Below are 72,089 nucleotides of genomic sequence, written 5' to 3'. Positions count from 1 at the left end.
GGGGCGGGGTTGTGACGTCACACGGGGGCGGAGTCGTGATGTCACGATCTTCCGTCCCGGTGGTCGAGATGGACTCAGCCTGAGGACCTCCAGCGGTTCCGGAAGGTGCTACAGGTGGGTGCTGCATTGTAGATCCAGGGGGTCCCCAGCAGCGGAACCACGGCGATCTGACATCTTATCCCCTATCCTTTGGATAGGGGATAAGATGTCTAGGGGCGGAGTACCCCTTCAAGGTTAAGGACTATTCAAATATGTGCAGGCCCCATTGACAAAAAGTGTTAAAGCCACGAAGAAAGTGCTGTGCTTGTTTCAGATATAAACATATACATGTCTGGAGACTAGACATATCATCTGCAGTCAGGGCCGGCCTTAGGTGTTCAGGCGCCCTGTGCAAGCTAACCTTGTGACATTGCCCCCATAACACCCCCCCCCCCCCCCTCTTATCACCTCCACAACCGCTCGCAAGTTCACTTACCCTGACGGGGATCGGTGCAGTGAGGCTGCATCTACTGTCACTGCACAGGTTCAGAAATCTCACCTCACACCAATGAGGACGCAGCTCTGCGTTACACAGGCAGACACAGCAAGGGAAGAGCGAGGACGTACACAGACCCTCCCCCCTGCTGTATCTCCACAGGACATCATCTACCACGGGAGCTTTCAAGTTTGAACGGGGAAAGGAAAACACAGAGCGGGGGGAGGGGACGTAGGTGCACAGCTCCTTCACATCCCCCTGCTCTGTCTTGGAAGGACGTAATCTTGCACGGTCACAATAAGCCACAGCAGGGGAGAGATAACGTACATGCACAGCTCCTCATCTCCCTAATGACTGCTATGTGTAATGGACCGGCCCTGCAATGATTCCTAAGGGCCCCGCGTCCTAGAAATAGGTAAAATAAAAAAAAATAAAACAAAAGGAAATGTGTCGGCCGCCAGGCTCCCCTGTTGCTATGTCGCCCTGTGCGGCCGCACAGCTCGCACCTCCCAAAGGCCGGCCCTGTCTGCAGTTTTATAAAATTACAACTATGGCCCTGATTTCTCAATCAGCCTGAAATCCTTAGTGTCTGGTTTTTCTCACAGTAACCAATCACAGCTCAACTTTCATATATATAATAAAGTTGAGTTGTGATTGGTTGCTGTGAGCAAAACCAGACACTAAGGGTTTCAGGCTGATTGATAAATCTCCCCATATGTGTGTAGAATAAGTGTGTGTTTGTGTGTATGGTCACTATTTTGTCATTGTAGTGTGATATGATTGGTTATATTGGAGGTTTCATTGGAGTAACATAGAATTTTACCTGACTGAAAAGTATACTATAGTATGCATTATTTTATTGATCAGCTATGATCTGAATATGTATATAAGTGTTATGCCATGCTAACACCTATGTTTTAGAAGACAGGAACCCCGGGGGATGTGGATCCGTTGGACCTGTGTGCAGGGCTGCCATCAGAAATTCTGGGGCCCCTTGTGCAGCTCAAGTCCTTTGCCCCCCCATGGCCCACCCCGACTACACCCATATGCCCTGACTCCGCCCCCAGACTTAAATTTATATATTAATGCTATATTTAAATAGTTTGGACATGTGTGATGAATGAGGCTATACCACATATGTATATGTTTACATAATTTTTGTTGAAAAAGGAGAAAAGGGGGACAATTCAAACTTTTATTAGGGAAGGGGCTTATTCACATTAATTCCTTTTTTTTTTTTTTTTTTTCTTTTACACACTTTTCTCACAATAATTTTATCCCTATAGGAGACAATTTCCCGCATTTAGGCGTCTAAAGAGTTAATCGCCCGATCGGTGATGTCAGCCATTAGCCATGGGTCCCTGCTGCTGATAGCAGCTTGGACCCACTGGGTATGAAACACTCTCAGCTTTTGAGCACGCTTTAAATTGCAAAAGTGGTTGCAGGGCGTACACTTATGCCCTGTGTCCTTAAGGGATTATGCAATAAAAGCAACTATTAACAGAGAGGTCTACCCAAACCATATGGTGGGCTATTCTGTTAATAGTTGCCCCCTTATAGTTGTTGTAGGCCCAGGTCCCTCTCAGAGGGGCCTACAACTATAATGGGGGAAACTTTTTGCAATTAGGGGCCGCAACAACTATGTGAGCACAACTTGCCCCTATAAAGTTAGTTGTAGGCCTCTCTCTGCTGCTTATTGTAATCTCCTTACTACTGGGGTGACACACTGTAACTAACCCTCTCCTCATGTAATATCCTTACTACTGGGGTGACACACTGTAACAAACCTCTTCCTCATGTAATATCCTTATTACTGGGGTGACACACTGTAAGAAACATCCTCCTCATGTAATCTCCTTACTACTGGGTGACACACTGTAACACAACCCCTCCTCATGTAGTCACCTTACTACTGGGGTGACACACTGTAACAAACCCTCTCCTCATGTAATCTCCTTACTACTGGGGTGACACACTGTAACAAACTTCCTCATCATATAATCTCCTTACTACTGGGGTCACACACTGTAACAAACCTCCTTCTCATGGAATCACCTTACTACTGGGGTGACACAATGTAACAAACCTCCTCCTCATGTAATCTCCTTAATACTGGGGTGACACACTGTAACAAACCCACTCCTCATGTAATTACCCTACTACTGGTGTGACACACTGTAACAAACCTCCTCCTCATGTAACCACCTTACTACTGGGGTGACACATTGTAAGAAACCCCCTCCTCATGTAATATCCTTACTACTGGGGTGACACACTGTAACAAACCTCCTCCTCATGTAATCTCCTTACTACTGGGGTGACACACTGTAACAAACTTCCTCATCATATAATCTCCTTAATACTGGGGTCACACACTGTAACAAACCTCCTCATCATGTAATATCCTTACTACTGGGGTAACTCACTGTAACAAACCCACTCCATATGTAATCTCCTTACTACTGGGGTGACACACTGTAACAAACCTCCTCATCATGTAATCTACTTACTACTGGAGTGACACACTGTAACAAACCTCCTTCTCATGGAATCACCTTACTACTGGGGTGACACATTGTAAGAAACCCCCTCCTCATGTAATATCCTTACTACTGGGGTGACACACTGTAACAAACCTCCTCCTCATGTAATCTCCTTACTTCTGGGGTGACACACTGTAACAAACTTCCTCATCATATAATCTCCTTAATACTGGGGTCACACACTGTAACAAACCTCCTCATCATGTAATCTCCTTACTACTGGGGTAACTCACTGTAACAAACCCACTCCATATGTAATCTCCTTACTACTGGGGTGACACACTGTAACAAACCTCCTCATCATGTAATCTACTTACTACTGGAGTGACACACTGTAACAAACCTCCTTCTCATGGAATCACCTTACTACTGGGGTGACACAATGTAACAAACCTCCTCCTCATGTAATCTCCTTAATACTGGGGTGACACACTGTAACAAACCCACTCCTCATGTAATTACCCTACTACTGGTGTGACACACTGTAACAAACCTCCTCCTCATGTGATCACCTTACTACTGGGGTGACACATTGTAAGAAACCCCCTCCTCATGTAATATCCTTACTACTGGGGTGACACACTGTAACAAACCTCCTCCTCATGTAATCTCCTTACTACTGGGGTGACACACTGTAACAAACTTCCTCATCATATAATCTCCTTAATACTGGGGTCACACACTGTAACAAACCTCCTCATCATGTAATCTCCTTCCTACTGGGGTGACTCACTGTAACAAACCCACTCCATATGTAATCTCCCTACTACGGGGGTGACACACTGTAACAAACCTCCTCATCATGTAATCTCCTTAATACTGGGGTTACTCACTGTAACAAACCCACTCCATATGTAATCTCCTGGGTGACACACTGTAAGAAACCTCCTCATCATGTAATCTTCTCATTACTTGGGTTACTCACTGTAACAAACCCACTCCATATGTAATCTCCTCACTACTTGGGTTACTCACTGTAACAAACCCACTCCATATGTAATCTCCTTACTACTGGGGTGACACACTGTAATAACCCCCCCCCCCCCCCCCAGTGGTCAGTGAGTGACAGACAGTCACTCACTGACACACAAACAAAAATGTCCTGGGCCAGCAATTCAGGCGCCCCTGGGGCTACAGGCCCCTTACCCGAGCATGGTTTGAAGCCCCCTGAAGGCGGCCCTGCCTGTGTGGCAGATGATTTGGACCATACCAGGGAGCGGAGTCTAAGGTGCTTCTGGTTTTCACCAGAGCCCACCGCAAAGCGGGATGAACTTGCTGCATCAGGCGGCACCCAGGTCGCTACCCTTGGCATGGGTCGACCACACAGGCAGCTGAGGAGATACAAGGCACAGGAGAGATAAGACAGCTCATAGTCAGGATAGCAGAAGATCAGGGCAGGCGGCACAGTAGCGTAGTCCGGAATGTAGAAAATGGTCAGGCAGACGGCAAGGAGCAAGGTCAGGTCATAGAGCAAAGGATCAGATACACGGCAAGGCAATAACAGGAATGCTTTCTCTCAGGCTCAAGGCAAAACAGATCCGGCAGGGAAGTCAGGAGGGTGGAGGAATTTATGAATGAGCCACATGTGAATTACACAAATGAGCACACTGGCCCTTTAAATCTTAAAGCTCCAGAGCATGCACGCCTAGGGGATGGGGACACGCATGCCAGAGCAGAGAGGCAGAGGCGGGGGCAGGAGAAGCACCAGGTGAGTGATGGACTGGGACTCACATGCGGGAGCGTCCTGCGATGCAAATCCAAGCCCTGCCGGCAGCAGCAGGTAACGGGACCATGCGATCACGGCCAGCGTGTGCGGCCGGAGTGCATAACGTAACAGCCATAATATCACATGATGGCAATTGTTCAGGGAATGACCAAGAAGTAGCTCAGGCACACAAGCCCTAAAAGCCCACATATAAAAAGAGGGAAGGGGAAACAAAGAAAAATAAGAAATAATGAAAAAATTATGAATAATGAACCTTTAATGATTTTGAGCTAGTCCTTCTCTTCAGAATTTTTATTTTATCTTATAGCAACTAGGTACTGATATACAGATAATCCATGACGTTTCTACACTATGCATGTGTAAAGAATAAAGAACTCCCTCAGGCTATGTTCACACAGGCAATGTCCGCACAGAAAATTTCCATGCAGACATTGCCCCAACAGCGGATCCTCAGCAGAACATGCCAGCGCTAGGACCTCTTGAATTATTTCTGCGGAGTCTGAGAAACTGCGGAGAAACATCTGCTGCAGAAATTCCGCCCTGTGCACATTGCAGCAGAATACCATTGATAGCAATAGGACTCTGCTGCTGTGCAATCTCTGTGCGGAATTCTGCACGGAAATTCCATTGTGTGACCACACCCTTATTTAGTTGGTTGCCAGTGATCTCAAAAATAAGATCCTAAAAGAAGTGGTGCTCAACTCAACAATTTTAGTAACCCAAACTAAGTATATCATGGATGTATTGTATGGGAATGGCTTAGAGCCTTTAAAGGGGTACTCTGGTGCTCCAGCATTCTGAACATTTTTGCCACTCATTTTGGCCACACCCCTTGTGCTGTCACACCATGTCCCCTCCATTCACCATGCCCCCTTACATAGGGAGTGTGTTGTGACATCATGATGGGTGTAGTCGTGATGTCACAACCACTGCACCAGGAACCCGGCATTTGTTTAGAATGCCGGGTGCTGCAGGAGATTGCGGGGAGCCCCAGCAGCGGGACCCCCGCGATCAGACATCTCCTTTAATCACCAAAGACCCAAGAACCCACCCTCAATCTAAGCCTGGTGTTTTTAAACAAAACTGGGAACTGTTTTATGTATAATGTTGCTTTGGTATAATATTGGCATGGCAACAAATAAAATGTAAAGCAATTATTTTATTTATTTGTTTTTAGGAGCTTGTATGAGCTGGCATTTTTCCCATAACATCTGGCTTCACGTTTAATAGGATTTACTTTCAACGTTACAGGCACTAATTAATATTTATTCCTAATGAAACACACCATGGAACATGAACGAAGAAGAGAAGACAAGAGCAAAATGTTCGGCTTCTGTTTACTGAACATTTTCTACTCTATTAAAGGAAAAGAAAACAATAATCAAATTTTGCTCTGGTTTTTGTCATAGTGAAATGTGACAAGGGCAAAAGACTATTTATACATGTAAGTTACAATGCAAGTATTAATTCTTAATTGCTTAGCTGTTTTTGTGGTTTTATGATAGTACATTGATCGAAATAATAATTATAATAATTATAGTTATATTATTATAAATAATAATAATAATAATAATAATAGACTACAAACTACACATTGGATATTGAAAAATGACTGATTCAAGTTGAAGTTCTATCAGAATAAAGTTTGTGTCATTCATTGAGAACAAAATGATGTATTGATGGTCAATGGAAGCCGCACTTAATGTATCTACCAGTTGAGGGCTGGATTTCAAATTATAATGAAACTTGGAATAAAGAAGAAAAAGAAGATCCAATTTGTGTATGAATTTTTCAAAACTGTGTACAGTGCGTTTCAAAGACATTCCGGCTTCTTCCTCAGGTACCGGAAGCTTTTAAATAAGTTGTACGCAGTTTTAATAAATTTATAGTTTTTTACATATACAATCCTTTGGAATTATTCTTTTACTCTTGGAATTATACTTTTACAATATGTGGCCATGCCTGGATATCCCTGAGGAGGTGAAAACGGATTTCAATTGTTTTTGAAGCCTTGGCGCGGGTTTGGGGAGGAGCAGCAGCCCAGCTATTTATTGTTTGGAATAACCTTATACGTTTTATACGAGCTGTGTCGGTATTTGCACAACTTAAATAGGTGGTTTATGTGCTTTCCATTTCACCTGTCTTTATTATTAAAGGTTCTACTCATGGTATGTTAAATGACCTTTTCTGCCAGTGCATTTCCAAACAAGGAGCCTCCAGCTGTTGCTTATCTACAACTCCCTTCATTCCCAGACACCCTTTGGCTGTCTGGGAATGATGGGAGTAGTAGTTTAGCAACAGAGAGCCTTTAGGTTTCTGGGAATAATGACTGTCTGGGAATAATGGGAGTTGTAGTTAAGCAACAGGGAGCCTTTGGCTGTTGCTTAACTACAACTCCCCTTATTCCCAGACAATCAAGCCTTTGGTTGTTCAGGAATGAAGGGAGTTGTAGTCAGGCAACAGCTGGAGGCTTTCTGGAATGATGGGAGTTGTAGTTTAACAACAGATGGAGGCTTCCTTTTTGAGAAGGCAGTGGCAGAAAGGGTCTGTTCACATTATACATTTTTATCATGCCCTTTTAAAACAATAAGGCATGCTAATAATGCACAATGTGACCCATACTTACCAACCTCATTCCTAGTATTCTTTTGTAGCCCTGCCTCTAGTTGGATCATCATTAGAGGCAGGACTACTTAAGAAAAGGCCAGGAAGGAAGGAGCTTAGTACGTAGGTAAGCCCCAGTACCCGAATATCAGCACTTCACATTTTTGTGAATATTAAGAATATACTGCAATATATTCGTAATGACGAATATTCGTTTTGGATTTTTTTCACATGTAAATTTTCATGCAAATTTTTCAGATGAATTTTCCCATGGAAAATAAAAGTGAATGAACATAGCGAATGTGCAAATTTTGCGAACATAGGACGAATAATCGTCAATATATTCGCGAAATATCGCAAATTCGAATATATGGCCCCTGCTGCACATCACTATTGGTGAAGTACAGGTTTGGCTAGAACTAGTTCAGAACCAGGTTAGGGTTCAGAACCAGAACTTTTTGCCACGGTTCAGCTAACGGGCAGAACCGACAGATTGGGTACTGAGCCGGGGAGTCTGAAGCACCCTGCTATGTGTTTCACCCATGTATATCTATGAGATCAGTTGAGGTCTCAGTACTGACATGTTAAAAGTTTTTTCTTCAGGACAGTAAGGCTTTAAAGGGGTACTCCCATGGAAAACGTTTTTTAAATCCACTGGTGCCACAAAGTTAAACAGTTTTGTAAATTACTTCTATTAAAAAAATCTTACTCCTTCCAGTACTTTTTAGGGGCTATATACTAAAGAAGAAATGCTTTTCTTTTTGGATTTCTCCGATTTCACCGATTTCTCGCTCTCTGCTGAGCTCTGCTGTCCATTTTTGTAACTGTCCAGAGCAGGAGAAAATCCCCATAGCAAGCCCATGCTGCTCTGGACAGTTCCTAAAATGGACAGCAGAGGTCAGCAGAAAGCACTGTGGTCGTGACATCAGAGAAATCCAAAAAGAAAAGCATTTCCTCTGTAGTATACAGCCCATAAAATGTATTGGAAGAATTAAGAGTTTTTAATAGAAGTAATTTACAAATCTGTTTAACTTTCTGGCAACAGTTGATAAAAAAAAAAAAAAAAAAGTTTTCCACGGGAGTACCCCTTTAAACATAATGTTCATTTCATAACATGTTTTTGCTTTTATCAACTACATAAAACAAGGTATTCAGAATGGTAGTGTGGGAATATTTTTTTTTTATCTTTCCTTGCCATTTTTAATGTTCAAATTAAGACAAGTTTTTGATATTTTTATTAGTTTTACCCCAGAGAGAAGCAGATGTACATTCAAGTCAATTACCTACCATGTTGCTAAATGTTTGTATAAATGAAACTAAAATGTGCGATTAGTGTTTTAACTTAAAAGTTTCATAACAGATCATAGTTCATATGAAAAAAATATTATACAAAATGTGTTCTTCCTAAACTGGAAATGCATGATTCCATATAGAATGGGATTTGTTTTATAATGAAAAAAAGAACTCATTCACAAACTTAAAGGGGTATTCTGGGATCTAAGCTTTTATCCCTTATCCAGAGAATAGGGGATACAATGTCTGATCACGGGGGGCCTGCCGCTGGGACCCCTGTGATCTCCCTGCAAGGACAGGGCTGCATCTCCAGTGTCAGAAACTTCCGGGTTCCCGAGACTGGAGACGTGACGTCACGCCCCACATAAATATGAATGGAAGGGGTATGGCGTGATGTCATGGGGGTGAGGGGTGGGGCGTGACGTTACATCATGTCTCCAGTCTCAGAAATCCAGAAGATTTGGACACTGGAGTCGCAGCCCCGCATACAATGTGGGTGCTGCAGGGAGATCATGGTAGGTCCCAGTGGCCGGCCCCCCAAGATCAGACATTGTATCCCCTATCCTCTGGATAGAGGATAAAAGCTTAGATCCCGGAATACCCCTTTAATTTCCTGTCTCGATAAAATGTCTGGGATTCTTCTTTTTATTAGTGCACCTTTCTATATTTGTTGTTTGAATATCATCTTTTCAATGAGCTGAATTCAATTTTTATTATAAATCACTTTCAGAGGTTGCATTACAGAATTTCTACAACAATCTTTATTATTGTCATATCAGAGATATTACTGCACAATGTAAATGTACATTCTTTGGGTTCTCTTTAATATATGTAATTAAATCTGTGAGTTATTTGCTTTTTATTTTCCATTCTTTGTGCAGGCCTACGTATCTGCAGCGAAATGATAGGAGTTAAAAAAAATATGGAAGTCAGGTATGCAAATTTTTCACCAGAGGCATTTTCATCATTTGAATACAGTTCTATTGAAACTATTGTTCCCTAATGCAAAATGGTTTATTAATTTACTTGCAGCTAATTCTCAATGTGTCTACAGTTATTTGTGTGTCTCTGGGTCTACACACAATATTATGAATGTTATGAATAGAGATGAGTGAATCGAATTGGACAAAGTTCAATACGTTCCGAATTTCAGGAAAAATCTGATTCAGACAGAATCCTAGCTTTGACTCCATTCGAAATAACAAATTTCTTCATTAGCAACACCCGCTGCGATCGTCCTGTATAATGTATAGATGCCAGTGGCTTTCTCTTGAGCTCGCATCTCTGCAATAGATAGGATGATCACAGCGGGTGTCAGGAGTGACACCTGCTGTGATCTGTCCTTAACTGCAGGTACTACTGCTCCCAACATGGAGAACCCTCTGCTCCATGCTGGGAGCTGTAGTAACTGCATTAATAGACAGATCGCAGCCTGTGTCACTTCTGACACCTGTTGTGAATTGTCTATTAATGCAGGTACTACAGCTCCCAGAATAGAGCAGAGTGTGCTCCATGTTGGGAGCAGTAGTACATGCAGGAAAGGAAAGATCACAGCTCGTGTCACTCCTGACACCCCATCCTATATAATGTACAGTTGCAGGTGGCCGGCCGCTCTTCTGTGTTCCCACTGTAGTATGAGTATATGCTGTATATATACCTATTATTCATATTTCCCCTAGAGAGCTATGATTGACTGGAACCATCTTGTCAATCAGAGCTCTCTGATTTTTTTTTCTAAATCCTACATTTTTTTTATTGTCACTATTCTTTTTTTTAGCCTTATTTATTTTATTTTTTCTGGCATTTAGATGTGCTGCAATGAATAATTGTGGGGGTCAGGGATGAGCCAAGGACCGGGACATCAGTAATATGTATAACATACCAAATTTACCAAAAATCCATAAATTTACAGAGGTCTACTGTCAGAAATCAAAGATAGTTCAAATAGTAATTTGCGGAGGCAGATGGTCGGGACAATAATGTATGTATTTAATGTAATTGTGAATGATGATGTCATTGTAATTATACAATATGAGCTTGTTTTAAATGAGAAATTACTGCAAAACTGTTCTTGTAATTACAATGTCTCTACATATGCTGGAAGACATGGATGGGAGCTATCATTTCAGTAGGATGTGGGATCACTTTATTATATAAGTGGAATTAATGTAATTTTTTATGTAGGGGATGAGTCCCGCTTGCAATGAAAGTGGTTGCAGTTAGGACCGGCAGGAAGTCACTGGGGGGGGGGGGGAGAGAGAGAGAGAGAGAGAGAGAGAGACAGACAGAGAGAGAGATTCTAGAAAAGGAAGTATTTCTCACAGAAAAGGATTGCAGTAACGCATGTTTTGCTATACACATGTTTATTCCCTTTGTGTGTATTGGAACTAAACCAAAAAAGGGAGGAAAAAAAGCAAATTGGACATAATGTCACACCAAACTCCAAAAATGGTCTGGACAAAATTATTGGCACCCTTAACTTAATATTTGGTTGCACACCCTTTGGAAAAAAATAACTGAAATCAGTCGCTTCCTTTAACCATCAATAAGCATCTTACACCTTTCAGCTGGAATGTTCGACCACTCTTCCTTTGCAAACTGCTCCACATCTCTCTTATTGGAAGGGCGCCTTTTCCAACAGTTATTTTAAGATCTCTCTACAGGTGTTCAATGGAATTTAGATCTGGACTTATTGCTGGCCACTTCAGAACTCGCCAGCGCTTTGTTGCCATCCATTTCTGGGTGCTTTTTGAGGTATGTTTGGGGTCATTATCCTGCCCAAGATCTCGGACGCAAACTCACCTTTCTGACACTGGGCTGTACAGTGCGACCCAAAATCCATTGGTAATCCTCAGATTCCTTGCACACATTCAAGGCACCAGTGCCAGAGGCAGGAAAACAACCCCAAAACATCATTGAACCTCCACGATATTTCACTGTAGGTACTGTGTTCTTTTCTTTGCAGGCCTCATTCCCTTTTCAATAAACAGTAGAATGATATGCTTTACCAAAAAGCTCTATCTTGGTCTCATCTGTCCATTAGATGTTTTCCCAGAAGGATTTTGTCTTACTCAAGTTCATTTTGGCAAAAACTAGTCTTGCTTTTTTATATCTCTGTGTCAGCAGTGGGGTCCTCTTGGGTCTCCTTTAGCGTTTCATTTCATTTAAATGTCGACAGATAGTTCGTGCTGACACTGATGCTTCCTGAGCCTGCAGGACAGCTTGACTATCTTTGGAACTTGTTTGGGGCTGCTTATCCACCATCCGGACTATCCTGCGTTGACACCTTTCATAAATGTTTCTCTTCCGTCCACACCCAGGTAGATTAGCTACAGTGCCATGGGTTGCAAGCTTCCTGATAATGTTGCGCACTGTGGACAAAGGCAAATCTAGATCTCTGGAGATGGACTTATAACCTTGAGATTGTTGATATTTTTCCAAAATTTTTGTTCTCAAGTCCTCAGACAGTTCTCTCTTCCTCTTTCTGTTGTCCATGCTTAGTGTGGCACACAAAGACACAGAATGCAAAGACTAAGTGAACTTTTCTACTTTTTATCTGCTTTCAGGTGGGAAGTTGAAGAGAGGATGGCTTCTACAAATGGATAATGATCCTAAACACACATCGAAATCCACAGGGGATTACATCAAGAGGCATAAACTGAAGGTTGTGCATTGGCCTTCACAATCTCCTGACCTCAACATAATAGAAAATCTATGGATAGACCTTAAAAGAGCAGTGCGTGACAGACAGCCCAGAAATCTCAAAGAACTGGAAGACTTTTGTAAGGAAGAATGGGCAAAGATACCTTAATCAAGAATTGAAAGACTCTTGGCTGGCTACAAAAAGTGTTTAAAAGCTGTGATACTTGCCAAAGGGGGCAGTACAAGATATTAACTCTACAGGGTGCCCAAACTATTGCAGACACCATTTTTTTTTGTTATATCATATATCTGTATACATATTATTAATTTTTTTTCACTCACACAGCAGACAGATGAATGAAGAACAGGAAATAGAGGGAAATACCTTAATTTAATAATGAAACCACAGCCAATTTAGGTCAAACCACTTGACCTACAGACCTACATTACTTTGATGTTCTTTTACCTAGTTGACCTTAATTGGCTGTGGTCTAATTATTCAACTGACCTTAATTTGCTCCAATTAGAGTAGCTACTGTATATTTCAAAAACTTTCTTTTTTCCATTCATATGGCCCCAGTGACTCCCTGCCGGACCCCTCTGCAACCATTGTGATTGCAAGCGGGGACATATATAAAAATGTTATCCTACATCCATGGTTACATATTAACTTCTACAGCTTAGAGCAAAGAAAAAGTCCTTTCCTTCCTACTGAAATTTTAGCTCCCATCCATTTGTCCCTGCATATGCAGAGACATTGGAATTACAAGAAGAGTTTTGCAGTAATTTGTCATTTAAAATCAGCTCATTTTGTATGATTACAATGACATCATCCTTCACAATTACATAAAATAAAATAACATTAAATAAAATGTAAATTAAATTAAATTACATTACATATATACATTATTGTCCCAGCCATCTGCCTCCACAAATAACAATTTGAAGTATCTTTAATTTCTGATAGAAGACCTCTGTAATTTTATGGATTTTTGGTAAATTAGGGAAACTCAGCCATTTTTTGCCTACTTTATTATACATATTGCTTATGTCCCTGTCCTTGGCTCGTCTCTGACCCCCGCAATTATTCATGGCAGCACATCTAAATGCCCCAAAAAATAAATTGAAATAAATGGGGCTAAAAAAGGTAAAGTGAAAATAAAAAAAAATGATTTAGAACGAAAACTAGGGGAAAAAAAATATTAAATGCACTAAATTTAATTTTAATATTGAGCGCAAAATTTTCTGTTCCCTGCCCTCTGCCCAAAATCGAAAGACAAAAAAAAAATGTTAATGTTAATTTTTAAACTGGGATCAATTTATGTGGGCGGGCACCTAAAAATGTAGCCGACAATAATAAAAATTTAGAAAGGGGCCATTTAAATGTAAAAATAATAAATTTTTTATATTTTTTTTAATTTTTTTTTTATTGGTAATGTATTTTAATAATGTGTGTGTGTATGTCTGTTTCACTTTTTTTTCTCAATATTTTTACAATTTTTAGGTAGTACTATTAGTCCCAGCATGGACCAGACTGTTCCATGATGGGAGCTGTAGTACCTGTACTAATAGATAGATCGCCCCAGGTGTCACTCCTGACACCCGATGCAATTGTCCTTTCTATTGCAGAGATGGAGCGGCTTTCTCTTGCGCTCGCATCTCTGCACTATACTCCGGCCGGCCAGTGATGTGAATAGAATTCACATCACTTATTCTTATTTCCGGCAGAGAGCTGTGATTGGCCAGATGGTTCCAGCCAAATACAGATCTCTGCGGGAAATATGAATAATAGGTATATGTCATATACTCATACTTCAGTGGGACCAGAAAAGAGTGGCCGGCAGCCCGCATCTATACATTATACAGGACGATCGCAGCAGGGTTTCATAAGTGGCACCCGCTGTGATCTGTCCTTACCTGTAGGTACTACTGCTCCCTCCCAACATTGAGCACACTCTGATCCATTCTAGGAGCTGTAGTACCTGCATTAATAGACAGATCGCAACAGGTGTCAAAAGTGACACCCGCTGTGATCTGTCTATTAATGCAGGTACAACAGCTCCCAGCATGGAGCAGAGTGTGCTCCATGTTGGGAGCAGTAGTACCTGCAATTGAGGACAGATCACAGCGCGTGTCACTCCTGACACCAAATGCGATCGTCCTACAGGGTCAGTATTTACCCTCACCTTTTACAATGGACCATATGTTGTTTGCTTCCACCTTTTAGAGGTTTTTGCCACACATCAATACTTGGTGGTGTAGGTGGCACATGGTGTTTTTTGCATACCTTTCCTTTTGTTTGATTAAAAAAAAAAATTGGGGTCCATATATTTTATCCTAAAAAAAAGTTAAGTTTTAGCTAATGCATATCCTCAATACTTACTTGTAGTCTGATGTGGAGGAATATATGCAACTGGGGAGCAGCACCTTAAATATTTTTTTGCTGTATCCATATTTGTAAAGTGTTGCTATGGCACCATGATGGCACACTACTGGCCGAGCAGGACACCTTTCCAGGGAAAACAATGCTAGTTGCGGCCACAAATCCAGTTTGGCTGCCCAGAAGTCCAGCGGTTCTTCAATTCCCGCTGCCGAAAGGTGACAATTCGACAGTCACTACGTAAGCAGGTGAGCATGCATCGTGACATTTGTGCAAGTGACTCGGAGGGACTCCCTGCCTCCATCTGCACTGCATAATGCCACGGTGTGTCTGGGTCTCATCTTCCTCATCACCCTGTAGCTCATCTGACTGCCCTTGCTCCTCCTCTCCTGTCAGATGAGTATAAAAACCACCCATTTCGCTACACATTGCCTGTGCTCCACTGTCACCCTCCTCCTCAACTTTCAGTTCAGCCCCCACAGGGCTCATGTGGCCGTGAGATGTAGGCGTCACGTCTCCAATGCGTCTCCAGTGCGCTGACCAGCCATTGTTTCCCCCATCTGTTGTAGGAAATGAAGCAGTGGAATGATGTCGTTCATCCCGTAATCCTGTCGATGATGATGATGATGATGAAGCCTCTTCTGCACCCGTCTCCCAAGTTTGATTGGCTTCATCATCATCGAGTTGTGTCTGCACGTCACTGATGTCATCCTCAGGTTTCTGGTGTCTGTTCCAGGAGCCTGAACACTCGCAACACCACCTCCCACGTCACTCCCCTTAGCACACAGCATAGGATACTTCTCTGGAGGAGGAAAGAGGAAAGGAGGAAAGAGGCAGTTGGAGGACAGGGACTGCTCCCAGGCCATGCCAACGAACCCGTTGACTGGGGGTATCAGAAGTCACTTGGGATGGAGTGGATGTCCGAGTTAACCAATCAATGATGGCAGATGGGTTGCTGGTCGAGACAAGACTGCTAGCTGATATCGGGAGCTCAGGCCTCTCGCTGCGACTCCTGCTGCAACGCGGCCCTAATCTGATGCAACTTCGGCCTGTGCCTGATGAATTTAGGCCTCTGACACTCCTCTGTGCTCCTGACATTCTTGTAGAACTGCTATGTGAATATATATTTCACTTATTTGCGGATAATTCACCCCAAAAAGGTTGCACCAGAAATAAGCGTAACTATCTAGTGCCTAAGTGTTTTAATGCTTTTACACTAACTGCAAACTATGACCTTTAACCAGAATAAACGTGGAGCAGGCTGAGTGCGTATATGCTTCATTTATTTGTGGATAATATGCCCCAAAAAAGGTTGCACCAGAAATAAGTTTAACTATCTAGTGCTTAAAGGGGTACTCCGATACTTAGACATCTTGTCTAGAGATGAGCGAACTTTTCAAAAATTCGATTTGGCCGATTCGCCAAATTTTCCGAAAAAGTTAGTTTCGATCCGAATTTTTTCGCGGCAAATCTATATTGAAAAAGGCTATTTCTAGCCTGCATACAGCCTCTATAGGGGTATAGAACACTTTGCTGTGTTTTAAAACGCATATGGAGTGTGCTGGGTTAGTGAAATAATACTGTTATTCAGAATAACATGCAGATTACCGGCATCGTTTTTAGAATCACTGCCGCACAGCAGCACAATTACAGAGCCTGGTGGTGGCATCAGTATCAGGAGACCATATAGTGACTGAATGACATAGGGTGGAGGTGTTGGCAGCATGAGGACACCATATAGTGGCTGAATGGTACAGTGTGGAGGTGTTGGCAGCATGAGAACACCCTATAGTGGCTGAATGACACAGCTTGGATGAGGCTGAAGCATGAGGACATCATATAGTGGCTGAATGACACAGCATGGAGGTGTTGGCAGCATGAGGAGACCATATAGTGGATGAATGACACAGCCCGGAGTTGCCAGCAGCATGAGTAGGCACAAGGCCTTCACAATCCCTAAGATTAAAAGATGAATTAAGAAATTTAAACCGAAGATTTTGGATAGCGGGTGCTACAGCGGCATCAGTAAACCATATGTTGCCTTAATGACACAGCCTGTAGTTGGCTGATGTAAGAGTACACAGCAAGGCTTCACAATCCCCCCCAAAAACACCACAATAAAAAAAAAAGTAAGAATATTTCGGACAGCGGGTGCTACCTATATATTGCCTGAATGACACAGCCTGGAGTTGGCTGATGCATGAGTATACACTAAAGCTTCACAATCCCTCCAAAAAAAAAAACACAACAGTTGTAGAAATTTATGAAGAAGACTTTTGGATAGCAGGTGCTACCTATGAGCAAATTTGAAATTCCCAGACCCAGGCCCAGTAGCGCCATCAGTAAACCATATATTTCCTGAATGACACAGGCTGGACTTGGCTGATGCACGAGTACACACCACAGCTTCACAATCCCTAATAAAAAAGACAAACAATTTTTTTTTTGAAATTTAAATCAAAATTTGTGTCCCGGATCCCGCCGTGTGGGTACAAAGGACCTAATCTCACAAGCACCCACAGGGCTCATGTGGCCGTAAGATGTAGGTGAAACGTCTCCATAGCCCTGACCGGCCATTTTTGGTTTTTGTACCTTTGTTTAAGAACAAGCGCATATCCAAAAGTCCAGAAGACTCTATAATGCAGGATGGTGGACCGCCAAAAGACATTCTTCTATAAAATATTTTTTTATGAAATAAAGAAGCAGAGTTCATCCCTCTGCGTATTTTTTTTGAAATGTTACTTTAAAAAATCACACGCAACAAGCGTTCATTGGTGTAATGGCTATTATTGTGGAAAATTCAAGTTTATTACTGTGATAATTATCAGAAAATTGGAAAAAAAAACACTACCCATGAGTGTTTATTCACCCCATACATTGCACCATAAATGTTGAAATTTAAATTAAGCATGTATGTATGTATTTCAAAAATCCAAAAATTAAAGGCCCAAGCCCAGAAGCATCATGAAGTCAAGTAGTTCCTGAAAGACACAGGAGCAGTCAGGAGTAGGCATCAGCAGTACCCGAGAGGCTTTAATAACCCCTTACATTGCACGATCACTCGCGAGATCGAGCAATAACAAGTGTGTTATGCCCTCAGATGTCCGGGGCTGCACGTGCGCTACACTGAACGGACCAGCATGTGTTCATCTTTCACCGACAGGTGCTGGTAACCCGCTGAACCCCGTTCGAGATAGGGATCAGGGTTTGCAATTATTTGTCAGGAAAGAAGAATCACAACTAAGTGCGGGTCATAAGCTCTGTTTCATTAAGTCCCTGCCCTTTGTACACACCGCATGTCTCTACTACTGATTTGACGGTTTAGTGAGGTCCTCGGATCGGCCCTGATGGAGTAGGAGAAGGCCCTGGCAGAGCGCCAAGAATTTAAAGATCATTGTTGAAATTTGCATTAAGCATGTATTAACTGCTTCTAAACTTCCCAAAATTGAAGGCCCAAGGCCTGAGGCATCAGGGAGGCAATTATTTCCTGAAAGACACAGAATGAGTGAGGAGCAGTCAGGAGCAGTACCCAAGAGGGTTTCATAACCAACCCCTTACATTTAAAGATCAATGTTGAAATTTGCATTAAGCATGTATTTAGCTACTGCTAAACATCCAAAAATTAAAGGCCCAAGGCCAGAAGCACCCGTTAGACAAGTAGTTCCTGAAAGACTTAGGATGAGTCAAGAGAAGGCATTCGCAGTACCCAAGATGGTTTCATAACCCCTTACATTTAAAGATCAATGTTAACATTTGCATTAAACATATATTTAGTTACTGCTAAACATCCAAAAATTAAAGGCCCAAGGCCAGAAGCATCAGTGAGGCAAGTGGTTCCTGAAAGACACAGGATGAGACAGGAGCAGGCAATGGCAGTACCAAAGAATGTTTCATAACCGTAATTGATAACCCAAGAGGGTTTCATAACCAACCATAATTGGGAAATGTTGGTGTAGCAGCATGGTCAATCTACTCTGAGGCATCTGGCATTGGTGGCTGGAAATCCTGGCTGATCCATCCCTGATTCATCTTCACAAACGTCAGTCTCTCCACATTTTTAGTGGGCAGACGAGTTCGCCTTGGTGTGACTATGGCCCCGGCCGCACTAAACACCTGCTCTGATGGCACACTACTGGCCGGGCAGGACAGCTGTTCCAGGGCAAACTTTGCTAGTTGCGGCCATAAATCAAGTTTGGCTGCCCATAAGTCCAGTGGATCTTCAATGGTTGTTGGCATGGCCATGTCCATGTATGCCACCACCTGCTGGTTCAGGTCCTGCTCCATGTCTACCTGCTGATGATGAGTTGCTTCACTATGCGGGTAGAGAAAACTACTCATCAGCGACTGTAGACTCAGGCTGCTGCTGATTGAGCCGGTACTGCTCCTTCCACCCCTCCCCTCCACAGTAGCAATGGCAGTGGAAGGTGAGCGCAAAGGGCCCCCCGAGTCAGACCTGCGAGTGGATGGACCATGTGGCCGATAGGCATCAGCCAACTGACTACGTAGAATCTCTCTGTAGTAGGTAAGTTTGTCCTCCCTCTCAGTGGGTTTAAAAAAGGCCCCCATTTTGGGACGGTAGCGAGGGTCTAATAAGGTGGAGATCCAGAAGTCATCCCGCTGATGAATTTTGACAATTCGGGGGTCACTACGCAAGCAACTGAGCATGCATCGTGCCATTTGCGCCAGTGACTCGGAGGGACTACCTGCCTCCATCTCCACTGCATACTGCCACGGTGTGTCTGTGTCCTCTGTCTCGCCTTCCTCATAGCCCTCCAGCTCCTCTGGCTGCTCCTGCTCCTCCTCTCCTGTCCGATGACTAGAAACACCGGCCATCTCATCCAACCTAAACTGTGCTCCGCTCTGCTCCTCATCATCCTCCTCCTCCAGTTCAGCCCCCACAGGGCTCATGTAGCCTTGAGATGTAGGTGCAACGTCTCCATTGCTGTGACCAGCCATGGTTTCAATCATTTGTTGTAGGAAATGTAGGAGTGGAATTACATCATTCATGGCGTAATCCAGGCGACTCACAAATAATGTGGCTTCCTCAAAGGGCCTCAGCAAACGGCAGGTGTCATGTATGAGCTGCCACTGGTTCACATTGAAGTTTTCTTTGTTCGTATAGTCTGTCCAACATATGGAGGGTGAAATTCCAACGTATGGCAATGTCACAAATAGACTATGTTGTGGGATACCGTTCTGAGGCTGCAGCTCAAGGAAGGTGTGCTTGGCGGTGTACGAGTGGCTGAAGTGCATGCACAGTTTCCTTGCCATTTTCAGGATGTTTTGCAAATGGGGTGAAGACTTGAGGAAGTGCTTGACAACCAGATTCAACACATGTGCCATGCAGGGCGCATGTTTCACACTTCCTTGTTGCAGCGTGGACACGATGTTCTTCCCGTTGTCGGTCACCATGGTTCCCATTTCCAGATTTCGTGGAGTAAGCCATACTCGGATTTCTTTACGAATAAACTTTAGCAATTCCTCCCCTGTGTGACTCCGTTCGCCAAGGCAAACCATGTGAAGAACAGCTTGACAACGCCGTGCCCTACACACATGGTATGATGAAGGGCCACCGAGATTTGGACGTGCAGTGGAGGTTGAGGACACGGTAGAGGATGAGGAGGCGTCGTCACACACTGTAACAGGACCAACTGCCTGGGAGCGAGAGCGTGGAGGAGGAAGCGGTGTGACCTCTCCAAGTTGCTGTTGTGGCTTTGCAGGAATCACATTTACTCAGTGGGTCGTAAAAGACAAGTATTATCCCTGCCCGTAGTTACAGCTCCACACGTAGGCGCTGCCGTGCACTTTTGAACACTCTGACAGGCTCAAGGACTGTCTCACCTTCTCTTGTACAAACTTATGCCGAGCTGGTACTGCCTTCTTCGCAAAGAAATGAAGGCTTGGGACTCTCCACCTCGGCTCGGCACAAGCCATCAATTCTCTGAAAAGTGCAGAGTCCACCACTTGAAAAGGGAGGGACTGCAACACCAGCAACTTGGACAGGAGCACTTTCAACTACTGCGCCGTTGGATGAGTGGGCGCATACTGTTGTCTCTTGGACATGGCTTCGCCGATGGATTGTTGGCGGAATGGCTGACTAAAAGCGGGAGAAGCAGGAGCGACAGAAGGAGGGTTTGACACACAGCTCCTTTCGGCTGAGGTGGAGCCTTGGCTGGATGAAGGAGGGTGCGGATGGCCACTGGGTGATGCAGCAGGCTGGACCACTACACCTTCTGCCAACAGATCTTGCATGTGGCTACGGAAACCTCCTCCGGAAGCCTTATGAAAAACTTCCACACCGCCGAGTAGCTGATTTTCCCACCCACGTCCCTCTCCGCATCACTACTTGGCCACCTAGCGGAGCAAGCGGCGCATGTCTCCTCCCCTTCTTGGCTGTCCAGTTGCTGCTGACTGTCCTCTATTAGATCGTCCTCAGCAAATAGTGGAGCTGAACCCACAGCATAAGATACTTCTTTAGGAGAGGGAACAGCATAGGACAAAGGCAATGGGAGGACAGGGACTGTTCCCGGGCCATGCCAACTGAGGGTTGTGTCTGAGGAACCCACCGACTGTTGACTGGGGGTGTCAGATGTCACTTGTGATGATGTGGATGAGCGTGTTAACCAATCGACGATGGCAGATGGGTTGCTGGTGGAGACACGACCGCTGGCTGATAACGGGAGCTCAGGCTTCTCGCTGCAACTCCTGCTGCAACTCGCCCCAAGTCTGCTGCCAACTCTGCTTGAAGTATTGAGGCCTCTGCCCCTTCTCTGTGCATGTCCTGGCACTTTTCTGCCTGACATACTTTGCGTTTATGAGGGTATTACAATACACTATGCTACTCTTTAAACAGTACTTGTCTAGAACAGCAGCAGGTGAATACTTACGGCTGTCCTTTCACAGTATGTAGGCACTTGACAGATTAACAGGTACTAAATGGTACAATACTTGGATGTACCTATGCGGTCTGCACTGATGAGGGCAGTAATATGCGTAACTATAAGCAGAAAAAATCTGTATTTTTGTAAAACACCAGCCGGTGGATACTATTGTTTGGACTTTGACGGTTTGGAGCACATTGACAGATTAACAGGTACTAAATGGTACAATACTTGGAGGTACGTATGCGGTATGTACTGATGAGGGCAGTAATATGTCTAACTATACGCAGAAAAAAATCTGTATTTTTGTAAAACACCAGCCGGTGGATACTATTGATTGGATTTTGACGGCATGGAGCACCTTGACAGCTTAACAGGTACTAAATGGTACAATACTTGGATATACCTGTGCGGTATGCACTGATGAGGGCAGTAATATGCCTAACTATACGCAGAAAAAAATCGGTATTTTTGTAAAACACCAGCCGGTGGATACTATTGTTTGGACTTTGACGGTAGGGAGCACCTTGACAGCTTAACAGGTACTAAATGGTACAATACTTGGATTTACCTGTGCGGTATGTACTGATGAGAGCAGTAATAGGTGTAACTATATGCAGAAAAAACTCTATTTTTTTTTTTTAAACAGCCGGTGAATAGTATTGTTTGGACTTGCTCAGTATGTAGCCCCTTGACAGATTAACAGGTACAAAATGGTAAAAATGCACTACAGTTTACTGAACAAACACATATTTCTGAACAGCAGCAGGACCCAACAGTGCAGCACCACACAAAAAAAAAAAAATAATCCAGGGATTAAACCCTAAATTGCACTCTGTCACACAATTCTGAGCAGCAGAAGATTTGTGGAGCAAAAAAAAAAAACTCAATTGGGCTGAAAAATGAGGAGATAAGATGCTTCAGAAAGTTCAGGCAGCTTGGAGATCTGTATGAGGCAGCTGACAGCTATCTGCCCCTCTATGCTGCAATGCTCAATAACGTGAATAGGAGGTTTAGCTATCAATGATCCTTCTCAGTGTAACAGCACAGCACTCTGCACTCCTGCCTTTCCCTAATGCTGATGTGACTAGCAGTTGCAGTGTAACACTGTGGTATGAGCTATTCACACACACGCAGTCCCATCCTCTCTATCTGAGTGCATAGATTAAATAAAAAGAGGCAAGATGGCCGCCGATTATATAGGGGCTGTGACATCATAGGGGTCAGTGAACACTGATAGGCTGCATCTCACATGTGATTAAGGGTCAGCCCGCCTACCTTCATTCCCGCCGCTGTTTCCCGCCCTCCCATAATCCCCTGCCCCATGTACTCACATGTGGATCCGCCATCTTAGGTCTCCAATAGCCTGGAACGCTGTAAAATGGAGTTTAATGAAGCGATTCGCGCGATAGTATCGCGGCGATATTCGTATTTGTTGTGAATCGAATTTTTCATGAAATTCGTAACGAATTCCGGTTCGTCAACTTCGATTCGCTCATCTCTAATCTTATCCCCTATACAAAGGATAGGGGATAAGATGCCTGATTGTGGTCCCGCCGCTGGGGACCCCCGTGACCTTGCACGCAGCACCCCGTTTGTAATCAGTCCCCGGAGCGTGTTTGCTCCGGGTCTGATTACCGACGACCACAGGGCCGACGGCGTGTGGCGTCATGCCTCCGCCCCCATGTGACGTCACGCTCCGCCCCTCAATGCAAGCCTACGGGAGGGGGCATGATAGCTGTCACGCCCCCTCCCATAGACTTGCATTGAGGGCCGGAGCGTGAGGTCACACGGGGGGCAGAGGCGTGTTGTCTTACGCCGCCGGCCCCGTGATCGACAGTAATCAGACCCGGGGCGAACAAGCTCCGGGGACTGATTACAAACTGAGTGCCGCGTGCAAGATCACGGATGTCCCCAGTGGAGGGACTCCCGAGATCAGGCATCTTATCCCCTATCCTTTGGATAGGGGATAAGATGTCTAAGCACCGGAGAACCCCTTTAAGTGTTTTAGTGCTTTTACACTAAACTGCAAACAATGAGCTTTAACCAGAATAAACGTGGAACTGCTGATTGTGTATATATTTCACTTATTTGTGGATAATACGCCCCAAAATGGTTGCACTAGAAATAAGCGTAACAATCTAGTGTGGAAGTCTTTTAGTGCTTTTACACTAACTCTCCCTATCAGCTTTAACCAGAAAAAAAACGTAGAACTGCTGAGTGTGCATATATTTCACTTATTTGCAGATAATAAGCCCCAAAAAGGTTGCACCAAAAATAAGTGTACTCTCTCACACTCTGAACTGTCCCTGCCTGTCAGCCTGTCTGCTGTGATGCAGGCTTGAGGTGAATGGATTCGCTGCTGTGAAGAATAAGATCTTTATTGTGATTGTCAGTAACACACAGTCTGCTCTCTGAGCTAATAGTCCCAGAAATGGCTGTCTTCAGCAATGGCTGCTGAATATATAGGGCTGTGACTGCGAATATGTGGTCTGGCTGCATGCCACCATGTGATTCAGGGTGATATCTCCTACCCACCTTCCCAGAATTCCTTGCCACAGGTCCTCACACATGTAGCCGCCATTTTAGGTCCCCTGGCCCACACAAAATGGAGTTAATGAAGCAATTTATTTTATCGAATCGCGGCGATATTCGGATTTGTTACAAATCAAATTTTCTATGAAATTCGTAACAAATTTGGATTCGTCCAATTAGATTTGCTCATCTCTAGTAATATTTTAGCTTTTCCTTTCTAATAAAATAGCAAAGATTTCTAACATTCTGTCTTCACTTTGTGAAGGCCACAACATAACAAAATATATACATATATCTTAGTAATCCCCTTCCCACACACAGAGTTTTTCTAATGATTTGCATGTTTAATAACATATTTCCAGTACCTTGGAGAAAATAATCTAAACTGTATAATCTATTAGGGGCACAATATAAAAAGATACATCTACACTATAGGAATTATTTATGCCTCTGCTGCTTTTTGTACATAAACTAAGCTCACCCCATCTTCTCTGTTTCCAATTTTTGTAAATGCTGAAGCATTTTTTTCTACTTATATTATATTTTACTGTTTAAAATCATTATATATTCCTTACCAAAGAAACTGTGAATTATGCATGGTGAGTTCATTTTCTTCAATAAATGCATATCTTGGCAAGAAGAAATACTGCAAAAGAATAAGAGAGTAAAAAGAGGATTATTAGCACATTTTTTAGCATTGTGTCAGGGTTCGGATTTAGTTGTTGAGGTTGCTTTGAAAATGCCGTGGCAGGCACTCAGTCAGAAAAATGCTACTCTGTGTCAACATAATCCCTGAATAAGAGGAGAAAAATATACTACTACTACTTCTGTATTCTCTAGAGGCAAAAATGAAGCTTTTCAGAAGAGATTTCATGTATAGGCATTTGAAACAGAACTTTAATTTCATAACTTTGCTACAGTTTAATGCCTTGAACTTAAAGAAGTACTCCGCCCCCTAGACATCTTATCCCCTATCCAAAGGATAGGGGATAAGATGTCTGATCAAGGGGGTCCTGCCGCTGGGGACCCCCACGATCTCCCTGCTGCACCTGGTGTTCTTTTAGAGCATCAGGTGCAGCACTGGTGGCATGTGATGTCACAGCCGTACCCCGCTTGTGACGTCACAGCCACGCCCCCTCAATGCATTGAAGGGGCATGGCCGTGATGTCACGAGTGGGACGTGACCGCTACGAGCCTCCACCCCCCATTGCCAGTCATCCGGCATGGATTGAAGTTCACTCCTTGAACCGGATGTCTGCGGTGCCACAGCCGAGATCGAGGGGGTCCCTCACTCCTTTGGATAGGGGATAAGATGTCTAAGGGCGGAGTATCCCTTTAAGGCTGCATTCACACTTCCTTTTTACATTACGGGTGCCGGACCAGTGCTGAACTCCGTTTACTTTAATGAGCCGACCGGAGTCAAACGGTGACTCCGGTTGGTTAATTTTTTACCTGAATCCGGTTTGGTGACCAGACCTAAAACCATAGTATACTACGGTTTTAGGTCCGGTCAGGAAACCAAAATAAAAAAGTGGGCCTGGACATATTTCTGGAGAGTTATAACATTACGGGTTATGGATACTAAATCTATGGGGACAAAATGTTGATCCAGGGATTTATTCTGATTGCCATATTCAGAGGTATTAAGGTTTATTTTCCCCTTGACTTGGACATACAATTAACTCCTCATGAACTCCCAAGTCACACTTAAAGAAAATTGAATGCAAAATCACAACCGCACACTGCTAGCGCTAAAATATATGTATAATATGAAATATTTTAAACTGCAATACTGCTATAGAGGTTCTTAGCACACCATTTAGCAAGCAGTTTGTCCCATCCCACCAAGATAAGCGGATCTAATTTTGGGACAGACTGTACACTATAGATTATGCCTCTCTTGGGGTAACAATAAGCCTATCATTTCTGGACATGGAAGATCCGGCCACTATATGCTTAAAGGGTAGCTCCCACCATCCTATTTTTTATTTATTTTTGCTAGCCCGTTCCCCTCCCCCCCCCGCTATGGCACTAGCCCGTTCCCTCCTCCCCCCCCCCTGCCCCGTATACCCCGTTCCCTCATTACACTTGCAGTTACTGCAGAGTCCGGCAGTGGGCGTGCAGGGACAGTGGCGGCAGGGACAGTGGCGGCAACGAGGCGGCGGCGATGTGCGGGAGGAGTGGCCTCCCAGCCAGTGGCCGGGGAGCCAATGCGCTCGCTCCCGCCTGTCTGATTGACAGGCAGGGAGCGAGTGCAGCCTAACTGAAAAAGGACTGATTGCCACTCCAAAATCAGTCCTTTTTCAGTGGCCGGTTTTTAAATGTAAATTAAACCTTTTTAATGAAAAAATAAATAAAAATAAAAGTATATTAGAGATATGTTGTAGTACATAAGTACTACAACATATCAAAAAATAAAGTTGGTGACAGTGCCCATTTAAAACCACACAAGGAGATGGGCAGAGTGCAGAACCAACACAGGAGCAGCCCCTCTCTCCACATACAATACAAAAACTTACGATGACACATCCAAACACAACTATTATAGATGTGATAAGTAATAACTAATGTCTCTCTAACCTCTGTTTGGACTAATGCCACTTTTTAAAGTAAAAAAAAAAATTTCATTTTTAAGTGTCACAGAGTGGGAGCAGAACACAGTATATATATATATATATATATATATATATATATATATATATATATATATATATATAGTAATCCAAAGAGAAACAGCACTCCCTTGAGCTCAATATCCGTGGGTGCACGCAGAACCAGACCTTGGTCAGGGGTCCCAATTCACAGAGAGTTCATATAAATCCGCAGCACACAGGTCCAATATGGTGAAAAAGAAAAAACTTTATTCCATAATGTGAATGTCATACAGCGACGTTTCTGCTTGCTCTCCCAGCCTTTCTCAAGCTCATACAAGTGTTCCAAATCACCCATTTTATAATGGCAACAATTACAAAGTCAATTACAAAAAAATCAGTGAAAAACATAAAATACACAAAGTAAGGTATACATCATACAATCCATAGTATACATAAATACGTGCTCATTATAAGCATATATAATATTCACCTACATAGTGAAGTGATAACACACCGTTCTACTATATCCTTAATAAGGTTCTGATTGCAGTCTCAGAACATATGTGCACGTGTATTAAAAACAATTAAAATCAAAACTTGCAGGCTATAAGGGAATCCCCACTCACCGCTATGTATATGTAAATCAGCGTGGAAGTATTCTACGGCGCATATGCGCCGGAAATGTGTATTTTCAGAGCGAGGGTTGTGAGTGCGGAAGTTGCCATAGGTATACCAGACGCTGCGTTCCACTCATGGACGTCACGCTGTGCACGCGCACAGTCGGCCCGGCCATGATTTTCATGCGGACAGCGCCGGCATCACCATGGCAACGCAACTTAACCAATATACAAAAGGTAATTCTTAGCAAAAAATAGATAAAGACAATAAAGAGTGACAAATAATAAAAGAAAAAAAGAAAAATAATAAAAGAAATAAAAATCAAATGAGGACTGCCCGGATTTGAACTCACAGTTCTTGTGGTGGAACCACATTCATTCACTCCTCTCCTTCTGTTCTGTGCTATTCAGGAAACCACAGCCAGGTACAATGAAGTGTCCGGCCTTGGTTCGCATGTGGTCCTGTCCATGCCGAAATCCATAGTCTGAGGACTTCAGCAAGTCCTGGCCACTAGTGTGCACAGAGCCCTAAAAAGAATTGGAGATTTAACCCATATCTAGGGATAATATTGCACTCAGTACACCGGCTTATGTCCACAACTCAAATAAAGTCATAATGGATAAAATTCTGTGCAAAATTGAATGTTTTTCGGAGACATGTCACTTATTTACCCTGATTAAAAAAAAAAAAAAAAAAAAAATATATATATATATATATATATATATATATGTTAGCTGAAACAGTTAACCTAATTTGTGGGAGGAGTCTGGTCTTTATGTACCCACCTGATCCACACAGGTGCTGTTGCCAGCATTTAAGATGTCTTTGCACCGGATGCTGTGGTTTTGGCGGGAGGTTTGATTGCATATGTCGCAGAGAGGCACTGTTTGCTAGCCTAACTATGATGCAAGGAATATGGTAATGTGTTAAGGTACCTTTCACGCTGCAGGCTGTGAAGTAGCTACATCTCGCTCCTACAATATGCAGTAAACATGCAGTAAGCACATGTAGCTGTACAGGCTCCAGCCCTGGCCTGCTGGCCATGAGGTAATTTGCATATTTCAGCTTGAGGTTAACTCTTTCCTGTCTCAGTCTCTTAGTCTGCAAAGATCACTCATAGGAGGTCACAGCTGTTGCTTATACAAATAATTGACTGCAGCAGGAGGATATTTGGCCTACAGAGCAGTACAGGCTGCTGAATCTCCAGGTGTTGGGGGGCCTCCATATTTTGGTGTTGTTTTGACTATTCTTACATTTACAAGATTATTTTTTCTTCATATGTGACCTGGTGTAATCCAGTTTCATGCTCACAACCGCTCTCCATTCTGTCCCCTCGCTGGAGTCTCTCCTGCTGAGTCTCCCCATCTGTACGCTCTTTTATGCTGCAGCCCACGACCAATCTCTATCTCAGACATGTCATCGATTATAGGCCATGTATAAATTGTCATTATACTTTGTACTGTTATACATCACCAGTGCATTTATTTACTGTGTTTGTCAGTTACATGTACACCACATATACATCCCTTAGTATATACCATGTAAGTTGCCATCAGTATACTGTTATATATCACCGTGGTTGTCACTTATCGTAGATACATCCTATGTCTCTATTATACTGTTTTGTTACCATTCTTATAACTTCTATAGTTTATAATTACACACACGTAGCCATGTATGGGTTATGTCACCATAGAATATACTGTGCGCCCACCTGCTACGTCAGCGGATGTTTCATAGCTTTATTGTCACATTTGTCTTGGTTTTTAGTTCTGTCACGTTAGGCTTTCATTAATGTATGCAGGTCAGGTTTTTCAAGCTGTCACAGCATGACTCTCATGGTTCTCAGGTCTAGTATGTTAGGCTGTTATCATGGCATTGCTTTTACATTTACTCATGTGGGAGGTCAGGTGTGATAGGATGTCCTTGCTGACATTACCACATGGTTCTCCACACTTATGTTTCCTTACAGCGTTCTGTGTTTCGTTACCATACACGCCATGTTTTCCTGCATTTATCACACATACGGTTCACACAAGATAACACATATTCATTTCAACCAGGTACTGACATCACTTGGCTTCCTGTGTCACGGCTACATTCTACACAACTACACAATGATTGTGTTTCCACTCGGTTGCAACAGCAGGTAACAAGCAAAACCGCATACTGCCATACATTCCCACACAGTATACCACGCCTACCTTCCACATAGTGTTCCTTGCTGATATCCCACACAGTATACCACGCCTGCGTTCAACAGTGTATTACTCAGGTTCCTACTCGGTGTACGTGCTTATGTTTCCCTAGCGGTGTAGCGTGTACATCTTCCTTCAATGTGACCTGCATATGTTTCTTACAGTATTGTTTTCATGGCTTGTGGTTAAGTTTTTCATGTTCAGCGCTGTCATGCTACTCTTATGTTTCTCATTGAACAGGATTCATTCTACCCCATAATGTTCACACTACGCAAATATTCCTATAGCAGGCACATTACGCATAAAATTATGTATACCTTTCTGGAGCTGTCACATTGTACTTACATGACTGTGACATTTATGCTACAATAGTTCCGTTGGCATGTGTTACCTGAGCTGATACCGTGCTTCACGTTATATTGGTTTGCAGTACCAGACGTTAATACCATAGCGTATGTACTGTGCTCGTTTGGTATAGTTGATTTACTGGGCTTTGTGTTAATATAGCCGATGCTGTGTTACGTTTCCATAGCTGTCATGTGGTGGATTAATGTCCCTATTGTGGTCATATGGTACTTATGTTACTATAGCTGATAATTTGCATTACATAACAAGTGTCTATATGCTATGCGTTAGTGTTAATTAACTGATATACAGTACATTAATGTTACTTGGGGCTTATGTTACTGTAGCAGATATACTGGGCATTTTACATTATTTTAGCTGACATATGGGCCTATGTTCTATTGCTGGTAATTGCGTTTTACTGTGGCTTATATATACTGTGTATTAGTGGTTAATTTAGCTGTTCTGCTGAACATTAATGATTGTTCAGGGTTTACACTACTGTAAGCTTATATACAGGGCTTTGTTGTTTTCGGCGATGTTATACGGTGCTTACATTACTTCAAGTGATATACCATGCTTCAACGTTAACGGTTCTCTTCAGTGTCACATACATACGGTTCTCTTCAGTGTCACATACATACGGTTCTCTTCAGTGTCGCATGCATACGGTTGCCTACAGTGTGACATGCATACATTTCCCTACAGGGTAATACGCATACAGTTCCTTACAGTATACGTTTCATAGTTAATCTCCCGTTCTTTTGTTTCAGTTGTCACGTTATGCACGCTTGGTTGTTTTACCTCTTAGCGCCATACGTTCAGTGTGGTTGAAGGCTGATTGCTATCGTCAATCCGTAAAGCCTCATCTTCATAGTTTAGTTTCTGGTCATTATACACGCCTTGTTATAGCCAGGTTGACCTCACCGTTCCAGGTAAGCTTTAAGTCGTCACTTTACATGCCTTTTGTACATCACACGCTCCCGTGAGAGAGAAGCCTCATATCGTTGTCATTCCTTTGTATATTATAAATGTTCTCATTTGGGGCAGATTGTATCGTCAATCCACGAGCCTCTTGTTGTCTTTTGCCTGTACGTTTCACACGCCCCTGTTAGAGGCAGATAGCTCGTGTTATACAGTGCTTACGTTACTTCAAGGGATATACCATGCGTCAACGTTAACGGTTCCCTATAGTGGTACATATATATGGTTCCCTACAGGGTAATACGCATACAGTTCCTTACAGTGTACGTCTCCTAGTATATTGTCCCCTTCTGTTGTTTCAGCTCTTTTGTTTCATCTTACTTTATGTACGCTAGGTTGCTTTAAGTCTTAGCGCTATGTGTTCGATGTGGTTGGAGGCTAAATGCTGTTGTGAATCTGTAAAGCTTCATCTTTATAGTTTCCTTTTTGGTCATTACATACACCTTGCTACAGCCAGTTTGACCTCACCGTTCCAGGTAAGCTTTAAGTCGTCACTTTACATGCCTTTCGTACGTCACACACTCCCGTTAGAGAGAGGCTGCCCGACAATTAGTGTTGAGCGGCATAGGCCATATTCGAATTCGTGAATATTCGCGATTATATGGACGAATATTCGTCATATATTCGCGAATATTCGCATATTCGCGTTTTTCCACATAAGTGAAAATTCGCGAATGCGAAAATTAACATATGCGAAAATTATCATATACAAAATTAGTATGAGTGAAAATTAGCATATGCGAAAATTAGCATATGTAAATTTTCGCATATGCGAAAATTCGCACAGTAGTATTAGAGTCTTCTTTACACCACACAAGCTGGAAGCAGAGAGGGATGATCACTGATGTGTACTGTGAAATTTTTTTTAAAAAAATTAAAAAAAAAAAAGAATATTCGTAATTACGAATATATAGTGCTATATTCGCGAATTTGCGAATATGCGATATTCGCGAATAAAATTCGCATTGCGAATATTCGCGAGCAACACTACCGACAATCCTCGAGCCTCATATCTTTGTCATTCCGTTGTACATTAGAAATGTTCTCATTGGGGGCAGATTGTATCATCAATCCACGAGCCTCTTGTCATCTTTTGTTTTGTACGTTACATATGCCCTGTTAGAGGCAGATAGCTTATGTTATACAGTGCTTATGTTACTTCAAGTGATATACCATGTTTCAACGTTAACGGTTCCCTACAGTGTCATATACATATGGTTCCCTACAGGGTAATTAATATGCATACAGTTCCTTACAGTGTAAGTTTCATAGTTTGTTGTTCCCTTCTGTTTCAGCTCTTTTGTTTCAGCTTACGTTATGTACTCTAGGTTGTTTACCGCTTAGCGCTATACATTCGGTGTGGTTGGAGGCTGATTGCTGTCGCCAATCCGTAAAGCTTCATCTTTATAGTTTCCTTTTTGGTCATTACATACGCCTTGTTCCAGTAAGTTCGACCTTGCCATTCCAGGTAAGTGTTATGCTGTCTCTTTGCATGCCTTTCGTACGTCACATGTCCCTGGGAGAGAGAGACTGCCTGACAATCCTCGAGCCTTCGTATTGTTGTCATTCCTTTGTACATTACAAACGTTCTTGTTTGGGGCAGATTGTATCATCAATTTACAAGCCTCTTGTTTTTGTACGTTACTTACACCCCTGTTAGAGGCAGATTGCTTGACAATCAACGAGCCTCATGTTGTTTCCGTTTCTATGTTTCATGCGATTTTGTCCGAGGCAGATTGCACTGTCAGTCCACGAGCCTCATGTTTTTTCCATTTCTGCGTTTCATACGATTCTGTCCGAGGCAGATTGCACTGTCAGTCCACGAGCCTCATGATGTTTCCGTTTCTGCGTTTCATACGATTCTGTCCAAGGCAGATTCAGTCCACAAACTTATGTTTGTTACTATGTGTCTGATTGTGGTCTTAGTTGTACATGTTTTAGTGTTAAGTTCTTTGATGTCGGTTCAGCTTGTTCATGTCTTGTCGTGTGTACCTGTTGGGAAATTTTCCCTTATCGGTCTTTGTAACCTGCTGGTCATGTATATTTTCTTTTGCAAGAAGCCTCAGGGCGCAGCAGTAATAATCTTCTTTACACCTGCAAGTATGTGGAGACTACCTTACTGGTACACGAAACCTCAGGTTAAGTATGTTATATCCTTTTATGTTTTTTCTATGTGGGTCTGTTGTCGTCACTTTATGTATGGCATGGTTCAATAGGATTACTTATATGTGTAGCTCGGGACACTTTTCAAATCTTCCTCTTCAGGCACTACCTATCTAAATACCTACTGACTAGTGTTGAGCGGCATAGGCCATATTCGAATTCGCGAATATTCGCGAATATATGGACGAATTTTCGTCATATATTCGCGAATATTCGCATATTCGTTATATTCCCGTTTTATTTTCGCATATGCGAACATTCGCGTATGCGAAAACTATCATATGTGCATATTGGCATACACAAAATTAGCATTCGCGAAAAATTCGCATATACGAAAATTAGCATATGCTAATTTTCGCATATGCGAATTTTCGTACGCCAGTCTCACACAGTAGTATTACAGCCTTCTTTACACCACACAAGCTGGAAGCAGAGAGGGGTGATCACTGTGATGTGTACTGTGAAAAAAAACAAAAAAAAAAACGAATATTCGTAATTACGAATATATAGCGCTATATTCGCGAAATTCGCGAATTCGCGAATATGCGATATTCGCGAATAATATTCGAATTGCGAATATTCGTGAGCAACACTACTACTGACGTTTGTGTTTTGGCCACTTTTCTAACCGACTCATTGTAACTTCTGTCTATCTAGCACTTCGACATTTTCTATATTTGACACCTCTATCCATGCGCACCCTGGTAGTACCATCCAGATAGGTGCTATGGGTCTAGTAGTGCCAAGTGGCATATCTAGAAATTTATCTCGGCTACGGCTCCATAACAGCTGCGCCAGCTTCTGGGTTGGGGCTTCTCTTTGTCAGTTATCACTTAGATGTTAATTAAGTTAAGGGCACTGTTATCGCTCTGTTCCATTGACGCGTTCCAACCTCCGGCTGTTAACTGGAGTATTTTGTCTGTTATCTTGGGTTCATATGACGTAGGTTATGCTTAACCATTAATTCATGTATTACCTAACTGAGGTATTTTTGCCCCCTTCTCTAGGATACCCTTAACGGCCACCCAGGCACACCCAAGGCCTAATTATTCATGCAAGTGGTACCCTACTTACGGTACATATAAGAATCTGACCACAAGTGGAGGTTAGCTGAAACAGTTAACCTAATTTGTGGGAGGAGTCTGGTCTTTATATACCCACCTGATCCACACAGGTGCTGTTACCAGCATTCAAGATGTCCCCACCCTCCCTTCCCCTTTTTTTCTTCTACAGTCACTCTCAGGGTATCCCCTTTCTCTAGGATACCCTTCACGGCCACCCAGGCACACCCCAGGCCTAATTATTCATGCAAGTGGTACCCTACTTACGGTACAAATAAGAATCTGACCACAAATATATATACCGTATTTATCGGGGTATACCACGCACCGGCCTATAACACGCACCCTCATTTTACCAAGGATATTTGGGTAAAAAAAGAAAACTGCACAGAAAACTACTTTCCCAAATATTTATAGAGAGCATGTTCATTTTGCAAATATGGATGCAAAGTTTCAGCAATTTTACAGAGCATATCTTTAAATAAATATGCATGAAAATACACTGCATGAATAACGCTTTAGAGATATGCTTTTTAAGAGTCACATGGGCCACATGAACCTATAGTGTGGGGCTAACTTATTGAATTTTATGCAAGAATGTTCTGGGCATGCTCTGTGATCTGTGATAGTCATTGTGCTAGGAGGGAAAAGCAGTAAGCTGCTACAAACACTTATTGACAAAGTTAGATCCTGTAATGAGTGGATCTAGTTCTGTCAGAAGGATTTAAGTTCGGTTGCTCAGCATCCTGCATTGCTGTGATGACGCCCAGTGTCAACACCAGGGGCGTCACTAGTCTAAAAGATCCGAGGCACGGGCCCCGAAGGTAAGGCCCGGTGCCCCGGATCTCAGCTCCACCTGCCACTAAACATTATGCAGCAACAGGTCGAGCCCTTGGACATGGCTCGAGAGCCTGGCCCTGCTGCTGCTTACACTTGTTTTCCCCTAGTTACCTTTAATGCTCCTGGCCCTTTAAAAAACTATTGCCGGGTCAGTCAGGCCAGGGGCTGATGGGAGTGTGCGTGGACCGCATAGGCACGCACGTCTCCTCCAATCCCCTGGCGTGTTGCAGCCTCCGACTCAATGACGTAGTGGGAGAACAGAAGGATTCCTGCAGCCTCCCCTGCTTCACACTGCAGCACCGCTGATTTCCAGGAATGCGGCAGGTGAGTAGAGAAACTGAGGATTGTTTGCTGTAAAGATTAGGAGCAGAACAAGCACAGAGTTTTTGGGACCTTTTGGTGTCTGGTATGTGTGTGCAGGGGGATGGGCAGTGCTGTGAGCAATGAGGAGACTGGGAATAGCAGTGAATTCTCTCCTAATGCTTAGATCAGTGTTTCCCAATCAGTGTGCCTCCAGCTGTTGCAAAACTACAACTCCCAGCCTTCGGCTGTCTGGGCATGCTGGGAGTTGTAGTTTTGCAAAAGTTGGAGGCACACTGGTTGGGAAACACTGGCTTAGATCAATGTCACTGTATCCTGGGATTTGGGCATCTATGAAAATTGCTAAAATAAAATCCCAGCCCTATACAATCAATGGAAGCGCCTGTGTGGATCAAAAGTAGCCTTCACCTACTTTGTAGAAAGAATAATTTGCAAATCCTAATATACTTGACATGTTTTTTCCTAACACGAGGACTGTAGTCCTGAAATGTTACTACTGTTACATATAAATCCATGTTATCAGCTCATCTGAATGTGGTCTGGTATGTGTGTGCAGGGGGAGGGCAGTGATGTGAGCAATGAGGAGAACAACCAACCAAGGGGTGGAGGGTGGTATGTGGTGATGATGATTGATTTGCAATGATGAGAAGACAGGATGGGGTGCAGGGGTGCAATGATGGTGAGGAGACCAAGGATGGGGGGATATAAGCTAGAAGGGGGAGGGGGGTGCACAAAATGCTGAGGAGACCATGGTGGGGAGGGCTTAATATGGAGTGCAGGGGTTACCAGACCAAAGATGGGTTGGGGTTGTTAAGGGTTGTGTGGGGTGCTGAGGTGATGAGGAGACCAGGATGCATCAGGAGGGGTTGGGCATTGGGGTGATGAGCATGACATTGAGATGTTGAGGAGACAGAGGATGGGGTGAAGGGTATGCAGTAATGAGGAAACCGAGGATTGGGGGATGTGTGTGTGTGTGTATGTTTGATAGTTGTGTGTAAGTATAATGTATAATAGATGTGTGTATGTATATATGACAGATGTGTCACACATACACTTACGGGTTGGGGGTTATAGGGGTGCATAAAAAGGACTAACAAGTGTAGGGAAAAGATGGTTGGATGAAGGAGGAAGACTTATATTGTGTTCAGGGTACAGCATATAGCAGGGTTATATTTCAAGGGTACAGTGTCTGGCAGCATTATATTCAGGTGGTACAATGTGTGGCAGTGTTATATTTAGAGGGTACAGTGTGCGGTAATAATATATTTAGAGGGTACAGTGTGTGGCAGTATTATATTCAGAGGGTACAGTGATTGGCAGTATTATATATTCAGGGTGCTTGGTATTTGGCAGGAATATAATTATTATTATCATACAGAGGATGAGGATATGCTGACAAATTAAGAAACCAATGATGTTCGGAGGTCAGACAGAGAAAATGGAGCTGGAAGAAGTCCTGACATCTGGACCAGATGAGGAAGAACAGGAAAGACAACAGAGAAGACGTCACTCAGGTCCCTCATATCCTTGTTTATTTTCCTGATTTGTCCCATCAGAGCTGGATTCACTTGTATGTTCTGCAGTGATGATGGCTGTACCCCAATCTGTGGCTCTCCAGCTGTTGCAAAAGGGCAACTCCCATAAAACCTGAGGTTCTTCAGACTTGATGGGAGTTATAGCTTTGCAACATCTGGAGAGCCACTTCAACCAAGGTTATTGGTGGGGGTCCCAGCAGCCTGACCCCCACCATAACAATGGGCTGCTTATTCTAAAATGCCCAGGCCTATTTTTGGTCCCAGTGGAGAGAAAAGAGGGATAATAACTTGGTGAGTACTCCTAATGTAGAATACCCTTCTGGCATGAAGGCACGGTATACAGCAGTCTTTCCCAACTTGGGTTCCTCCAGTTGTTGCAAACCTACAATATTAGCATGCCCAGACAGCTAAAGGCTGTCTGGGCATGCTGGGAGTTGTAGTTTTGCAACAGCTGGAGGCACACTGGCTTGGAAACACTGGTGTGTGTGTGTGTGTGTATATATATATATATATATATATATATATATATATATTATTTTTATTTTTTTTTAATATCTCTTTTTTTATGGTAAGTAATTTAATTGTACACAGTGACCCCATCTTCAGAACAGTGAATGCAGCTCTGGATCAGGAGCAACATTTGTTCTACTCCAGAGCTGTACTCACTATTCTGCTGGTGAGGTCACTGTGTACATACATTACATTACTTATCCTGTACTGATCCTGAGTTATATCCTGTATTCTACTCCAGAGCTGTACTCACTTTTCTGCTGGTGAGATCACTGTGTACATACATTACATTACAAAATCTTGTAGGGTCGTGCAACATTGAGTGACCACGCACCCTTACCCACTTCCTTTCTGTGGCTTCCCCCACTCAGCCACACCCATGGCCCGTGCCCCGGATCTTTTGAAGACCTAGCAATGCCCCTGGTCAACACCCTTCTCAGGTGGGATATATAAATTGACTGCAGCACACAGGAGTATCAAAAGCAAAAAAGGTTGTCTATTCCATGAACATAGAGTGCGACGTTTCGGTGCTCTCACAGCACCATTCTCAAGCAAGTCAATAGTGAATTTACAAAGTATTTATAAGAAAGCAATCTCTGACAGTGAGAAATCAATACAATCAAACAATAAGTGAATATTTCATAATCATCAAACAAATCCAAAGTGCATTATATATATAAGGGAAGTCATAGACTATCCTAAAGTGCTAAATGTGATATTAAAAACAGTATACAAACAGTATATCTATGACTTCCCTTATATGATATAATGCACATGCACTTTAGATTTGTTTGATGATCATGAAATATTCACGAATTGTTTGATTGTATTGATTTCTCACTGTAAGAGATTGCTTTCTTATAAATACTGATCGGCGACCTTTAAGGTCAAAATGGGCTTCGTCTCCAAGCTTGATTTATACCTGAGGTCAATTTCTGAAAACACATTCGCTAAGAATAGAACAATGTAAGGTTAGTCTACCTTTTATTTTAGAATGTTACTTTTAAATATCTTTTAAACATACAACTGTTTTATTAAAGCCCCATTCTTCCGGAATGCCTTCCCATGTAGTTAACAATGATGTACACTGCAATGTTTATTGAATCAATATACTGCTTATGAAAACATCCTCAAGTCAATGTATCAAACATGACAGCTGAAACTCTTCTGTTTAAATATTTACTATGAAGATGGAACAATTATGTACGGGGACATTTCAAGTGCACATCCTGAATGTAAGTTTATACTAGATATATTAAGTAATATACATAGTAGATGGCACACAAGGAGGACATCCAAATGGTATGAACCTCCTATCTGACATATATGACATTTCCCAAAAATCCTGGGTCCTGCCGTCATAGCCATACTGAGCACAGAAGCCAAAGAGTGCCAAAATGTAGTATGCATTGGCATATATACGTCATGGTGGAGATTAGCATCAGATAGAAACAGCTCCACATAGAGCAGTGTTTCTCAACCGCGGTCTTTAAAGGGGTATTCCAGCCTCAAGACATCTTATCCTCTATCCTCTATCCGCTGGGGACCCCCGCAATCTAGCATGCAGCACCCACCTGTAAGTACTGCCGGAAGCGCTGGAGGTTCTCAGTCTTTTGCCTCCTGACCACGGGGACGGATTACCGTGACGTTATGACTCCGACCAATGTGATGTCACACCCCTCCCCCTAAATGCAAGTCTACGGGAGGGGGCGTGATGGCCGCTTCCGGCAGTACTTACAGGTGGGTGCTGCATGCTAGATTGTGAGGGACCCCCGCGATCAGACATCTTATCCCCTATCCTTTGGATAGGAGATAAGATGTCTTGGGGCCGGAATACCCCTTTAAGACGAACCAACAAATCATGTTTTCAGGATTACCTTTGTCTTTCACAGATAATATAACTGTGGTGATGCCTGATTCACTAACCATAATTATATCACCTGTGAAAGACTAAGGAAATCCTGAAAACATGTCTTTGGGGGTCTTGAGGACTGCGCTTGAGAAACACTGACCTAGCAGAAAAAGGAGCAATAAGCAAATAATGCCATCAATCTCAGATTACAAAAAGTAAAATGTACAAGATCACTACTGCATATCCTGATTATAAAGAAAAATATTTCATTCTATTACATTATTTTTAAGAAAGAACGATTTATAAAAAAAAAATATATTTATGCAGATATCACATGGATTACCATGGATTTTATAAACTAGAAAAAATGAGTAAGAAAAAAAAAAAAAGGCTGCATGGGCTTTCCATGCCAGACTTAAGGGAGTAGGATATTTCATACTACTGGTTGAGCAAATAAAATATGGATCAGGGATATTTGGAAGCTACTTGAATAAGGCCAGTTGGGTGTGATGTGTCAAAATCAGTTACTCCTGGGCCCAGGTGGACATGACACACAGAGTTTGGAAGAAAGTAAAAAGCATAACATGAGTTTGACCACTATTCAATATTCCCACTCTGAGGAAAAAGTAACAAGGCATGAATGGAATAATCTATTTTTATTTTATTTTTTGGTCTTTTTTTCCCCCCATTAAATCTATGATTTCTAAAAGACGCATCAGCTTTTTGTGTTTTTTTTTTTTTTTGTTTTTTTTTAGTTTATTATTATTTTTTTTAAAGAGCTATGGTTTTAGTGTTTAGATGTTGCTGTTTTTTAGCAAACAACTATAGAGGGTACTGGCAATAAGAAAGTAAAGATTCATGTTGTGTAGTTGCCAAGAGTGCCAAATCCATAATTGGTTACCATTAGAGATGAGCGAACTTACAGTAAATTTGATTCGTCACAAACTTCTCGGCTCGGCAGTTGATGACTTTTCCTGCATAAATTAGTTCAGCTTTATGGTGCTCCGGTGACTCTTTCCTAGGAATGTATCCACCTTTTCCAGCCCACCGGTAGCACCTGAAGGCTGAACTAATTTACACAGGAAAAGTCATCAACTGCCGCGCTGAGAAGTTCGTGACGAATCGAATTTACTGTAAGTTCGCTCATCTCTAGTCACCATGTATGTGAATTATCATTGATCTGACTAAAAGTTGAAAGTATTCCCTTTATTACAGGCATGATTCTGTTATGAGTATACTTTTGTATCCTACATCGCCCTAAGAAATGTAACCCTGTAAAGTCCCATTGAGGGGCATTTACTAATCTTTTACTATGTAGTCTGGTTTTTACCCTGTTTTTTTCTACTTCATTTTTGACTATGTGCGACAAATTTACTAAATTGTTGCACGGCATTAATAAATTTGGCACACATAGGCAAAAGTGGGAAATTTACTTCATGTAGTAGAAAAAATAGTCTGTTCCTTTTTCCTGCTGTCCGAATAGGTTTGGCTGCTAGGTTTCCTTCTGGATCTTTTGTTTTTGAGGTTTTTTTTTAGCTTTTTCACCACATCTAAATAATTCAATAACTACAGTGGTCCCTCAAGTTACAATATTAATTGGTTCCAGGAAAACCATTGTAAGTTGAAACCATTGTATGTTGAGACCATAACTCTGTGGAAACGTGGTAATTGGTTCTAAAGGCACCAAAATGTCATCCAAAATAGGAAAAAGTGACAAAGAAAAATAATTAGATAACTGATATAGATAAAGCAAATCCTTACATATAAAAGTAATAAAGATCTGCTGGGAGCTGTAAATTACTGTCTATGTCAGTGTTTCCCAAGCAGGGAGCCTCCAGCTGTTGCAAAACTATAACTCCCAGCATGCCTGGACAGCCAAAGGCTGTCCGGGCATGCTGGGAGTTGTAGTTTTGCGAAAGATGGGGCCACCCTGCTTGGGAAACACTGGTCTATGTAGAGGACAGGAGCTTCTTCAGGGGTCCTGTACAGTACAGGCAATGTCCCAAACAAGTAATGGAGTCGCCCTCACCTGGTGTCCAAAAGAGCAGCTAACCCTGATACAGGTAAAATGTACAGAACATGTAATACCAGACACCAGTCAGTGCATACACTTCAGTAATACAGGGGTTTTACCAGTGAATGCCCATTTTGATTGGTTGGTTCTTCCAGCCATTGACACGTTTTACAGATCTGGACTGTCTGTAGCATTGTATGTTGAGTCTGGTTTCAACTTACGATGGTCCAGAAAAGACCATTGTATGTTGAGGCCATTGTAAGTTGAGGGATCACTGTAAATTGTAGTCATGGCTCAGAAGTGGTAAACGGCGTTTAGTGTGTGTGTTTATTACATTTTTTTAACACAGTTTTTTTTCTCCCTAAATGTACTTACACTTTTTTTTTTTTTTTGGTTACTTCTTCTACAGATCTGTGTATCCTGTGGACTCCTTCGGATTCGGTGGACTACTTCGATGACCAGCGTTTTTCTTTGCTTGATGTTAATAAAATGGTTAACGAGGGCTTGTGGGGGAGTGTTTTTTGTAATAAATTTTTTTTTAAACCTGTTGTGTTTTATTTTTCTTTACTAGACAGGCTTAGTAGTGGAAGCTGTCTTATAGACTGAGTCCATTACTAAGCCGGGCTTAGCGTTAGCCACAAAAACAGCTAGCGCTAACCCCCAATTATTACCCCGGTACCCAACACCACAGGGGTGCCGGGAAGAGCCGGTACCAACAGGCCCGGAGCGTCAAAAATGGCGCTCCTGGGCCTAGGCGGTAACAGGCTGGCGTTATTTAGGTTGGGGAGGGCCAGTAACAATGGTCCTCGCCCACCCTGGGAACGTCAGGCTGTTACTGTTTGGTTGGTATTTGGTTGAGAATAAAAATAGGGGGACCCTATGCGTTTTTTTAAATATATTTAATTATTTATTTAAAAAAAAAAAAAATCATAGTGTCCCCCCTATTTTCATTCTCAGCCAAATACCAACCAAACAGTAACAGCCTGACGTTCCCAGGGTGGGCGAGGACCATTGTTACTGGCCCTCCCCAGCCTAAATAACGCCAGCCTGTTACCGCTTAGGCCCAGGAGCGCCATTTTTGACGCTCCAGGCCTGTTGGTACCGGCTCTTCCCGGCACTCCTGTGGCGTTGGGTACCGGGGTAATAATAGGGGGTTAGCGCTAGCTGTTTTTGTGGCTAGCGCTAAGCCCAGGTTAGTAATGGACTCTGTCTATAAGACAGCTTCCACTACTAAGCCTGTCTAGTAAAGTAAGAAAAAAACACAACAGGTTTTAAAAAAATTTTATTACAAAAAACACTCCCCCACAAGCCCTCGTTAACCATTTTATTAAAATCAAACAAAGAAAAACGCTGGTCATCGAAGTAGTCCACCGAATCCGAAGGAGTCCACAGGATACATGGATGTGAAATGAGAAGAAAACAAAAAAAAAAATGGGTTAGTACATTTATTATCACCTGCTCACACATCTCCCGCCCCGCACGACTACAACTGCCAGCATGCCCTTACAGTAAGGACATGCTGGGAGTTGTAGTTGTGTGGTGCAGGAGATGTGTGGGCAAGTGACAAGCTTGTCCCCTGCCCCCAGCTGCAGGACTACAACTCCCAGCATGCCCTTACAGTAAGGTGGGGCGGAGGCCGGGCACAGTGTTTCCCAACCTGGGACTTGTAGTTTTGCAACATCTGGAGGCACCCTGGTTGGGAAACACTGTTTTAGGCCAGTGTTTCCCAACCAGGGTGCCTCCAGATGTTGCAAAACTACAAGCCCCAGCATGCCTGGACAGTCAAAGGCTGTCTAGGCATGCTGGGAGTTGTAGTTTTGCAACATCTGGAGGCAACCTGGCTGGGAAACACTGGCCTAAAACAGTGTTTCCCAACCAGGGTGCCTCCAGATGTTGCAAAACTACAAGCCCCAGCATGCCTGGACAGTCAAAGGCTGTCCAGGCATGCTGGGAGTTGTAGTCTTGCAACATCTGGAGGCACCCTGGTTGGGAAACACTGTTTTAGGCCAGTGTTTCCCAACAAGGGTGCCTCCAGCTGTTGCAAAACTACAACTACCAGCATGCCCGGACAGCCAAAGGGTGTCCAGGCATGCTGGGAGTTGTAGTCTTGCAACATTTGGAGGCACCCTGGTTGGGAAGCTTGCGCAACTTACCGGCTTCCGTAGGATCCAGCGCTGCACGACACTGCCGCGCGACGATCTCCGTCAGCGATCGTCGCTGGAGCCTCGGAAGGGTAAGTGAACTTCTTCGCCGGTCCCCTTCAGCTGTTTAGTTTTGCAACAGCTGGAGGACTACAGTTTACAGACCACACACCAGTGGTCTGCAAACTGTGGCCCTCCAGCTGTTGCAAAACTACGACACCCAGCATGCCCTGACAGCCAAAGCCTATGGCTCTCAGGGCAGGAGCCCGGGCTGACATTACAGTGCAGCCGCCCGGGCTCCTCATACGGTCTCCCCGCTACCCCCCTTGTCTCCCGCCCGGGCTCCTCATACGGCCTCCCCGCTACACCCCCCCCCCCTTGTCTCCCGCCCGGGCTCCTCATACGGCCTCCCCGCTACCCCCCCCCTTGTCTCCCGCCCGCGCCGCTCAGCTCCCGCTGCTACAAGACTACAACTCCCAGCTTGTCCTCACTGTAAGGCCATGCTGGGACTTGTAGTCTTGCAACAGCAGACAGATGGGAGTTGTGTGGCGCTGGCAGGTGAGAGGGGGGGGGATATAAATCACTGTAGTGCCCCGGTAGCGCAGTGAGGGTAGCAGGGAGAAAGTATGTCTGAGCCCGGGCGGCAGTAGCTTTTCCTGCTCCATGTTGGAGCTGGAGTAAATTTAGTCAATTTTTACGGCCGTTGCGACAGTTTATTGCGCAACTGCGACTGTCTCAGTTAATAAATTCCTGACCACTGCAAGTAAAAACTGAAAACTTGCGTAAATTAACCGGGAATTTTTTTTTTGACTTTCTAGCTCTTGCTAGGGAAAGTCGCACAATTTATAGGGTAGGCGCAATTGCGACAATTTTGCGCCAAAAATAGTCAGAAAAAAATGACTAAACCCCTTAGTAAATGCCCCCCATTGTGCTTATATTGTGTTGTAACCATATTGCCCAGTTGTTTACTTCCCAGGCATGAGAGTACAAAAGTCACAGTGCAATAGTAAGGAAAAACCAGTATTAACCCCTTCCCGCAGAATGTCATATATAAACGCCGGGTTGTGCAGTGCGTTCGCGCATCCCGGCGTTTATAAATGACATTCAGTTAACCCGGCGATGCGCAGCATAGCACGGGTTAACTGGCAGAAGTCCCGCTGTTTCCAGCAGGGGACAACTTCTGCTTCACCCCCAGGACCATCCATTGATGGTCCTGGTCAGCGATCACTGTGATTGGTCCCTGTGGACCAATCACAGTGATCTGGGGTGAAAGTTCAGATCCCCCGCACTGCCCGCCCCTGGAAGTCGGGCAGAACGGGGGACGATGGCTGCGGGGACCTGCGGCATAGGGGGGGAACATCAGGGGACCGGCGGCCTTACCTGGCGGGACCGAGGAGCAGCGGCAGGACCAGCCACGTGGACGAGCAGCGACGGGACCGGCAGGTAAGTATATGGTCCTCAGAAGCAGCAGTGAAGATCTTCACTGCTGCTTCTAGGAGTCTGAAAACTACAACTCTCAGCATGCCTAGACAGCCTTTGGCTGTCTGGACATGCTGGGAATTGTAGTTTTGCAACATCTGGAGGGCCCCAGTTTGGAGACCATTGTATAATGGTCTCCAATCTGTGCTCTTCCAGCTGTTGCAAAACTACAACTCCCAGTATGCACTGACTGTCCAGGCATGCTGGGAGTTTTAGTTCAGCAACATCTGGCTCCCAGCATGCCCTTCAGCTGTCTGGGCATGCTGGGAGTTGTAGTTTTGCAACAACTGGAGACACACTGGTTGGGAAACATTGTCTGTTTCTAACTCAGTGTTTCCTAACATGTGTGCCTCCAGCTGTTGCAAAACTATAACTCCCAGCATGCACTAACAGACCATGCATGCTGGGAGTTGTGGTTTTGCAACCACAAGGCTTTTACAGTGGGTTTCTCGCATCTTGAGATGCAGCAAATTTTGCGCCGGGAAATTCGCTGTAATCCCCCGCCCATGTGACTGTACCCTAAAAACACTACACTAACACAAAATAAAATAAAAAGTTAAAAACACTATACCCCTACACAGCCCCCCTCCCCCAATAAGAAAGTCCGGTACGCCACTGTTTCCAAAGCAGAGCCTCCAGCTGTTGAAAAACAACAACTCCCAGTATTGCCGGACAGCTGTTGACTGTCCACGCATGCTGGGAGTTTTGCAACAGCTGGAGGCACCCTGTTTGGGAATCACTGGCGTAGAATACCCCTATGTCCACCCCTATGCAAATCCCTAATTTAGGCCTCAAATGCGCACGGCGCTCTCACTTTGGAGCCCTGTCGTATTTCAAGGCAACAGTTTAGGGCGACATATGGGGTATCGCCGTACTCGGGAGAAATTGCGTTACAAGGTTTGGGGGGCTTTTTATTCTTTAACCCTTCATGAAAAGGAAATGTTGGGGTCTACACCAGAATGTTAGTGTAAAAATGTTTTATTTTTTACACTAACATGCTGATGTTGCCCTATACTTTACATTTTCACAAGAGGTAAAAGGGAAAAAAGCCCCCCAAAATTTGTAACGCAATTTCTCCCGACTACGGAGATACCCCATATGTGAGCGCAAAGTGCTCTGGGGGCGCACAACAAGGCCCAGAAGGGAGAGCGCACCATGTACATTTGAGGTGATTTGCACAGGGGTGGCTGATTGTTACAGCGGTTTTGACAAACGCAAAAAAAAAAAAAAAAAAACACATGTGACCCCATTTCGGAAACGACACCCCTCACGGAATGTAATGAGGGGTGCAGTGAGAATTTACCCCCCACAGGTGTCTGACGGATCTTTGGAACAGTGGTCCGTGAAAATGAAAACTTGTACAGCCCACTGTTCCAAAGATCTGTCAGACACCAGTGGGGGGCAAATGCTCACTGTACCCCTTGTTACGTTCCTCAAGGGGTCTAGTTTCCAAAATGGTATGCCATGTGTTTTTTTTTTTTTTTGCTGTTCTGGCACCATAGGGGCTTCCTAAATGCGACATGCCCCCCGTGCAAAATTTGCTCTCAAAAAGCAAAATATGACTCCTTCTCTTCTGAGCATTGTAGTTCGCCCCAAAGTGCACTTCAGGTCAACTTATGGGATACCTCCATACTCAGAAGAGAAGGGGTTACAAATATTGGGGGGTATTTCCTGCTATTAACCCTTGGAAAAATGTGAAATTTGGGGGGAAACACACATTTTAGTGAAAACATTTTTTTTTTTTTTTTTTACATATGCAAAAGTCGTGAAACACCTGTGGGGTATTAAGGCTCACTTTATTCCTTGTTATGTTCCTCAAGGGGTCTAGTTTCCAAAATGGTATGCCATGTGAGGGTTTTTTGCTGTTCTGGCACCATAGGGGCTTCCTAAATGCAACATGCCCCCCAAAAACCATTTCAGAAAAACGTACTCTCCAAAATTCCCTTATCGCTCTTTCCCTTCTGAGCCCTCTACTGCGCCTGCCGAACAATTTACATAGACACATGAGGTATGTCCTTACTCGAGAGAAATCGGGATACAAATATAAGTATACATTTTCTCCTTTTACCCCTTGTAAAAATTCAAAAATTGGGTCTACAAGAACATGCGCGTGTAAAAAATGAAGATTGTGAATTTTCTCCTCCACTTTGCTTCTATTCCTGTGAAACACCTAAAGAGTTAAAATGATGACTGAATGTCATTTTGAATACTTTGGGGGGGGGGGTGCAGTTTTTATAATGGGGTCTTTTGTGGGGTATTTCTAATATGAAGACCCTTCAAATCCACCTCAAACCTGAACTGGTCCCTGAAAAATAGTGAGTTTGAAAATTTTGTGAAAAATTGGAAAATTGCTGCTGAACTTTGAATCCCTCTGGTGTCTTCCAAAAGTAAAAACTCGTCACTTTTATGATGCAGACATAAAGTAGACATATTGTATATGTGAATAAATTTTTTTTTATTTGTAATATACATTTTCCTTACAAGCAGAGAGCTTCAAAGTTAGAAAAATGCAAAATTTTCAAATTTTTCATCAAATTTTAGGATTTTTCACAAGGAAAGGATGCAAGTTACCACAAAAATTTACCACCATGTTAAAGTAGAATATGTCACGAAAAAACAATCTCTGAATCAGAATGATAACTAAAAGCATTCCAGAGTTATTAATGTTTAAAGTGACAGTGGTCAGATGTGCAAAAAACGCTCTGGTTCTTAAGGCCAAAATGGGCTTGGTCCTGAAGGGGTTAAGCCAACAACCAGCTGGGCTATTGAATTTCCAAACTACAGAACTACTCTTAAAATTGTGCTAGGACCATACATCTAAGCTTCTCCTTGAAGAACAAAGACAATAAGTACTGTATAAAGGTAAGTCCTGAGTAGCCAAAGCTACCACAGAAACAAGCTCTATCATCTGCCTTTGCAAAACACATTGGACCTCAACAATTAACACAAAGAAAATAAGGGAAAAAGACTGCAACAAAGCATCAAAGTTGTAAAATGTGGGAACAGATTCCTTCTTAGAGACTGTTCTTTGGCCAGCCAGGGAAATTTATATAGTCACTTTGGCACTAAGCAATGGTTATGAAGGGACATAACCCTGTGATTCCCTCCACCAGAGACCCATAATCTTTGGGGTTTTAGGAGATAAAGAAGAAATGTGGACCTCTATATCAATAGACATTTGTATCTTTCTTTTAGTTTTAAACTTAGTCATAACCAAAATAGTTCTATGCTAAAAACAACAGGGAAACAGCAGTATTGTCTAAGTGAGTAAAATAGACACACATACCGATAAACTGAACGATACTTTTGGTACATAGAAAGGGTGAAAATTTAGTGACTGATGTGTGGCTTGTATGGGTGAAGTGACCTGGTTAAAGGAGTAGTCCAGTGGTGACTCAGTGGTGAGCAACTTATCCCCTATCCTAAGGATAGGGGATAAGTTGCAGATCGCGGGGGGTGCGACCGCTGGGGCCCCCTGCGATCTCCTGTACGGAGCCCCGACAGCCCGTGGGAAGGGGGCGTGTCGACCTCCGCACGAGGCGGCGGCCGACACGCCCCCTCAATACAACTCTATGGCAGAGCCGAAGCGCTGCCTTCGGCAATCTCCGGCTCTGCCATAGCGATGTATTGAGGGGGCGTGTCGGCCGCCGCTTCGTGCGGGGGTCGACACCCGCTATCTGGGCCGAGAGCCGGGGCCCCATACAGAGAGATCGCAGGGGGCCCCAGCGGTCGGACCCCCCGCGATCTCAAACTTATCCCCTATCCTTAGGATAGGGGATAAGTTTTTCACCACTGGACTACCCCTTTAAGTGTTCGTGATGCCAGAAGTGCTTACAACCACACTTTAAGGATGAAGCGTTTGCTGGTGCCAAGTACTGGGTAAGAAAAACCTCAGATGCCAGGTTAGAAAAATTATTTTGGAACTTTACTCCAGGAATTGCAACAGTGTTCTACAAACAGTACAGTTCAACTTTAGTGCAATTTTTGTTGAAGGATGCTATAGATAACCACAGTGGCTTCTTGGCACTTTTGGACTTGTAGTCCTCCTCGACTATCTGGTGACTTGACTGAGCTAACCTTGACTGGACTATTGTGACTGACTGGGACTTGATTGAATTAAGCTTGAATTGGCTTAGGAGCTGATAATTACCACTCTTGCAACTTCACTTTTAGAATCCAGCGTAAGGGCTTATTGCCAGGTTGGTATTGTATGAACCAAAGTTGACGAAGGCTTTCAATCACATTATCCTCTTCTTTGGTTATGGGGCCCCATCGGCTCTCTTGACACTTCTCCTCAAAGCTGACTTTTTCTGAACTTGTGGTGGACAGACTTGACTGATGGATGACCTGGTAAGCAGGATCTTGGTGAAGGTGATGTCACTCAGGAACTAGAATCTCCCAACTGGAGCTCTTAGGCCTCTTCTCATGTGGTGAGATACAGGTCACACAGCAGAGTGCCCTCCACTCACTCTCCTCTGCCACTCAAAAACTAAACTAACTCCTCCCCATCTAGTAGACCTGGGGGAGCAGGGCAGGAGGCCCTGATTGGCCAAGGTGCTCATGTGGTCCTCTATGCATCCTCCTACAGACAGAATTAATTATTTTATGCAATAATGAATCCAAAGAGATCAAATAAATCACAGTACATTAAAATCTATTATGGAACATAGATAAAACGTACACCTGAGCAGTGGGCAACTACAATTTTTTTTTTCTCGGGCAATCCTTTCTGAAGTATGAGATCGATTTTTCCCTTAAAGGTCTATAATAAGTCAAAAACTGCAACCGCCATCACGGAGGTCTTGCTGACTTTTTTTCCACTCTCAAAGACCAAAAGCAAGTTAATTTTCTTATTTGACTAGTGTCTTATACTTTACTCAGCAAAACTTTATTACTTATTCTTTAAAGCTCAAACACTTTTGTTCTGAAATAAACCCTTATTTTTCCTCTGGCTAGGCTTTAAGGTATTGATTTTTTATTAGGATCATTAAGAACCAGTCAATGTTTAACCTAATAATTGATTAAAACAGCCGACCCTTTGAACAGTCCAGTTCTGAGCAGTTTCTAGGTTAGACAAGCACAACAAAAAGTACGAAACGTACATACAGACATAAACCAGAAGAAAATATATCGCAATTTATATAAAACTACTGTATAACAGTTTTGTCTCATCTGAGTGGGTTTACAGACCTTAAACAATAAAATAATTAATGACAGATATTGGAGTACAAACTACTGAATATAATTCAAAAACCTACTTGTCAGGTAGGAGGTAATTCTGAAATATCTACCTTTCACATTTATGAAAGATGGATCTCTCAGAGATTGGTGGATACACAGTGAGATTGTAAATTCAACAGGAACATAGCTTTATCATAAGTGGGAACCTATAAATGTTGTGAGTGTAGTGCATGCCTGTCAACAATCAAAAGATTTTGTGAAATAATCCGCAGGAAACATATAACATGAGACATTTTCCACATAGATGGCAGTATAATGTAATACCCCCCTCCCCCAAGGAGTTAACTAGCACTGCTCAGAAACGCTAATTAACTCCTTGGCTGGCTGGCTAGCAACTTTATTATTTAATTAAGTGTGTGTAGTAGCAAACTGGAATACATTTCAAATTTCACTGAATATATTTTTTTACATATTTTTTTCAGCAGTCAACAGTAATTTATTCCTATAAATGAATAAGAAAATTATTGAACCAAAGCTGCTTGTCCCATTTTATGGCAGTAACCGTTCAAGGACAAGATAAAATACTGTTTTCGATTTGTCATAATAATGACTGAAAAGCCTTAAGGGTCACTATTATTTTTCACTTTTCCTCCTTAAGAAAATCTCTATGAGGCATGAGATACTTCACACAAAATCCACACATGCATATTCCCTCCAGATGCATTGATATTCCATTAGATTGGTTAGAAAGAAGTAAAACCAGAGGCATCACAAGCACATAAAATACTTAAAGGGGTTTTCAGACCTCATTATTTTTTTTTTTTTTTTAAAGCTCCATACAAATGTCAATGTTTAATCATTGCAGCTGAGCATTGGTCACTGCGGTGATCTCAGTGGTGTCAACATGTTATTGCTATTCTGGCCTTATACATCTTATCCCCTATACAAAGGATATGGGATAAGATGTATGATCGCAGGGGTCCCGTAGCTGGGACCACCACAATCTCGGTGAGCCCCCTGCATTCTGTGAATGAGGTCCCATATAAGTTTATTGGAATTTCAGCAACAAGTTAGTCTTGGGGGCAATTCTTGGACTACAAGATAGCCTCTGAAGATCAAATGTATCCTGCCGCCGGAGCCAAGGGACACTAACGCTGTAAGAATCCATTTTACCTCATTGTTTCTCTGTTCGGCCTTTTAGTCTCTTTTGGATTTCTTTCTATTTGGACAGTGTGGCCAGTATCCAGTTTTTGTTTGTCTTCGGGAAAACTTTATCATTGATTGTGTGGCTAAGGATGCATTCACACCATGTTTTTGCAATACAGCTCCCACATCAGGTTTATGATGAAAAATGGATTCGTCAAAACCTGACTAAACTGTATCAAAATGTGTGTACACATTTTAACCCGTATACAGTTAAAAACCGTATACGGTTTAAAAAAAGATGTCCGCTTGCATCGATTTTTTTAAGAAAAAAACGTAGACTGTTTTAACTTTTCACTCCATTATGAATAAAGTTTAACTTGTTTGATTGAAACTCAAAGAAAAAACTGTGCAAAGTCAAAAACCGTATGGTGCAAACCGGATTCCCATGTTTAAAAAAAAAATTAAAAGTATACGGTTTAATACAGTTTTTCATCTGGTCCAAAAACCGTGGTGGCTTATGGTTTTGAATACGGGGAAAAAACGGACAACACTGTACAGGATGCAAAACAGACACCAAATGCAAACCATAAGCTGTACTGGGGGTCAGAAAACGATTGGTGGGGGAGGTAAGTGACAGTTTGTTGTATTACTGCATCTGGGGCCCTTTAAAACTATGTTATTTAGAAAATAACCCTTTTTTCACTTAAGAAGACAAAAATTTGCTTTGTCCAATTTGTAGTATGGGCTGTTATTGGATTACTCATACATTTTCAATCTTTGTGGCAAAAGATATAGTTTAACATTGTAGCTTAAATGGGCATGTCATGAAATAAAAAAAATTTATATGTTGTAGTACTTAAGTACTACAACATATCTCTAATATAGTTTGATTAAAAAAAGGGATTTTAAACCAGTTTAAAATAACTTTTAAATTCGGCCACTAGGGGTCGCCCTCTTAGTGGCCGAATGCATTCGGCAGTGACGTCACTACAGAATTTCGTCTCATTTGAGCCTGGCAAATGAGTCGAAATTCCAGTCACTGCGGTGCTCGCTCCCGCCTGTCAATCAAACAGGCGAGAGTGAGCACAGTGAAATCCAGGGCTGCGCATTGGCTCCCTGGACACACACACTGGCCGCCTCCCTGCTGCATATTCTCCCTGCAGCAGGGAGGCACATGGCTCTTACCTCTCCTGTGGGGATACGCCGCCTCCTCACAGCTGTGTCCTGTCATTACCGGGGGGAGCACGTTATACGGAGAGCAGGGTGCCATTTACAAGAGGGCCCATCACACACTGAGCAACAAGCGTGTGCCCGGCTTCCTGTCATGCTCCTACACTCTGGTAACTCTCTCTATGGTTCTGGAGGACTTTCAATCCTCCAGAAACATAGAGCCAGTTTCCAGAGTGTACGGGCATGACAGGAAGCCGGGCACATGCTTGTTGCTTGCTACAGACCCCCGCTCATGGTCCGGCACAGGTGAGGGGGGGGCGATATTGGTCCGGGGCTTGGTGTCTTCCAACACAGGGTGCCTCCAATTGTTTCACCACTACAACTCCCAGCATGCCCTGACAGCAAATAGATGTCAGGGCATGCTGGGAGTTGTAGTGGTGAAACAGCTGGAGGCACCCTGTCAGGAGAACTAAGGGCGGAAGTCGGCCCCCAGCAGGCATCAGTGACGTGGTGCCTGCTGGGGAAGTCTGCCTGGTAGTGAGCACACTACCAGGCAGACAAAATGCCATTTTTAAGATAAAAAAAAAATAAAGGCAGGGAGGGGGTTAGGGATAGATGGGCAATAGGCAAGGACAGAAAAAAAAAAAAGAGAATGGTAGGAGCTACCCTTTAAGAAAAATTTGCAAACCACTGCAAATGTAACATAGAAAATAACCTATAGTTAAGCACTTTGAAGAAATAATGCGCCGAAGTTCAGCACAAAAAAATGTGAAAAGGGATGATAAATTCCCCCCTATCCTTTGCCTGCCTGCATCATTTTTGTACGTTTGTTGTCTAATGCTTATTTTCCTTGTATGTGCATTATTTACATGCATCAAACATGTTTCTGAGAAATACACTTCCTATTATTCACCATCATCCTAAGGAAGAGGTAGGTATTCACTCTTTCTGCAAGTTCCCGCTCCTGTCTGATACAATCACCCACTCTGATTGGCTGCTCCATTGTTCCTGCTGGTATTGCTACTCTTCCTCTGCTGCATTATTTTGGTGAACATCTGTCTATAGTTCTGACTGATACACGCTTGTGTATATTTTCTTTTGTGACTATTGGTATGTCTTTTATTCTGCTCTGATTTCAAGTCCTGGGGGGCAACTGAGTATGGGGACCAATTGTTCCGATTGTGGGAAGGGGACTGCTGTATGTCAAGATTAGTTCTGCTGCCTAGCAATCTGCTAGTATCATTACAACTGGAGGGGCATCAGGAGACCATCGGCATGGGAGCCACAGGGAAATAGTAAGATAAGCATTACTCCTTTTGTTAAATTATGTTGTCAGTTTATAAACTCCATTACATTTGGAGAACTGTGTACTGGCAGCATTATTTTAAAAAGTTAAAGCTGAAAACAGTAGATAACTATGTAATAACCATTTTTTGTGTTTTTGTGTCTTTATGTCCTGGGGTCTGTTCACACATTAGTTTTTATGTCTAAGCAGTTTCTGTTCTAATTCTTCCTGTGCTTGGTAGAATTAAGGTTCGGGACAGCTTAGGGCTCACTCTCCCTGTCCACCCCCCGGTCATGACAAACTAATTCTTTATTGAACCTCTGCTTTACTTTTGATACCTAATTTCTTTTTTCATTTGCCCTACACTTTAGGGAAGTTAGCTCTAATGCTGATCATGTACAGCAAAAACATTTTCCAATTCTTTTCTCTATGCAGGGGAGTTCTAAAATCTAGTGTGTACATGTCTCAATTAATTTGCTCACTTTCACAAAAGTAGTCACTGAACCATTTGTAGTTTAAGCTGCAGAGCTGCAGGCTTTTAATAGAAGTAACAAGAGCTGACACTCCCTCTGAACTATTGTACAATTCAGGGTCATTCAGGGTAAGGTTTCATTGGACATTTTAGGATATTAGAAAAAGCACCTACAGAAGATTGCATTGTCAAGAAACACCAGTCACATGGCTTTAGCATTGCCATCAATAGGGTTTTAGCGGATTTCAATTCTGTTTGTACCAAAGAGAATGCTATATTTATTAACAAAGTAATAAATACAGTCCATAAAGCAGTGCGATGTGGACAAAGTAAATAATCACTGCAAATGGTACATATTAGTTTACAAAGAAACTCCAATAAACTCATAGTTTTCTATGTTAATTTTTATATGTTAACATAATTTCTAAATTACTACTATCTGGTAGATGTAGGAATAATAGATTATCTAGCATAATACCCTGCCGTCCATTGCTTACCAACAGCTGGGAAGTTTAGTGGGTGACAACTACACATCTTCATAGCTCTCTGTTGTTATTATTGAATTTTCTCCAGTCTACTTCATATTTCCAGAAGGGTTATGTAAGGCTATCTCTTAATATTTTTCCCCTTAATTGTGTAAATATAATAGAGGATGTGCCACTTTAAGAAAATAAATATTATTGGTGATTTCCATTATGTTGTGCTTTTATTTTAGCATCTGTTGCGGTTGTGCGCTGAGATCCAGCTTGATATATCAGTGAATACCCGTGAATGAGGAAGTTGTCTGGGCCCGTTATGTCACACTGCCACTCAGAATATGACAGGCCAAGGCGGGACATGACTGTGATGATAAACATAGCGCAGCGTGACACATCAGGCCCCAGAATGTGGAAGAAGACCGTAAAATATCACTCCCAACTGCCCTCTACTCCCTGAACATGGCAGGCCGCTGAAAATGGGTTCGCGAGACAGGGGACCCTGCAGAGATTCAGCTTTACAAGATCCGAGCGCGGGACCCAAGATGGTGCCATGCCCGGCACTCTAGAGTCTCCTTCCTGCTCACGTGGCAGCGCTCATTTATCTGCTCCTCAGAAGCCCAGAGCCCAGCTCTGACCCGGAGCTGTTCGGGACTGCCTCCGGACCTCCATCTCCTGCAGCCCTGTCCGCTCATACCTCACCTTCCGCCCGCAGCACAGAGGATATCAGAGCGCTGCATGCCGGCTACTCGAGATCTCCTGCTCAGGCCGCAGTCACGCCTCCATCTTCTCTATATAATAGCCCGGCCAAGCAACGTCCTAGACTCTCCTCGACTCCTGTTGACTTTTTTCTTTATTCCTTGTACTTTGTCTCTTTGCTCTTCCATTTCTTTCTTTGTCAATCACTCTTCTTAACTTGTCTACTCATGGTGTCAATTCAGAGGGGATGCGTGCTGGCTGGGAGGCACGTCTTCTCACACTGATTTCATTTCCTCCTACTGTCTTTATCTTCCTTACTCTCATATGTCATGGTGGTTAAGTTCGTGAGTATCAATGCAAATGGTCTAAACTCTTCCCATAAGAGGTTGCATTTGTGGAATGAAGCTCGCTCTCTTAGTTGTGATGTATTGTTTGCACAAGAAACTCATCTCCTACATAAGGATGCACATAGGATCAGACACCCCTCTTACTCACACATATATCATTCCCATTTCACATCCAAATCCAAGGGCACCTTAAAGGGGTACTCCACTGGAAAAGTTTATTTATTTATTTTTTTTAAATCAACTGGTGCCAGAAAGTTAAACAGATTTGTAAATTACTTCAATTAAAAAATTGTAATCCTTCCATTACTTATCAGCTGCTGTTATGATTCACAGGAAGTTCTTTTCTGTTTGAATTTCCTTTCTGACCACAGTGCTCTCTGCTGACACCTCTGTCCATTTTAGGAACTGTCCGGAGCAGGATTGGTTTTCTATGGGGATTTGCTCCTACTCTGGGCGGTTCCTAAAATGGACAGAGGTGTCAGCAGAGAGCACTGTGGTCAGGCAGAAAGGAAATTCAAAAAGAAAAGAACTTCCTGTGGATCATACAGCAGCTAAGTACTGGAAGGATTAAGATTTTTTAATAGAAGTAATTTACAAATCTGTTTAACTTTCAGGCACAAGTTAATTATTACTATTTTTTTAAATCATGTTTTCCAGTGGAGTACCCCTTTAATAGCTATTAATAACTCAGTATCCTTTGCCCTCCATGAAGCTGTTTCTGACCCCAATGGTTGCTTCATGATATTATGTTGCACATTAAACTCGATCCCCCTAACATTAATTTCTGTCTATGCCCCAAACCGTAGTCAACATTGTTTTCTCAACAAGGTCATAACTAAAGCTTGTAGCCGTAACTGGGGTTCTCTGGATATTGGAGGTGAATTCAATCTAGTGACCCTTTGCTTGACTCCTCGGCCCCACTCCGCTCACAATCCATGTCATTGTCAGATTGGGCATGGAAACATGAAGTATATGACTCCTGGCCATGGTGTGGAAAGGGATTATACTTATTTCTCCCCAATTCATTACACATGCTCCCGGCTGGACATGCTACTGGTCGATAACAGTCTGCTGACAACCTTAGCTGACACATCAATTGAAACTATCACGTGGTCTGACCACTCGTCTACTACCCTCACCCTGCAAGACATTATCTTCATCTTCCGCTTAAATGTGGCGTCTTAGCCCCTTTCTCATGTCCCACTGGGAGCATTCACAAACACTACAATCTGAGATTGCTGAATATTTTTCACTCAATAGGGGATCAGTTACTAGTTCTATATCCTTATTAAACTGTCATAAGGCTGTCGCTAGAGGTCTTTGTATTAAGTATAGCTCTATCCTTACAAAATTGAGAGACCAACAATTTACATCTCTTCTTACTCAACTACAGGATGCTGAGAGGTTGCATAGGGAAATTCCATCTTCCCAAACTGCTACTGCCCTCCGTGCCCTCCGGTCAGACCTGCTCCTGCACATGCTCTCCTCCTATGAGAAAGCTTACAGGAAGACCCAGGCGAGATACTATGCACAAGACTATAAGGCAGGTAAACTGCTAGCACACAAATTGAGGGCCCGACATCTCAAGACACACATACCTGTGCTTATACATCCGACTTCAGGAGCTAAATTACTCACGCCTGCGAATATTGCCAAAGGCTTAATGCCTTTTATGCTCCCCGATAGGTCCATAGACTCTCTTCTGAATCACTCAGACATAGTACACCAATATTTAGAGAAGCTTCAATTGCCCTCACTCACTCAACAACAAACTCTAGATCTGAGTGTCCCTATCTCTCTGCAAGAAGTCCAAAACGTTGTCTCCAACTTGCCAACCAACAAGGCACCTGGGCCAGATGGGTTTACCAGCATTTATTATAAATCTTTCTCTCCCCTATTGTCTCCACACTTACTTGCTTTCTGTAATGAGGCGTAGTGTTGAGCGGCATAGGCCATATTCGAATTCGCGAATATATGGACGAATATTCGTCATATAATCGCGAATATTCGCATATTCGTTATATTCTCGTTTATTTTCGCATATGCGAAAATTCGCGTATGCGAAAATTAACATATGTGAATATTAACATATGCAAAATTAGCATACGCGAAGATTCGCATGTGCGAAAATTAGCATATGCTCATTTTCGCATATGCGAATTTTCGCACGCCAGTCTCACACAGTAGTATTAGAGCCTTCTTTACACCACACAAGCTGGAAGCAGAGAGGGATGATCACTGTGATGTGTACTGTGAAAAAAAAACCAAAAAAAAAAACGAATATTCGTAATTACGAATATATAGCGCTATATTCGCGAAATTCGCGAATTCGCGAATATGCGATATTCGCGAATAATATTCGAATTGCGAATATTCGTGAGCAACACTAATGAGGCGATGGTTACTGGCATCCCCCCTAAGGAGAACCCGCAAGCACTGTTCACGACTATTCCCAAACCAGGGAAGCCCATGGATATCCCACAAAATTATCATCCAATCTCTCTATTAAATCAGGATTTAAAAATACATTCAAAAATTATAGCCCTTAGGTTAGCCCCTGTTTTATCTGACCTAATAAGTTCTGATCAATCAGTTTTTTTGGCAAGACGTCAGACAGCAGATAACACTCCCCACCTCCTGAGTGTTTTCCATTACATAGAGAATACTCACACTCCTGCGCTGGTGCTCGCCTTGGATGCCAAGAAGCCGTTTGACCTGCTCCGCTGGTCGTTCGCCTTCTCGGTCCTTCGCACTATGGGCTTCTCTGGCCCGATATTGTCTGCCATAACGGCACTTTATACCTCCCCTTCAGCTAGGGTCCTTGTTAACGGAGCGGTGTCAAGCAAATTCCCTATATCTCTTGGGTCCCAACAGGGCTGCCCCCTTTCCCCCCTAATATACATTCTCTCTATTGAGCCGCTTGCTCAAGCAATTAGATTGGATGAAGGGGTTAGAGATGTGGGTATAAGAGATAGCAATCACATCATCTCGCTTTACGCGGATGATGTCATATTAATGCTGACTGACCCAGTGAATTCACTGGCAACAGTGATGGATCTTGTCACTCAGTTTGGTCATCTTTCATATTATTCTCTGAACACATCTAAAACCCAAGCCCTGCCACTAAACCTGCCCCAACACATGGTGACCTATCTCAAACAACAATATGCGTTTGATTGGAGAGATCGCAACATAAATTACCATATTTTAAATTTTTAGCCTAAAGTCTACCTGCGTGTTATACGCCGATAAGCCGCTGCAGTTCAATGATTTAAAGCGGGCGCTTTAAATCAATGAACTGCAGCGGCTTTGCAGGTGCAGAGACTCCCACCTCTGCCGGCTTCTCTGCCCCTGCCTGTCCTGGGGTCTAGAGCCCTGCTGTCGGCCCTTCTCTCCCCCTGGCTTTCGGTGCTGCTGCCCGTTCTCTCCCCCTGACTATCGGTGCCGGCAGGGGAGAGAGAAGGGGAAGCAGCACCTATTGCCGGCGCCGCTGCCCCGTTCCCTCCCCCATCCCCGGTTGTATTATTACCTGTTGCCGGGGTCGGTTCCGCGCTGCTTCAGGCCTCCGGTGTGCGTCCCCTGCGTTGTTGCTATGCGCTGCGAGATGTAATGACGTCACTCGTCATTGCGCCGCGCCGTGCAGTGCATAGCAACGACGCATGGGACTCACACCGGAGGCCTGAAGCAGTGTGGACCCGACCCCGGCAACAGGTAATTATACAACTGGGGATGGGGGAGGCAATGGGGCAGCGGCGCCAGCAATGGTTGCCGCTGCCCCTTCTCTCCCCCTGGCTATCAGCGCCGCTGCCCCATTGCCGGCGCCGCTTTTCTCCCCCTCCGGCAATGGGGCGCCAGCACCGATAGTCAGGGGGAGAGAACGGGCAGCAACACCGATAGCCAGGGGGAGAGAAGGGCCGGCAGCAGGGCTCTAGACCCCAGGAAAGGCAGGGGGAGAGAAGCGGGGAGCGACAGCCCCTCTCCCCTTGCCTTTCCTGGGGGCGTATCGGGGTATACGCAGGCACATACACGCACCCTCATTTTACCAAGGATATTTGGGTAAAAAACTTTTTTTACCCAAATGACCTTGGTAAAATGAGGGTGCGTGTTATAGGCCGGTGCGTGGTATACCCCGATGAATACGGTACCTGGGCGTTCATCTATCTTATACTCATGCCTCCCTCTATCATTTTAATTATGATCCATTATTGCAGCAGCTTAAACGAGATACTACACAGCTCTCTAAGACAGACAAGTCATGGGTAGGCCGCATTGCAGTGTTTAAGATGTTCCTACTCCCCAAATTACTCTTCATGTTTCGGTCTCTCCCAATTTCCCTCCCTGACTCCTTTTTTTGTGCAGAGCAAAAAATACTCACAGACTTTGTGTGGTTTGGTAAACCCCCTAGACTCTCCAACTCAATCTTGATTAGATCGAATGATGCCGGCAGACTCAACAATCCAGACATCAAGAGTTATTATCTAGCGACTTTAATATCCCTTCTAAAAAATTTGTGGTCCCCCCCCCCCGATTCCCCTTGGGTGAAGCTGAAACACATTTCTGTTATTCCCCTGACATTGCAGGAGCTTATGCTATTGCCACAGTGGAAGCTTCCCGATCCACATTTGTCTCACCCTCTGGTCAGAGCCTCATACCATGCATGGAAGTATTACTTGTCTTCTCATATACCCAGAGGCCTTACCATCCTGCAAGACATGCCTCTATCCCTGATACAAACACAAATTCCAAATTTGGATCTTCGAGGTTGGATGATCAGTGGCATCACACTCTCCAAACATATCCTCGATTTGCATGGTGTCAGACCCTTTTCAGAGCTGAGAGCCGAATACCTCCTTCCTAACAGGGACTTTATATATTTACAAGTTAGACATTTCTTCCAGGCTTTATTGCCATCCACACTGGGGATAGACAGGTATACATTTCACTACCTTTTGTCATCTCAGAAGGGTTTGAAACCGATATACATTGCACTCACTAACTCAGATGACTGCAAGAAAACCTTACCTCCTTATAACTTGGGAGAAGGATCTTAATTTTATGGCAGAATAGAAGGAATGGCGAAACACGTTCAGGAACATTAGGAAAGCCTTCCAATGTGCGACACATTTGGAATCGGATTACAAATCTCTACTCCGATGGTACTTCTCCGCTGACAGACTATCTCGCATGTACCCTGGGTCTTCCGATAGATGCTGGCGTGGGTGTGGCAGGAGAGGCAACTTGCCCCACATTCTTTGGTATTGCCCTTTGATTGCCTCCTATTGGACTGCAGTCAAGAAGTTACTCAACTCTCTTTTCCACAGCACAATTGACTGGTCGCCTCAATCTATGCTACTTTTCCTAGATCTGTCACACATTCCCCCTGCACATAGAGATTTGTTCTACATAGCAAGCATTATAGCTAAAATATTGCTAACTAGACACTGGAAATTATCGATGATACCCTCTATTGACTTAATTCTCAGTAAAATCCATACTACAAATGCCTTTGAACAGATCATAGCCAGAGGTTCGGGTCACATGCTCAAGTTCTCCACTAAATGGCAACTTTGGGAACAATTCTTTTACTTTGTGCCTCTATGACTGTATGATTCCACCTCTGCATCTCTATAGATGACATTATTAACGTCATATCCACCATCACTGACTTCTCTGCCGAATTGGCGCTGACTGCATCACATTGACCCCACTACTGACCTCCACTGACTCTGCAGTGTTACTACTCCACTTCTTCATTAGGATGACACCAACACTCTTATGCTATGATACCATCCTCATCTGGGTCGAGTTATTGGAAGCGGACGGACGCTTGGTGATCACAACCCCGAGTGACATTTTGCCTTGTATAATTTATGGTTACAAGGAACCCTGTTCCACTTGGTTGAGATGCCTGTAAGATATCTGTTATTCTACTTTTGTTTACAATGTTTATTTCCCACAGGATGATTTACCAGAAGCACGGACTCCTGCAGTGTGTTAATGCAACTTTATACTGTACAAGTGTATGTAATTCCTGTGCTTATCTGTTGTAACCGTGTCTACTCATTTCCTGTGTTTAACTATCTTCCTAAAAACTATTGAAAGTAAAAAGTCACTCAAAAGTCACAGTTGTGATTTTTTTAAAATTGCTGTCAAAGGCAAGTTTGCAAACCAGGTCTAACCTGACTTACACTTGCGACTTTTGAAGGGGTTTTGTAACTTTTATTTGCTTACGTGCGACTTTCGCAATGATAAATTCTCGACCACTGCAAAGTCGCAGAAAAAGTTGCTTAAGCACACGTGCAAATTTTTGTGTGACTTCTATAAGCAAAAAAAAGTGTTAAATCCCTTGATAAATGTCCCCCTAGTTAACCACAATCTTCCTTGCAGGTTTTTGTAATGCTGCAGATCCATTGCAAAGCAACACCCACATCTGATCCCCCATTCCAGGACATCTTTTGTTTCATTGCCTAGTTCTCATACTCATGCCCGTTCTAGGCATTTTTAGACTGTAGACAAGGTCTATTCATGGGCGCTCTCGTCTTCAGTCATACAGCAAACTGTGGTGCTCTTTATGCTCGTATACCTTTATATTATAGCCAGCAGTAAATTTTGCAGAAATGTGTTCAATTTGTGGGATCACAATAGAGCTCACCTGAGTCACCCACACATATCACCCTTGGGCACCCATGGACTTTTTCCCTTGTTCGCTTGTTGTCCTTCCTTGGACCACTTCTGATCGGTACTAACCACTGCAAACTGGAAACACATCCTTAAAGGGGTACTGCGATGGTAAACATTTTTTTTTTTATCAAATGGTGCCAGAAAGTTAAACAGATATGAAAATTAGTCTTTATCCTTCCAGCTGCTGTATGCTCCACAGGAAGTTGTATTTCTTTCTAGAAATCGTTGCCGGTTAGCTCAGTGTACTGTTCAGGACAGCCGTGGTGAAATTGTGGCATCCCGAACCGCTGAGAGGACAGCGGGAGGCTTCTTATTGCATTGATTGCATTGATAACACTGATCAATGCAATGCTATGGCTTTGCATTGATCAGTGTCTGCAATCAAGGTATTGCATGTCATAGTCCCCTATTGGGGCTGTAACATTGCAAAAAAAAAAAAGTGTGAAAAAATAGTTAATGAATGTGATTTAACCCCTTCCCTAATAAAAGTTTGAATCATCCCCCTAAAAAAAATTTATATAAAAATAAAAAATAAACATATGTGGTATCGCCACGTGCATAAATGTCCGAACTATGAAAATATAATGTTAATTAAACCCCACGGTTAATGGCGTACACATAAAAAAAAATCCAAAGTCCAAAATTGCGTATTTTTGGTCACTTTGTATGCCCTAAAAAATGTATAAAAGGCGATAAAAACAGTCCCATCAAAACGTAAATGGTACCGATAAAAACCTCAGATCATGGCACAAAAAATTAGCCCCATATATCAGAAGATGACAATTTTACACATACTATTTTTGGTGCATGTAGTTATAATTTTTTTAAAGTAGTAAATTAAAATAAAACCTATATAAATTAGCTATCCTTGTAACCGTATGGACCTACAGAATAAAGATATTGGCCCTCATTTACTTAGAAAATCGGGTTGTATGTCTATGTTGCTTTCTTACCCGATTGCTCTTTTCCCCTGGTATTTATTATTATTATTATTATTATTATTATTATTATTATGTCGCATCCTGTTTGTAGCACGTGCATTTTTTTGGCTTGGTTTCCAACTTCTCTGAGTTGTCGGGAAAAAATCCACAACAATTCAACAAATTTGGGTTGGAAAGCTTTATAAATACGTGGGAAAGCTCAGAAATGTCGGGTTACACCCCTTGCTGCCTCGTGTCGCAGACTGGCGCACGATGTCTGCGACATGTCGCAGACAAAGATGTGACAAAAAAACCCGACAAAACAAGTCAGGTTTAGAATAGTAAATGAGGGCCATTGTGTCATTTTTAACGAAACTGCATATTGTGTACTGCATTGAATCCAAAGTCCCCAAAACTTACAAAATGCCTTTTTTTTTTTTTTTTTTGCCCCACAAATATATTTTTTCTGGTTCCGCCCTACATTTTGTGGTGAAATGATTGATGTAATTATAAAGCACAATTGGTGACACAAAAAATTAGCCCTCATATGGGTCTTTAGGTGAAAAATTTTAAGTGTTATGATTTTTAGAAGGTAATGAGGAAAAAACGAAAATGCAAAAACTGAAAAACCCTGCGGTTAAAGGGGTACTCCGGTGGAAATGTTTTTTTAATCAACTGGTGACAGAAAGTTAAACAGATTTGTAAACTACTTCTATTTAAAAGTATTAATTATTTCAGTACTTACCAGCTGTTGTACACTACAGGGGAAGTTTTTTATTTATTTATTTTTTTTCTGTCTGACCACAGTGCTCTCTGCTGACACCTCTGTCCATGTCAGGAACTGTCCAGAGCAGGATAGGTTTGCTATGGTGATTTTCTCCTACTCTGGACAGTTCCTGAAATGGACAGATGTGTCAGCAGAGAGCACTGTGGTCAGACAGAAAATAAATTCAAAAAGAAAAGAACTTCCTGTGGTACATACGGCAGCTGATAAGTACTAGAAACATTGAGATTTTTAAATAGAAGTAACTTACAAATCTGTTTAACTTTCTGGCCCCAGTTGATTAAAAACAGAAATTGTTTTCCACTGGAGTATCCCTTTAAAACTTGTTGTTTTCAACATGTAGCTTACAGTCTTCTAGCATCAAATTTGGGCCTTGTCAACAACACTCGATTTGGGCCTTGTCAACAACACTCGATTAAACTTGGTCATCACTTTTGCTTTCCCATCAACTTCAAGAACTGATGTACACTTAATGCTGAATAAACCTCACTGCTTGGCAGGTGTCACTGTAGCAAAAAAAACAAAACAAAAAAAAACTGTGTTGATCAGTTTACCAGTTTACGTGTTTTAATGTTATGGCTGATTTTTTATATATATATATATATATATATATATATATATATATATATATATATATATATATATTAGTCCCACTAGACCTTTAGTGCAAATAACGCTGTGTATTCACCTCATAGCGGGTCTGGGCATAATAATTACCTCCTATCACTGGGAGGGCTCTATATATCTAAATTTTATACCAATGAAAAAAATAGAGCTGAAGCAATCTCCAAAAAAATACCAAACTTTATTGTACATTATAGAAAGAATTTTTAAACATGAGGTATAACTCACAATGGCACACCAATAAAAACTTACAGTGGAGTACAGACCATATTAAATGCAAGTGCTGGTATTGTATTATTGCACATGAACCATATAGAATTCTTGTTATTGTCTGTTTCACAATGTTTTATTGGGTTTTATAAACATAAGAAATATAACATATAACATATTATGACATCATGTGTGTCAGAGTTTACATATGAACATGCATAATATCTTTGAATCGGTGGAGCATAGTCGTTCATCCAGACATTGTTACACATATTCACAAATGGATCTATCAGGTCCAAAGGGACCTTAATTGAAATTTGAGAGCCATACAATAACAATAGAAAAGAAATTAAAACAGTGAAACAAGAAAGTAACGAAACTGACTACTTAGTATCTCTAGGGGGGCTAAACCTCCCATCTATAATGACCTTTCCGCAGCCAGAACTGCTCTGTGTGCATGTATTATGCCCACACTGACTGATGTTAAACAATCACAGAATCATATTCACTCACCCATGATATATAAGCGTCTGCACACCACCGGACCCCTACAGTGTTACACTTTCCCCTTTGGACCAACAGCATTTCGTAGAGACAATTTCGTAGAGACAATACCTTTTTTATTGGACTAACAGCATTTTGTAGAGACAAGCTTTCGGGATTCCTCCCTTTATCAAGTCCAAAGCAAATCTAAGCTCACAAGCAGAAGACACAGGTTACATCTCACAATGGCTTTGATAAAGGGAGGAATCCCGAAAGCTTGTCTCTACAAAATGCTGTTAGTCCAATAAAAAAGGTATTACAAGATACTGCCACAATTTTTGATTTGCATCTGCATCACTGGACTAATACGGCTACTCAAATTTACTATATATATATATATATATATATATATATATATATATATATATATATATATATATATATGTAGTGGATTTGAGTGGCCGTGTTGGTCTGGTGGTGCAGATGCAGATTGGGAGATGTTGCAGTGTCTTGTAGTGTAGTTTTTATTGGACTGACAGAATTTTGTAGAGACAAGCTTTCGGGATTCCTTACAATCAGGATACTGAGAGGGAACTTCAAAGCACACAAGAGAGAAAGACATTTGAAGCCAAAATGATACTGTTTCTTTGACTCGAAAAACAGGGAACTCAATGTTCATTTGAGCTTTTTATCTCATTATCAAAATTTCTTATAACCTGTGCTATATACTGGATTCTCTTTTGCATCTCACTTTGTCCTGCTTAATTACATTCTCTCCCCTGCTCCCCCCTCCCTCCCCCTTTTTCTCATCCTTATTTATGTAGCCTATGAGGGACATTTATCAATGTTTGCTTATGTATTCTTTTTTTTAGTAATTTTTTCCTTACTTTTTTTTTGCTTATGTGTGACTTATTTATCAACTGGTTTCAGCCTGTTGATAATTTTCTTTCACGTAAGCAATTTTTCCTTTTTTACTTTGGTAGTATCTTTTTCTGCTCCATGTTTGAGCTGGAGTAAATTTAGTCAATTTTTGACCCTGTTGCGACTTTTTTTTGCGCAGTTGCGACTGTCGCAGTTAATAAATACCTGACTACCCGTAGTCTATTTTAAAATTATTACTACGTAGTTAATTTTTTGAAAACTTGCTTTTCTCGCTTTCTAGTCAAAATGTTGCACGAAAAATCGCGTAGTCACAGTTGCGACAATTTTGCGACAATTATAATAAATGTCCATATATGTTCCCATAACAGATGTGGAGAATTCAAACTAAGATGGGCCATAAATTGTCCTATTGTCTTAACCCCTGCATATTTGTGAGATGTAACCTGTGTCTTCTGCTTGTGAGCTTAGATTTGCTTTGGACTTGATAAAGGGAGGAATCCCAAAAGCTTGTCTCTACAAAATTCTGTTAGTCCAATAAAAAAGGTATGACAAGATACTGCAACATTTTTTGATTTGCATATATATATATATATATATATATATATATATATTCTATTTACAAAAAATAATAAGACAAAACATGCGGACACATTACCTCGAAAGGAGGGAATACAACATTTACCCCGTTACAAAGTAGCTTAAGTGAGAAGTACTTTACTGGTTAATAGCAAAAAGCTCACATCCATTCAGCTTTCTTCTCTTGCTATGACCCATAACCAGACAATGCAGTGTCACACTTGCTGAGCTAGATAGGACATTCAGATGTCCTACATATGTCACCTACTCTGCGCATGATTCAACATAGTCTGGAGCAAACCAACAGCAATTCATAAATTACTTATACTGCATATTAACCATGGTTATAAATAAGCAATAAGCTGATGTGTAATGCTGATTTACTGCAGAACTAAAAGAATACTATGCAAGGTCAGGCGCAATGAACAATCCCCTCCAATGGTTCTATTTCTCTTTGAATAACCACATTGAGAGTCCTGGGAGATTTGGAAAGAATATATATTGTAGCATACACATACAAGATAATTGTCATACTGAGTCTATAGCTTGTAAACAGAGATCTTAATTATTATCTCTCTTTTGTGATAGGGCTCAGTACCAACAAAGGGACATTTTTATCCTTACAGTATCCTAGCAACTATATTCTGGTCGCATATGAAATAATTACTAATCACAGGTCTTGTCATTTTTATCAGGGGACAGGTCACCTCTTAGATAAGCTCTTCACATTACACAGATAAAGCATTTTTTTCTCGAGAAATTAATTTCTATTTTCTATGAATAATGAACAACTGAAGCAATGAGAACAGTATCATAAAGGCAAGCTTGACGCTAATTCAGAATATTTATGCTAGGGCATACAAATTATTTCTGATACATTTTATTCTCTTGATGTTTTCTGACAAATAAATTTGAACTACGTGGGAAGCAATCCATAAGTATAAATATTTACTTCTGATAAATTATAAATGTTGTATTTTTTTGAATGTCAGAATAAAAATCAAACACAGAAATTTAAACTAGTGGGAGCACTGGTTGTGCAATGATGTTAGCCAAAGTTTTATGTCTTGATAACTGGGTTAGGCCGGGACCACGTGGATGGAAATGTGTGGAATATCAGCTCAGAAAACAAGGGCAGACACTCTGCACATTTAAATGATCCCACAGGTGCTAGGATTACTTGGAAATGCGCCGTCTCATAGATGGCAATGTATTTTCTGCAAATGCTGGAATCATCTGCCATGGAGATTACGCTATGTGCACAGTGCAGCAGAATCCTATTGAAATCAATGGGACTTTGCTACAGCAAAATGCCTTTGCGGAATATTCCTATATATCCTATATATCCGCCGTGTGAACTTAGCCTTACAGAATAATAAAAATGTCAGGTCTTGTGAGGTTTTCCAGTATGCAGTCAGTAGTACCTCCCTACCAAAGTTCTCCAAAGAAAACAGGGTCATGGGCACCAAGGGCTCAATGACGCATATGGGAACTGAAGGCGAGTTCAACTGGTCTAATCCCACAGACGTACTACTGAAGCAGAAATTGCTAAAAAAAAATGCTATATTTAACCCCTTTTCATTTTTGCACTTTCATTTTTTCCTCCTCACCTTCTTAAAATCTTAACTGTGACGGGGTTCAACACGTAAGGATTGTCACACAATCAACAGAGCGAGAGATGGGAGAACAGCACCAGGTTTATTGGCAGAGACCACAAAACAAAACACACTCCACACGATGAGGGGTGATCCGGAGTCTGGGCAAACAATGGGCAACAGAAGGTCACAGTCACTGGGCAAACAATGGGCAAGAGAAGGGCACAGTCACTGGGAAAAGAATGGGCAACAGAAGGGCACAGTCAATGGGCACAGGGAAGGAACAAACTGTAGATCCCGGGATTCCGCTCCGGGTCCAACACTCCACACTCCAATGTATTGTTCACAGTCCACAGATTACAGCTCCACGTCTAGTGATACCTCAAGTCCCCTAGGAGGTCCAGTCCTCAAATCCGCTCCTCAGTTCACAGGGGTCCACAGATAACTCCAACACGATTCCTTGTTCCAGAGGGTGGCCTCAGCCACGGCTCCTCTATCCCAGCAATCCTCCACATTCTGGGGCACAATCTCCAGGACAGTGTTGTACTGGCAGCAACTATCACCCCAGAGATCATCACAGCAACTCCATCAGATGACTCCTCAGCTATCAGGGTACTACAGGTCCCAGCAGGCTCTGTACTAGCATCAGCTCCTGTCTCTGGGACATCACACACTACCCAGAGTCCCCCACCCAGCTCTTCTTATCTACCCAGATTCCTGTAGGGGGGAGGGAAGGCATCTCTAGCGTCTCCAAGGTGTTTGCCCCAGACCTGAGGTGGGCACCAGGAATAATTTGCATTCCTTTGGTCCATATCCCCCAATCTTCCTGTGTCCATCTAGCCCCCACCCAGACCAGACATACACAGCAGGGTCAATCCACATTCCTCTGCTCAGCATCTTCCTGTGTTCATCTTATGTTCAGTTATATCCACCATGACAATAACGCTTTAAATTTTGCATCTACAGACCCATATGAGAGGTTCTTTTTTGCGCCACCAATTTTACTTTGTAAGGACATCAATCATTTCACAACAAAATCTATGGTGAAACAAAAAAATATATTTGTGAGGCAAAATTGAAGAAAAAACAAACAAACATAATTTTGTAGATTTTGGGGCTTCCGTTTCCAAGTAATGACACATAGTCTCTCATTGGCCCATAGTCTCTCAGAGTTTTGGGTTTTTACTAGGGTGAAATATTGTTTCGGACATGCAGGATTCCACTTTATTTACTATGGGAATTGACAGATTTACAAGCCGAGAAAATGTTGTGACCAGCTTTTTCTATGTGGAAAGATTTCTTAACATTTTTTTATTTTCTTTATTTTTTATTAATATTTTTTAGTTCCCATAGAGGACTATTACATGTAATCTTTAGATTGCATACACTGTTTAACCCCTTAAAGGGGTACTCCGGTGGTTAATTTTTTTTGACCATATGGCATCTTCTTTGTAAGTTTAGTTTTTTTGCAATATACATGTGTTATATATTTTGGCAGCATGTGTGTGTTTTTCTTACCTGTTTGTTGGGCAGGAAGTTCTGTAGTTCACAATGTTTTCTTTTACTGTTGTCCACAGTTCTGAGTCTGTTGTGGACAAGATGTCACAGTTTTTTTTTTCTGTCTGTCTGCATGAGAGGAATAAGCCACGCCCCCTCATCCCATCCAGCTGAGTACACAGCTCCTCACCTCCCCTCCCCCCTGCTCTGTATTCTAAGGATTCAGGTCTGCACAGGAGAAGGACCTCACAGAGAAGATAAGTGTTATCTGAAGGGGAGGATGACAAAGTGCACAGGCTGGGGATGTGGGGATGTATGGACTGCAGGGAATTAATCTCATACTGGGAATGATCTGTATGTGAAGGGGGGGACTCCTGAATGACACATGCTGGGAATTGTAGTCCCTGTTGTGTGTGTGTATGCTAGTGTTTACAAACCAGCGTGCCTCCAGCTGTTGCAAAACTACAACTCCCAGCATGCCCTGACAGACTTTGGGCATGCTGGGAGTTGTAGATTTGCCACAGCTGGAGGTACACTGGTTGGGAAACACTGTTCTAGCCTATTCAGCATACACATCATGTTACACCAGTGTTTCCCAACCAGTGTGCCTCCAGCTGTTGCAAAACTACAACTCCTAGCATGCCCAAAGGCTGTCAGGGAATACTGGGAGTTGCAGTTTTGTGACACCTGGAGGCACCCTGGTTGGGAAACACTGGTGTATGCCCTACAGAGTGTGGTGAACTACAACCCCCAGGAGACTAGAGGCAGCATGCTGGTGTTATACTGAAGACTCCTGAATGACACATGCTGGGAGTTGTAGGTAGTCCCTTTTGTGTGTGTATGCCAGTGTATCCCAACCAAGGCTGATTATATTAGTGTGCTGTGTATAAGGGGGCTGACCCGGGAAAAAAGTAGGATGGGTAAAGGGCGGAACAAACAAACAAACAAAAAAAAACGGAGCTGCCCCAAACCAGCAAGGCATGTGGCATGCTGGGATTTGTAGTTTTCAGCACAGCAAGAAACAGGAAATAGAAGCAAAGATAGGAAAACAAAGTGGGGGATAAAAAGACATCAAAGAACGGAAATAGAGTAGGCTAAACAACAAGAATAGAAATGAAACAAAACAAATAGGGTAAGTCAAAAACGGAAAAACACGTTGACCACCGGAGTACCCCTTTAAGGACCAAGCCCATTTTGACCTTAAGGAACAGGCATATTTTATTTTAGCATTTGTGTTATTTCCTCTTCTAAAAATCGTAGCTCTTTCATATTTTCATCCATAGAGTAGTGTGAGGGCTTGTTTTTACGGGACCAGTTGTCCTGCGTAATGACATCACTCACTTTACCATAAAATGTATTGCGCAACTAAAAATATACTATTTGTGTGGGGAAATTAAAAAGAACACTGCAATTTTGCAAATTTTGGAAGGTTTCGTTTTCACGCCGTACAGTTTACGGTAAAAATGACATGTGTTCTTTACTCTGTAGGTCAGTGATTCCCAACCGCGGTGCCGCGGCACACGTGTGTGCCGTTCAGCACTGCCCGTGGTGCCGCGGGATTTTGCCGTGATTTTTTTTATTTTTTATTATTATTATTTTTTAAATGTCCCGCCCCGGCCTGATGGCGCAGGGGGGAAGGGAAGTCTGCGTGCACACTGCGCGCACAGCGTCCCCCTGCATCTCCTCCCGTCTCCTGTGTTCCGCTCCGTCTCCCGCGTCCCCCGTGTTCCCCCCCTTCTTCCTCCTCTGTTCCCTGTGTCCCCCGCGTCCCCCTCCTTCACCCTCCGTCCCCCTCTCCCTTACGGCGCAGTCACCCATGTAATGCCACCCAGTCACCCATGTAATGCCACCCAGTCACCCATGTCCACCCTCCCCCTGTCACCCATGTCCACCCTCCCCCTGTCACCCATGTCCACCCTCCCCCTGTCACCCATGTCCACCCTCCCCCTGTCACCCATGTCCACCCTCCCCCTGTCACCCATGTCCACCCTCCCCCTGTCACCCATGTCCACCCTCCCCCTGTCACCCATGTCCACCCTCCCCCTGTTACTCATGTCCACACCCCCCGTCACCCATGTCCACCCTCCCCGTCACTCATGTCCACCCCCTCTCACACATGTCCCCCCACCTATCATCCCCGTCACCCATTTCCACCCTCCTGTCATCCATGTCTGCCTTGTCCACTCCCCAGTCTACCCTGTCACCCATGTCCACCCTCCCTGTCACCCATGTCCACCCTCCCTGTCACCCATGTTCACCTTCATGTCACCCATGTCCACCCCCTCTCACACATGTCCCCCCCACCTATCATCCCAGTCACCCATGTC

Source organism: Hyla sarda, chromosome 2 (genome assembly GCF_029499605.1).
Source record: "Hyla sarda isolate aHylSar1 chromosome 2, aHylSar1.hap1, whole genome shotgun sequence".
Taxonomy (NCBI): Eukaryota; Metazoa; Chordata; class Amphibia; order Anura; family Hylidae; genus Hyla; species Hyla sarda.
Note: the sequence above shows the minus strand (reverse complement) of the source record.